A 72,089-nucleotide genomic window follows, 5' to 3' on the forward strand; every position below is an offset into this window, starting at 1 on the left:
CGTTAGTCCATTCGTCTGGGGATGATAGGCTGTCGTTTTCCGGTGGGCTGTGCCGCTGAGTTTGAGAACTGCTTCTAAAAGTTCGGCCGTGAACGCGGGGCCTCTGTCAGTAATTACAACCGCTGGGGCACCGTGCCTAAGCACGACGTTTTCGACGAAAAATCGAGCTGCTTCAGCTGCTGTTCCGCGCTGCGCAGCTTTTGTCTCCGCATAACGGGTGAGGTAGTCAGTGGCGACAATAATCGACCTGTTCCCTGTAGTTGAAGTTGGAAATGGTCCAAGAAAATCCATGCCAATTTTGGCAAAGGCCGTTCCTGGTACCTCTATAGAATGTAGGAGACCAGCTGGCTTGTCGGGTGGTGCTTTGCGTCTTTCGCAGTCAGGACAAGTGCGCACATGATGTTTAACATCGGCTGGGAGCTTCGGCCAATAATACTTCCGCCGCAGTCAGAACAATGTTCGTGTGGAGCCCAGATGACCTGAGATGGCCTCATCATGATACGCTGTGAGAACTTCATTGCGAAGCGAAGCAGGCACGACCAGTAAGTAGGTGCTGCCCGTCGGAGAAAAGTTCTTATAGAGAACATTGTCCTTCAAACAAAATGACGCCAGACTGCGTCCAAACAGGTGAGGCACGTCTTTGCCTCGGCCTTCCAAGAAATCAATAAGCGGAAGCAGTTCTGGGTCGTCGCGATGCTGCTGGGAAATGGTAAATGTATCCACGACTCCCAAGAATGCACCGTCTGTGTCCGGATCCTCGGTGACAATAGGAAACCTAGAAAGAATTCGTGTACTATTTTACGCGTTATTACATACCATTGCAATGAGTACACTTAAACAATTTCGACATACTAGCTGTTGTCTTCGTAAGAAATTGTCACATATGCTAGCAGCCCGCTACAGAAGAGCAGGCGCACACATTTTAACGCCGCCCAGACACCCGCCGAGTAGCAGACGAACAGGTTATAAAAGCGCCACCTATGGCCACCGGTTGAACGAAAGTGGGCGCAAGCTGCTCCCATAGAAGCCGGACATTTGTGCAGGTCTGTAGTTCCAGTAGGTCGTGGTACACAGGAAAGAAAGTGCCGCGGAGCAATGTGAGACAGATCGCTTTGGCGGCACCAGTTTGATTACTACTTGGATACGTACTACTGATGGTTAACTCGTTTCGAGGGTAGCAGTATGCGGTGTTCCTATATTGATTTAAATACGAAAATTTGAGGCTTTCACTATGTCTTCGTATCATGAAATACCGAAATGTCATTAATTCAAACGAAATATGCGTCATCAAAGTTTAAGGTAGTTTTATGATGGTATATAGTTTTGTGGTAGGCTGCAACAGTATTACCCACTGTATATCACTTTGTGAACTCTGCCTATTCACTCACCTTTTCTTGTTTAAATCATGTTCGTAGATGTTTCAACGTGTTCCTGTGTTATGCTCTCTGGCTTGCTGGACTACTGTCTCGAACTCTGTGTTCATGCTCTTTGACTGCATGTATTGTTCATCGCTTTGCCATGTAGTGTTCAGTAGTAGCTGGGACAATGCAAAAGTAGACCGTCTCGTATATTACCACGTTATTAAAAAGTGGTTGCTCGGTGTCTCTCTAGCACTACCCTATTGCATCTTCCATTGGTCACTTTAGAGCACAAAAATAATGCTAGAACGATCGTATAAGAGAGATTTAAAGGTGTATTACAAAAGTTATGTGCCCTGGTAGCTACAGCCATGTTTTATTCACATTTATGCTTGTAGCAAAACACTACCATTGTGTTGCGCCACCTTTGCAGGTCAGCAACAGCGCTCCACAATCTAATAAGCCGGGTGTATTTCGCAGCTCATGATGACTTTGCCGTCATGTAACTTCTTTTTCTCGAATGTATTGACGCGTGCGGCGTCTGCGACGGTGAAGACAACATCGAACATTTGTTGTGCCTCTGGCATCGATTTCAGTCGGAAATACAAACAATATCTATCGCATTGCGACGACTGGACGATCAGCCGTTGTTCGCGCGGGTGCTGCTTGAAGACCGTCCACATCACTCGTCGGCCCACAAAGCTGCGAAGGCACTGTTGTCTTTCTTGAGGGCGACTGGCATATGTGAACACCTTTGACTTGCTCGTATCCTCGGCGTGCGTGCGCGAGCTCACTGCGTCTTTCCTCCCTCCTCTATCTATATCATCTTTCGATTCCCACTTGCCCGCTCCCCAGAGTAGGGTAGCCAACCAGACGCATTTCTTGTTAACATCCCTACCTTCTCTCTCTCTTTCCTTCGCCTACTCTTGCTGCAAAATAAGCAGATTAGATTATCAAACACCCAAAACATTTAGAATAGGGCGATTTGCGCTGACGCTAATCATGAATCCAAGACGTGTCATTGGGGTGCCTACAATGACTCCTCTTCCGTAGCAGTTTTTCTAGTGCTTGTTCTCTATCACCGCTACTCTCCAATAGCTTGTACTATAGCGCTCAAAATAGGCTGCGACACGGGAACCGTGGCCGCAGCTACGCTCTAGAGAAAAACGTGGGCCTGCCAGGCGCTCGTTACGCTACGCTCTCGAGAAAAATGTCGCCATTCCAGAAATGCGCATACTTGCATGCATTAAGAGAGACTCCAGGCACAGCAACCCATGAGTCCATAGCCCTAGCACAGCGTATTTCGTCATGACATACGCTGCCCTAGCTTCGTAACAATTCTTGTTTTTCCCCTTGTTTTAATGCGAAAACATTGTATGGCTCATGAGGCGGAAAATCCGGCGCTGGGGTGTCCACAATGGTCCAAAAAGTCAAGTGAGCCCAAGTGAGCCAATCGAGGCAGGTGATGATGTCAATTGAGGTAAAGGTAACTGAGGTTGGGGGAACTAAGACATTGTGACTTAAGGCAAACTTGATTAAGGCAGGTTTTGTTAAGATAGAGTTCATTATGACACTCGAACCCGCGACCATTGGTGGGAGTCAAAGCCACAAACTTTTGTGTTCATTAAGGCAATTTAATTATTGCAGATTTAATTAAGATGTAGTTTATTAGGGCAGTCGAACCCATGAAACATGTGTTAATTAGGGTGAAGTTAATTAAGGCATAGTTATTTAGATAGAGTTAATTATGGCAATTGAATTCACGATCTTTGTTGGGACTCGAACCCACGACCTTGCGCTGTGCACACCTTGTGACAAACACCGTTGGTAGTCGCAATTACACAATACATCAAAAAATTTTGATCATGTAGTTACTCAACGATTGCAAGAGCATAGGCATTGATCCACGTAGGCATAAATAAGTGCCCCTTCAATTTTTTTTTTATCCGTAGTGGAGCGACAGCTGCTCAATGTGCCAGTGTGTTATCAATCCGCAAAGAAAGCAAACGACTGAAAGCAAGGGGTACGCGCATTGCCCAAATGGCGACACCCTCTCCACTGTTTTCTCGAAAGCGTCGCTGCAGCCATTGCTCGCGTGTTGCAGCTCATACTGAGCGCGATAGTACATCTGGCAAAAAAAGGCGGTAGCGCCCTCACTTCCTGACCGCCTACCTTCTCCTCGAGAAGACTGAGCTGGCACGGGATGCAATCCAGTGCGACCCTCGAACACATCCTGCAGGCCAACCACCTTAACATTCCACTCTTTGTGTCCCTCTTTTTGCAGATGGCAGGCAGGCTCTGACCCTCACGAGCTGTGCCCTCCTACTCCAGAAATAAACGCGGCGAAGTACATGGGGACCAGTGTGCTTCATGAAGTGACCGTGGACGTCAAAAATTTGCAGTGTCGCCAGTGGAGTCATCATTTACAAGGCCCGACTAGGGGCATTTTCCGCACAATCAGGACCGCAGGATTTTCAACATCCTTGACCTGCAACCAGCGCCTGACAGGGCCTTCTCAAGGAAGGACCGCGCGTTGTACATACTGAATCTGAAGAATAGATGCGTGCATACAGCCGTCCTGTCAGGGATTTGCCACTTCTATCCTGTTTCCAGGCTGCAATGGCGTTTTTTTTTCAATGTCAAGCAGACATCATCAAAAGGAGCCACATGGTACCTGCGTCCGAGCGCGAATACACGGACAGCGCGTCTCCACGATAAATTTTAGAGCGCAGCTCTTAGGCGCCCGTTCCTGCGTCGGCGTCCGCGGCGTAACCGAGCGAACGGGCAGAGCGAGAGATGAAAGCGAAAGCGGATGGCAGCTAGGGATGAAAGACACGAGGAATAAAGCGGAGAGGACGATTCAGCAGAACCATGAGGCGGAAAGCGTGAGAAGAAAAGAGTAGTGCGGTGTCAACGTCTACGAGATGGCGCCACAGTAGCGCGCGTCGTCCTGGTAGATTTGTCGGCGGCGGCTGCTGGTGAATCGCGCCCACGCGTCACCCACGCGCTGGCTCTCGCTACCTGCAGATTAGCGGGGTAGTCGCACCTCACTTCGCTCCGTTTACAATGTGCTGCACGAGACAGATGGTCCGCGCTAGCCAATATATCGCTCAGTGAAAACACGTTTACAGGCGCGCTCAAATTTTGCATTAGGCAGTATCGTAATCATCTGTGAAGTTTTTTTTCGTATGAAACTATTTAGTACACAGTACACCGTTCCAAGTCCTCGCTTACTTCGGAAAAAACGGTAAGATTTCAACCTGAATCAGATAAATGTGAATCTTAAAGTCCGTACCAATCTAAGAAGAAAGCGCAAGTACACCGCCGTTCAACTCTAAAATAACCGCTATACAGGTGCCAATGAACTAGGTTCACTCGTTTCTGTGACATCACACCGGTGGCGCATCTCTTTCGGTATTAGCTTTTCTCGCGAAATATGTTGTGAAGCACGTGTGCGCAAAGGTCAGGTGCAGTGCAGTTTTATGGTTGAAGCTGCTTATGAATTTTTATGTTGTCACCGAGAGCGGACCCGCATATAAAGGCTTTGCAGATTATTCCCGTCCGCGCTGTCATCCTGCCACTACAGCTGTCGTTTGAAAATCGTGCAGCCTATAGTCCGTAAAATCTAATGTTTCTTTTTTTTTGTCGGCAAAAATTAAGCGTGTGCCCAAAGCGCCATGGAAGTGTCCATTGCGCAGCCAGTCGCCGCACTGTCTTTATGCGTTCGCTAGAAATGTTATGAAATCCGGGTAGCGCGACAGACAAACACGACGAAAGAAACGCCAGCATGCGTTTAGTAAGAAACAAAATTTTATTCCAGAAAATGTACATAAAGAGCAAGCAGTAAATGCTGCGCAGGTGCTAAACAAGAATACTCGCTACATACAAATGATGCAGCAAATAAATGTTTGCGTTTTTGCTTCGTATAAAACAATAAAAAAATAGAGCAGACCCGACACGCCTTATTTATTGATAATTCTTACAGAAACACGTTAGATATTTTGTTCGCGTGTAAGCGGCGCCATATGCTAAATTCTGCATTCCTGTAGGCATGTTCGCGTACGTATAAGGCAGAGCGCTACTAAGTGTACAGCAAAGGAAGCATAGAAAAATATTTCTGCCCAGATTATCTGTCACACCTGGGCTGGCCACTGGAAGACCTGTATGTGTCCTCCTGCATTTGATGATGATGATGATGATGATGATGATATATGTTGTTTTTTGGCGCAAGGGCCAGCTATGGCCAAAGAGCGCCAAGACGTGGTGTACTGAGTGAGCAATGGTATGATCAATGACAGTGGGTAGGTGTAGGGTGGCTGTAAAGGGGCCTAAAATCTCCGCACTAAAGGTGCGTAAAATACAAAATAAGATCATGACAATGATGTGATAGGGCGCAATGAATATGGTATAAAAGAAGCTGTGAGCGATACAAGGCACTACTGCCTCACAGAGACCCTTAGAAGCAAGAGCCTGGAGGAGAGTGCATTTCAAAATGTACCCGCGTCCGAACCCATTTCAGTGGTTTTTCAGTGCTATACTTTTTTCCCTGAGTCATTGTCATTTTGCTGATGCATGCTCATGACTACGACTTCTACCAGCATCCTCTAGTGTTTCCTTCACTTAGTAGCCACGTCCGAACCCATTTCATATGCTTTTGAGTGCTAATATTTTTTCGCTGAGTCATTGTCATTTTGCTGAGTAATGCTCATGACTATGATTTCTACCATCGTCCTTTAGTGTTCCCTTCACTTAATGCCCACGTCCGAACCCATTCCAGTGGTTTTTGAGTGTTAATCTTTTTTTGCTGAGTCATTGTCATTTTTGCTGAGTCATGCTCATGACTATTAGTTCTACCAGCATCCTGTAGTGTTTCCTTCACTTAGTACCCACGTCCAAACCCATTTGAATGGTTTTTTAGTGTTAAACTTTTTCGATGGGTCATTGTCATTACCTACATGACAAGCACGCCATGACATTTTTGTCATTACCTATCACTTATGTTCGTCATACACTCCTGTCATAATATGCCAATTTTTGCACATAGCAAGTTAACGAAACTACCATGAGAGCACAATGTCGTAGGCGGCTAGATAGATAGATACGATCAAAGTAGCAAATGTTCGCCAAGAAATGTTTCGCATTTAAAAGGCATCACGCTCTATTTACAAATTTACAAACGAGAACCTTGTGGATGCGCCCAATTCGACAATTACTTCCTCTTAATGCGCACCCGATTAGGTCTTAATCTGTAAGTCTTTAGGCCTTGCCAAGGGCAACAAGGGCGCCAGACTTACACTGCCCCTGCCGTCACCTGTCAGTTTGTGTGGCCGCAGCTATCTTGCTCGTCTCTGAGAGGCAGGCCGTAAACGCGAGGAGAATCGCCATTCTTCCATGTGAATGCCTATCTAATCGTAAAAAATCAGACGACGACGAAGTGTGTCTCTAGTTGACTGGTGCTTTCCCGTCTCCTGCTGATTTTCGGTTTTTTCGGTTTTAGCTACGGGACTTCGGTCCCCCGCCGGCAGTGATGAACGTCGACACTGCCCGGTTCTCTCCCGACCTGACCTCGCGTTCCGCGGTGCCGTCGCGGAAGCGTAACAGTGAAATGGACGATGCCGCCAGTGACAGCACGGAACTCTACTCGGCCAGCGGAGAAGACTCCGAAGACGGCTTCGAAGCCGTACGAAGCCGCAAGGCGAAGCGGAGGAGCCTCAGGACACCTTCGCCTGCAAGTACATCTACAGTGCAGAACATGAGCCGTCCTCGAGCCCCCGCCATACTCTTCATGCCGGTGGTATCCTCGGACAATCTGCGGCATCTGAATAGGCAAGCTGTCTCCGCCTTCCTTGAAAGATTAGTTCCCAATGAAATCACCGACATAAGAATTAACACTCGCAAGAACATTCTCGCCGTAGATGTCACGCATGCAACCGCGTTTGACATCTTGCGTACAGTAACCGATCTGAACGGGATCAAAGTGCGCTCTCACATTACTGTCGACAAGGATACAGCGATAGGCGTCATCGATGACGTAGATGTAGCAATACCGAATGAAGACTTGCCTATCCTAGTCAAGACAGCCACTCCTGATAGTACCATCATCCAGGTATCTCGGATTGGCAATTCACGGTGTGTGAAGATAGTCTTCAAGGGCGACACCATAGCATCTAATGTCAAGGTCGGCCATTTTCGCCACCCCGTAAAGCCGTTCATTCCGAAAAATCTGCAGTGCCACAAGTGCCTTCGGTTGGGTCACGTCAGAGGTGTTTGTAATCACGCTGCAGTATGTGCACGCTGTGCTGGGTTCCATACCACGGAATCCTGCCAAGCAACTGAATTTAAGTGCCGAAACTGCAAGGGATCTCATGAAGCCACATCGAAAACTTGCCCCCGAATCAAGAAGGAGTGGAGTATACTTAAGGAGATGGTAAGGGAAGGCTCTACGCACCGGGAAGCAGCCGTTTCTGTGAAAAAACGACGCTCCCGCCGCCACCGCAGACGTTCCCCAAAGAACGCGAAAAACCCCCCTCAGCGCCAATCTAGTCCTGCAGCGTCATCATCTCGAATTGAGAAACAGCAGTCCTTGCGCGAGACCAGACGCAACGTATTGAATGACAAAGAAGCCCAGAAAAGTGCTTATGACGTTGCCTGGCCTGCACTGCCAAATGCACGCCCACCTGCTGAGCTTGAGCGACGTACGTCTCCTTCATCGGACGTACCTCTTGCTTCCGACAAGCTGCCTGAACAGGATGTGCAGGTGGTTATTCTGCTGAAGTCATTAATAGCTGCGATTCGCACGCTTTTGGGAAATGCACAAACTTCGACTGCTCGATGCGCTTTACAAGTACTGGATGCTCTCGCTCCTGTACTTGAAAGCTTACATTAGAAACATGGCCCGCCCACTTCTGCAGAGGCGACCTTTTCAAGAAGACGTCAAGAATGCCTCAATTCTTCAGTGGAATGCGAGAGGCCTGATATCACGTATTTCTGATTTTCGCCAATTTGTATATGTCAATCGGTTTCCGGTGCTAGTAATCTGTGAACCAAACGTGAAAAATATCCTCAGATTATCAGGATACGAAGCTTTTACCTCCGCCACCTGTGACAAAATCAGCAAGATCCTCGTTTATGTTCGCAAAGAGCTCACCTACGTGGCCCAGGCCGTGCCTCCTCATGACGACAACCAGTATGTGTGCCTTAGCATAAAGAAGAAGAGTCTCTCCTTCACACTCGTCGCCGGCTACATTTCCCCATCAAGCCGTTTAGACTACACAAGGCTTGGAAATGTTTTGACGTCGACCTCCAGTCCTTGGATTATCACAGGGGATTTCAACGCCCATCATCCACTTTGGGGAAGTACAAGAACCAATTCAAGAGGTCAGACTCTTGTATCTTTTGCTTCGGACCATGACCTCTGCCTTTTGAACGATGGCAGTCCAACCTTCTTGAAAGGGTCGTCGTATAGCAGCTGCCTAGACCTTACTTTGGTGTCGCGATGCCTTACCTCGAGCGTCTACTGGTTTACTGACTTGGAAACGCGCGGAATTGACCATATTCCTACTTACGTTGCCATCAAAGGTCTAAGCAATATGTTTTCCCCTATGGTCTCTCGAACAATTGATTGGCCCGCATTTCAAGCCTCGGTGAACGCCGAATGCCAGAGAGGCCTTGCACGTAGCATAGAGCTGGTGATTGCGGACGCGATGTATGCTGCGACGCGCTGTTTCTCATGGTCACCTGCTCGCACAGACTTCGACATTGAACTAGAAAGGCTTCGTGCAATACGTCGGCGTGCCGAGAAGAGATACAGACGCACAAAGTCGATTCTAGACCTTAGGGAGGCCAGGCGCACGCAGAAGAAAATACGTCGTCGCATGGACAAATTAGACAACGAACGATGGCGTTCATTCTGTAACTCGTTGGACCCCCGCAAAGCACTCTCCCGCGTATGGCGAACTCTCCAGGGCCTTCGCTCTTCTCCTCAGCAACGCCACCCCTTTAAGGCACTGGCTCTCCACCAAGGCTGTCGAGAAGTGGATGTAGGAGAAGACTTTTGTGCGGAAATTGCAAGTAACAGAATGCTACAAAAGGATCTTGAATTGTACGAAGTTCCCCTCATGCAAGTTTCGGCAATGGATGAACTTTTCTTCATGAAAGAAATGGAGGCTGCTTTAGCCATTTGCAGGCGTTCCTCTTCGCCCGGACCCGACAACGTAACATATGCTGCTCTCCGCCACCTTGATCATGAAGCACGAGAGATCCTGCTGCATCATCTCAATGTCTCATGGAGTGACTGTGTTGTTCCCCCTGAGTGGAAGCGCAGCCGTCTTGTACCGATCTTAAAGCAAGGAAAGCCTCCCCTTGAACTGAAATCCTATCGGCCCATTGCTCTCGCCAGCTGCGTTGGCAAGTTGATGGAAAGGATGATCCTCACGCGCCTCGAGTGGTTTCTTGAACATTACAATGTTTATCCAGACGCGATGACAGGCTTTCGACGTGGTCGTTCGTCGGTCGACAACGTCATTGATCTCGTGTCGTCGATTCAACACCAAAAATCATCCAAACGCATCTCTGTAGCGCTATTTTTAGACGTGAGGGGTGCTTATGATAATGTCTCCCATGAAGCAATTCTTGACGCACTCGTGGCTGCTGAAATCGGAGGTCGCACTTTTCGGTGGATTCGTAGCTACTTGACCCAAAGGAGCTTCTTTGTAGTCACTGAAGATGGTCAAACTACCGACCACTATACCAACCGTGGGGTTCCACAAGGTGGTGTTTTAAGCCCAGTTTTGTTCAACCTGGCTCTGATTGGGTTGGCGGAATCCTTGCCACAGCCTGTCAGTCTGTCAATTTACGCAGATGACATCTGCATCTGGGCTTCCGGAGTAACTCGCCCGCAAGTTCGCGCAAGGTTACAAAAGGCTGCAACGAGGACATCTACTTATCTTCAGAGACAAGGTCTCGGCGTTTCAACAGAGAAATGCGCATTAGTCGCCTTTACGCGAAAATCGATGGCCGAATATCCTGTGTCTATTAATGGCCAGCCTATTTTGTACAAAAAGAACCATCGGTTTTTAGGGATCACTGTTGACCGCGACCTCTCCTGGAGCCCTCATGTATCCTACCTAAGGAAAAGACTCCTCTCGATCAGCCACCTCTTCAAAGCCATCGCCGGAAAAGCATGGGGACCATCGGTGCACTCTATGCTGCAATTATACAAAGCACTCTTTATGGGTTTCTTGCGTTACAGCACCCCGGTGTTGTCAAGCGCCCGGAGGACAAACCTCAGAGTGCTTGAGAGCATGCAAGCTCAAGCACTTAGAACTTGTCTTGGCCTACCGCGATGCGCTTCAACAGCTGCAACAATTGCCATCGCCAGGGAACATCCCATCAGAACGTATGTCGCCACAGACACCCTTCGAAATCATCTTCGACACCTTTCCCGACTACAGTCTCAACGCCTTGCTTCTCTCCCAGAAAGTAGACCAGATGCAACCTTTTCAGGCATTGTAACCTCCTATCGATCTTCTCTTCCATCAGACTTCACGCCTGCAGCAAGACCACCTTGTCCTTTATGGTGTCTCCGGCAGCCAGAAGTGCGGCTCTCCATTCCGGGAGTTACAAAGAAGTCCGACTTGCCAACTTGTGCCCTGAATCAAGCTGCTCTACATCTGCTGCATGATTCCTACTCTGATCGTATTCACATTTATACAGATGGATCTTCGACTCTGACCAGCTCTACTGGTGCAGTAGTTATTCCGTCGGCATCATTCTGCAAGAAATTCAAGATCAGCCACGTCATAACATCGACAGGGTCTCAACTTGCCGCCCTCCGTAGCGCTGTGCTTTATGTGCACGAAAAATCACCAAATAATTGGGCTATATTCTGTGATTCGAAGGCAGCCCTACAGTCACTTTTATCAGCTCTGCGCCGCAGCCCACATGAACAATTGGTAGCAGAGATACGATTACGCTACCATCAAGCGGTGGTCAGAGGCCACGACATTGTATTTCAGTGGCTACCAGGGCACTGCAACATCACTGGCAATGAATGTGCCGACAAAGCTGCCTGTGAAGCACATGTCCAATATGAAAGAATACCAATACCTTTGTCAAGAACGGATGCAGCGCGGCACCTCAGCAGTCTTGCCCATTCTATAACTCTAAGACAATGGAATACACCAGAGTTTACTAACCGGCGCTTATATGCCATGGACCCACAGATGCAATTGCAACTTTTACCCGGTTTTAAACGACATGATGAAACCTTACTGTGCCGCCTGCGATTAGGAGTTTCTTTTACAAACTCATATTCATTCCTAATTGGAATGGCGGACAGTGCCAACTGCAGCACATGTGGTATTGAGGAAACCACCAGACATATCTTATGTGACTGTCCTAGATACGAAGAAGAGAGGATTGCCCTTCGGACTGCTTTGGGGCACTTAGACGACAGGCCTTTTACGGAGGAGAAGATCTTGGGCCCGTGGCCTCGTGCGTCTTCTATGTACAGGGCTACAAAGGCGCTGCTGCGTTTTTTGAAGTGCACAAGCCTGTATGACCGCCTGTGATGAAAATCAGCTATGAACGCTTGACTGTACATGTGCAAGGTGTGAACTGTGAACTTCTCTCTTCCTTCTCCTCTTTCAATCCCTTCTCCCCCTTCCCCAGTGCCGGGTAGCCTAAAGGGCTCAGCCTGGTTAACCTCCCTGCCTTTCCCCTATGACTTCTCTCTCTCTCTCTCTCGCCATTCTTCCTTTGTCCTTGATCTCGCGGTGCATTCCCCCTCATTGACGGTTTGACAGGCCTTGTGTGTACGCGCATACCTCAGCCAGGTCGACCATTTCAGCCTCATTCGTACGCGCGGAGAAACGCCCTGTTCTGCTTTCATCCGCCTTTGGCTAGGTCTCCCTTTTCTCAACCACCATAACGAGCCCTTTGAAGTTCTGCGTGGCCTGTTCCCTTGTTTTACGGGCTGCGGTGTGGCATCCTTCTCGATCTTTCGCTGCGCTGAATGCATCGCTCGTTGGTGCCGCCTGAAAATGTTTTGCCTTGCCAGGCGGGCCCCGAATGTGCTACTGCAATCTCCGAATGTCGGGTTCCTGCCCTGCCTGGTCGCCATGACAGTCTCCTCTCCTTTGGACGATTCCGGAAAACGTCGCCCAAATGCGGCGGTACAAGGGAGTTTTTCTGCGCCCCCTTGACCGTTTCAGGGCTGCTGAAACAAGCCTTGTCTCCGCAAGGAATGTTCCCCCGGAATGGCCACTGTTTCTACCTTCGTAGCGTAATCGTTCTCTTCTGCCGGGATTCCGTATTTAACAACCTTCAGAAGGTCTAAATAGCCCTCCGAATGTGAGAGCACTAAATTAGTTTCGAATTCATCTGCTAGCCCTTGCTGCGGTATTCCCACTAAGCCGGATGCCTTCTTGCTAGCGCCTGTTTCACTGCTTTCACTAGCTAGGGGCTGTGCTTCCTGAGTATCTATGCAATGGGGCATATTTCTGGCTGTGTTGCCGTGTTTTATCCCCACCTCGATCTCCTGAGCATTCGGACGCGGGAGAGCCTGGACCGTATGGTCACCAAAATAAATAGGGGTATTGTTTGGATAGATTTTTCGATACTGCGGCTTCAGTCAGCAATAGTCCGAACGGCGCCGCGATCTCAACGCTGGCTATGGACAAGCAAACACTATTCTCATCAACTACCTGCCGGATCCAAGCATTTTCATCGGTGAAATCCTCATGTTGTACATACGCAGGGTAGAGAATGTCCATTGTGGGCAGCTGAGTCCCTAAGTACCCTACATGGCGTTCCGTTCACTGCTAGGTCGCAAAGGTGAGAGCCTAGTCGTCGTCATCATTCACGAAAGAAAAAAAAACAATTCTAGGCTTTCTACAGCCGATCGCAAGATGTCCAGGCTCCTGGCAATGGAAACAGACCACCGGTTTTCTAGCCTCAAACGCCTTTTATGTTTTTCTGTCGTCTTTCACTGCGCTGTTATTCTGTCCTGAATTATCGGTCGGCACGTCTTTTGTTCCACATCCAGCTGCCTCGTTGTGAAAAGGGCACCCGTTTTCCTCTTTGGTGAATTTAGTGAACGGCATGACGCATGTTTTCTCGGATTCGTGACGTGCGGCGAATTCATCTGCTATAGCACTGCCGCACGTTATAAGCATTTTTCGCCGGACCTATTTTGAATCCACAGGCGCATCTCTTCGCTCAAGCAACCATCGAACTGCTCCATCCAGACTAGCTCAGCAAACTTGTCGTGACAACCGAACGCGTCTTCCCTTTTTAGCCAGTCAATTAAATTGGCTTTCAATTTATAAGTGAAATCATGATAAGATTCGCCCGGTGTTCTAGCTGCCTCCCGAAAGCGGTGGCGGAAAACCTCCGCTGAGAGCCGATATTTCCTCAGCAACGCAGCTTTTACTTTCTGATAGTGCTCTGACTCGTCCTCCGTTAGCCTTGCAATTATTTCGGTTGCTTCGCCAGGAAGAACGGTCAGAATCTGTTGTGGCCAACTCTGTAGTGTCAACCGGTTTCTCTCGCCGGTTCATTCAAAAGTAAGGAGAAACAAACCCATGTCATCGTTCACATTGCAGGACGGCAATAAATCCCTTATTTTCACTCCTGCTTCCCCAGAACGTCTTTCATCTATTGAGAGGTTATTTGCTGATTGCCTGGCACGATTCCACTTCACGCCTAATGTTTTAGCTTTATTTCGTTAGCTCTCTGTTCTGCTTCCTTTTTAGCAGCTCTTGTCTTCTTCCGCAGTTCGCCTTTCTTCTGCAGGGTTTTGTTCAGCTTCCTGAGCTCGTTTCTCTATCTCTTCCCATGCTTCCGAAATTTCTTCCTCAAGAGTCCCGCACTTCTCAATCGCCTCAATAAGCTCAGGCTTTCTCTGGCTTTTCCCGACGTTAATTGCCAGCTCTTCACAAAGGAATAACAACTCTGGCTTTCTCCCCTTGCTCAAATTCATGGTCAATCCCGAACGAGGACTTTCTTACTCTGCTGTGAAGTGAGGAAGCGCTCATAATTCTCCTGATGCCAGTACGAAGGGTGTAGTATCCCATTGCTGCCAACCAGCTGATACGATCTCGACCGGGTGAGGTGGGTCGCCACCGGAAGAATTAGGAGGCGGGCGGGCATTGTGATGAGGGAAATATAAAAGAGTGTATTCACTTCATTGGTACGTGGCTGTGACTCTATCCGAGTCAGGACGGCCTTAAATAACCCCCGCGGTCTTGTCGTAGCCGATGTCCCCCTGGGGAACTTGTGGAAGTGTCCAGTGTCGTTGTCAGGTTGTCAAGTAGACGACGTCTTCCCATTAGTGCCCTCTCCTTTGGGTGCTTGCCTTTTTGTCTGCTTAGAGCGTAGATCGGCGACGATTTAAGCGGGTATGAAGGCGATTATCTCGAGACGGGAAAGCGCGTGGGCTTGTTTCCCACACTTGAGGGATCCCAGTTTCCAGGAAGATGATAACAGCCTCTCGCCATGGGAAAGCGCGTGGCGATGTATCCCACACTTTGAGCGGTCGAATTCCAGGCCGATCATAACAGGCGCAAACGTGAGCGGCCTGCACTATTGCCAGCCACGTCGTGGCGCAGAGCTTAACCAGCCAAACCCGGAGCTAATATTCATGTATCTAAGTGCAGAACATTTCAAACATTTAAATAGACAACGGGTGCACAATTACGCGGCTGCAGAAAATTTGCACCTGCAGCGGAATAGCATACCATTGTTTAATTCTATATTAGATCTGTTTTTGACTGGTCGAGCTCTGTGCCACCAGGTGGCTGCACCACGCAGGCACTGCAGGCGGCTCACGTTTGCGGCGACGCCGATCCGGCAAATTGTCCAGTCTTCCTGCGTTTACCGGAATACCGGGCATGCTAAAACTCATTGTTGTGGTAGTTATTCCTCCGGCGTGAAGTGACGGCCGCAAACACGTAGATCCTGGGGCGCTGTAACGTAAAGCCATTCCAAACTTTTGTATTCCAATTCTGCAGTCAGCCCACCACGATTGGTCAAAACATTTTCGGGCCACTCCAAATTTCGCCTGTCTGTCATGCGATGTCACGAAAACCACAATAGCTCCCCACCTGATATAAATTGTGCACACTGATTATGCATAATTAAACCTCACTAAAGAAAAAAAATTATTCCCGATTCGACGCCTTTTCACCATTAGCCCTCTGCATTGGTCCAATGTTTTGGGGCTGCGCCCACTTCGCCTGTCTGTCACGCGACCTCACAAAACCACGAAAACTCACCGCGTCAGAGTAACGTGTACGCGAAAAAAATGTAATATGCCGAACAAAACTGAAAATTTGTCAGAACAGCCAGATACTGCAGCGTTCCGAAAGGAATTGAAGATGGCTGCCCACCGATCTCCCAGGGCCGGTATTTCGTAGCGATGCGTTATGCCTTATTCTACACTAGTCTTATCATCCACCGCTCACGGCCGGCTGATCCCGTTGATAACGTGAGCTGACCGTCACTCTGAACACTGACCAAGCGCGAAAAGCACGACAAGGCATTAGGATCGGAAAGGCATCGCTACAAAATACAGGCCCAGGCCCTCGCTACTGGCACCTGCCGGTGAGCATGTATTTATTTGCGCATGAAAAACCTTTGTGCGTGGTAGTAAAACGTTATCGAGCCCTTTCGGCACGTATACGACATCGCTCTGCCAACTCTTCCTTACTGAGGAACTCTTTTAGCGGCATTCTTATCCTCCCGTTGCATGCCGCCGCGATTTTCGACCAGCCCCCGCAAGCTAAGTAAGGCGAAGCGGACCAATCGGAGAAGCCGGCACCACGCTCTTCATTTGGTCATCTATTTTCACTGTGCTGGCTCGACCCCATCGAAACCTTCTCCACTAGAGCGTGCTCCTCGCCTCTTGTCAGGGTGCAATCGTCCGTAGTTCTCACAGTGCAGGCAATGTTATTCGTGCTGAAAGCGAACAAAAGAGACCTCCTATAAACGAGGAGAGTGCTTGATTGGGTTGTTCAGACAACGCTGTGGGTCACCGTCCGATGCTTGCGTCGGTGGTTACGTAAATTTGACGTCAGGAGATTGGAATAAAAACAGTTTGGGGAATAGCTTTACGTTATAGCGTCCCTGGCACCGATCGGATACCGACAGCTCTCTGCGCAGCAACCACTCCGCTCGCCTGTTGCCTTGAAGGGAGACACGATGCCGCAGCTAGGCATGTCGCCAATCGCTAGATTTTCAGCCCCAACCAAACAAGGGCGATTCATGTCCTTGCTAAAGGAAACCTCGAGACCAACAAAGACCGCGCAGTTAACGTCACTACGGATGACCTTGTAACGCAGACGACACTTGATGTATACCGGAAGTGTTTGAGCGTTGAGATAAATTGTCGTTGCATATTTTCTTTCTGTTAACTTTTTATAGAAACAAGTTAACCAGCATCCCAGCTATTCCGAACAGTATTTGCTCATGATTACATTGGAAAAATGTTCGATAACTCAACGTGCGTAGCCAATTGGATAGCTCGCCCGACTGATGTCACGTAGATGGTGATGGGGCGACTGAAAACTCAGTGGAGTGGCGCCGCTGCTGTCACTGGTACCGATGTACACTTTTAAAACCTTATAAAATTAGGCGCTTTACGCAGTGCGTTTAAGCGTGCCGCTTAATTATACGGAGGACCTACCCTAACGACATGCGTGAACAAATTGGCCAAATTTGTTTAATGGTCCCTTTAATTCTGCCTGTTTCGTTGGCTCATAACTGCACCTTCAGAAAACATGTATATGACAGCATTTGCACAGGTGTATTTGCACAGGTGTATTTCACAGGCAACGGGCCCTTATGAGCTTTGCTTACCATGGTTCTGTATCGTAGGGCATGCCTTCACTCGGTGCTCCACCTCGGCTTAAAGGAATTCTGAAACGGTTTTGTGCGCTGCGACTTAACGCTCGCAACGGATGCTGCTCGCATAGCTCTCGCGAGGGATCGATGGTCATGCGTCGAGTGGAGAGGTTGGAGAGGCTTCGTGCGCTGGCTCCAAGAGTGACGACATGACATAACATCATGACGCAGAGCCAGTGAAGGCGAAGCTGATAGAACGAACTGAGGAGGAAAATTGTGGCGAAGGAAGAAGGTAACTTGTAATCGTCCGTAGTTCTCTTAATATCAGACGCTTCACTTAAATTGAGGGGCGAATATTTTATTAAGGCAGTATGAGACCATTAGCGGTGCATCACTGCATGCGTCGCACCTCCCCAGGTTTCTCGTTAGTGGAGCTGCATTTCGCTCAGCGGGTCATTTGACACTTACGCATAAAATTTATTTCCGAGCCTACGACTTAACTCGTGCTAACTGTAATAACTAATAAAAACTAAAACAGTAAGAAAGCCGTCCGTAATGGCCAAATTGTTGAGGGAGTCTCTATGGCCATCCTGCCAGGGCCAAAGAATGGGCCGGAAGTTTGTCTAAATTAATAAAAATTATGCCCGTCACCGTTCTACCACCATTACCAATGCCACGTCACCCTACCTGAGCATGCGCGACAAACACTGCGCACGCGCACTCGATCGCAGGCTGTATCGACAATAGAGAGTTTTTGGTTTCACTCTTACCCGCTTCTCCTCTCCTTTTTGACAGTTACAACTGTGTGAAGCCAGCGGGCACTGAAGCCGATGAGAGCATAGGGGAAATTAACTGTACTGCTTAATATAAATGACACAAACAAATAGGAAAAGGGAAATGGATGCGGGCGAACAGACAAGTTGCTGCCAGATCGGAGACGAACCTAGATCTACCGCATTTAGCTGAGGCAGCGGCTGTTTAGCCGAACAGTAAATCGGGTATTTCTGCATGCTTATTAGAGCTGCCCCTCGGAGTGTTAGCCAGCGCAATTCGTGGTCATGGCGACGGATGGGAATGAATCATTTTAACTGCAGTCTTCACGCAGTACGTGAACTTGAGAGCAGGGCGATTAGCCAATAAGCCCTCGTATGATAAAACTTTGATTAGTGGTCTCCTTCTATTATTTTTAATTTTCTGTTCCCCTTTACAACAGTACAGGGTAGATAATGGGCGTTACAGCGGCTAAACGCCATCACCCTATCTTTATGTTTTTTCTTAATTTCCTACCAAACAGGAGAGTGACAAGAGTGCCAAAGACGATCATGCACGCTTAATCGGAGGAACCAACTAATTTCTAGTGTGTCACCAGCCATATTGTAAAGAAAGAAGAAAAAAAAAGGCCGGTTATTTTAGTTTATCTCTTTCTAACTTGCCGTAACTGGTGCGGGGATGAACTGATACGGGCTTTCATAGCTCAATTTGACGTAGATATTTACTGACACAGAATGTGAAAACAAAGAGCGCAAGTAATGGAGCAGAAATAATAAATAAACAAGGAGCGCAAAAATAAATAATATAATATGGCGATGTGCCCATCACTGGAAAATGCGCACCTAAATGAACGCTGCGACAATATCATTGCCAAGTGTTTCTGGGGTCAATTTTCTGGTTGCAGATATAGTGTGCCAGCGATGAATAATTATTTTTTTTCTGTCACTTTAACGGCTTAAGAATTACTCGAACATGGCAGCTCTAGACATTAGGCTCATATTCGGCATCTTGGTGGTGCTAAACATTGCGCTGTTGATTAAAAATGATTTATCCTAGCGCTAAAACCACAACACTGCAATTATGAAATAAGCGAGCAGTGCGAAGACCGAAAAAAAAGGTAAGTGGAACAAAGACCAACGCTGGCTTCCAACAGTCTGTTTATTCTATGATGAGGCAAATTTATGCAATTTGTTGATAAACCATACTCGCAGAAAAATTTCTAGTTACATGTGTGTAACCAAAGAATGAAAAGAAAATAGGTCTACGCCCTTGTCGCCCCTGCTCGCCGTTCATTTACTAAAGTTAATCACCACCTAGCCCATCATCCACCCTGACAAGACTGCCAAAGAAATCACTAATAGAACGACAAGAAATTGAAAAAAAAACTGAATTTATTCTGGGAATATCATAGCAACTATTGATCCGTACAATATATGCTAGGAAGAGGAGTGACTATCAGTGAATGGTTGATACCACGCTTAACGTTTCGACAAATCAATTGCCTGTTGCCTTATGTCACTCCACAGTGTCATGAAGGAAGCCTATCACCTTGTTGTCGTATCTTCTCCTCTAAACGGCTCAGCATCTCCGGCGTGAAGTATTCCCTCCAGCCTCCAACTTTCGCTTCTCGCACCACTGTGTACTTGTTGCAGTCCCCCTCGTAACCCTGCTTGCTCTTCGTGTTGTCTCTGGAAAACAACGCATTTAATAGTGGATTCTCGTTAGCCTGCAGGTTCATAACCATGGCGCGCCTCATATATTCAGGCGTGGACCATTCTAGAATGTTCCGGAGCGTATGTTCGTCTTTCTCAAGATGCTCGCCATAACCTTTTCCCAGGAAGTGTGCAAGCCTGAGCACGGTACTTCGGGTGTCCTTCTTGAGTTCCTCGTACGTGACAAAGAACACGTTGGGTTCGTCCTTCAGAGCATATGCCTTTGCTACGTGGTCAAAGTAATTTCCGTAACCTAAGTCACCTTCTACAAACGGTTCGAAGAACTCTTCGAAAGTGCCATCCTGAAAGCGGTAATGGCTCAGGTCTGTCGCCATGCGAAAAAGCGAGACGCAGACGTCCCAAGGGTTCCGAGCGATGTAGACGTACTTTGCCTTTTCGTTCATGGTCTCTCGCTCTAGAGGGTTATGCGTTAACAGAAGTCTCACGGGAAGTGGTGACTTCCAGCCGTCGCAACCCATGTATTCGATAAAGCGGAGATTGTTGGCAAAGTGTGCGTGCGTAGTGACCGCCTCGCCTTTTTTGATGATAAGCTGCGTGATGTACTGCATCCAATGCGTGCCGCTTTTCGGGAACGAGCTCTGAACGACGTCGCCATCCGCGGCACGAAAAAGAAGGCTTTTGCGGAAGATTTCTGGGTCGAGTACAGGACACCTGGCAACGCCGTCGATGATTTGGCGATAGGGCCTCCGTCCCGGCATAGCGGCGAATCTGCTGAAAAATTAGAACAGGATTGAGTTACTTTAGCCATCAGTTGCAAGGCTTGCGCAAAAAAGTGTTTCAGATGCTTCATTTACACATTCTCGCAATGCTTTCAGTGGTTTACGTTTTCGAAGTGTCGTTGGTTCGGGAATTGCATTTTATGGACTAAGTAGCCACCACACAGGACGTCACTACCGCAGCTGTGGTGAAATGGTAGAGCATCCGACTTGTATGTGGGAGGTACAGGGTTCGTATCCCATTGCCGCGGGAAACCCACCGGTTTTTCTAATGGGTAGAGGTGCACTACGACCTGGCCATCTGTTGTTTATATTGAGGCGGTCGCGTGCCTGCAGCCAGCTTGCCATATGTGGGTGTTCTTCTAAGCGAATGAAACTGCCGTACTTGCCGAACACCTGGCTGGCAGCACGCTTGTACCTATTTTAGCGGTAGGTACCCGGCGGCAGCGCTCCTCTGCCTCCCACAGCAGCGGCAGATGCTCGACTTTTTCACCAAAGCTGTGGTGGGGACAAGGGGCGTTCAGAGACCTTCCAAAATCTCTACAGGACCGCCTTTTGAGATGAGAACTCATACTAAGAACCGAGAGCGAGGTAGTGGTACATCTCTTCTCATTAAAAAAAATCAGTAGGTTTCTGGCGACACCAGGGTTCAAAACTAGTACCTACCGTATAGGAGGCGGAAGCTCTACCATTTCCCTAGTGCTGCGGTTGTGAATAGTCACGCAGTGTTATGCACTGTACTCATTAACTTCATCTTGAATCTTTTCGGTGATATTCCCTCAATGCGATGCAGTGGCTGCGCTAAATGGCTAGGTCGTGCACCCGGTGGTGATTTCCATGATAGTACTTACCTGTTTGCTGCTAGTGTTATAGCGTGTGCAGTGTGCTTTAAAAATTGCCTTCTCATTTGTTATGTCCATCGTCTTTTCGGCTGCTTTTTTCTTTTTTGAGGAATGTTTGGAATCGTAGCGATACAGCTGAGGGAGCCAGCCTTTGGATTTTTACTTTACATAATATTGAATGATGACGTCTAAGGAGCAGTGGCGTAGCCAGAAATTTTGTTCGGGGGGGGGGGGGGGGGGGGCGCAGGTTGCAGCGCGGCCTCCTCCTTATAGAATTTGTCGAGGGATCAAATGCATAAATAATAACTGCATTGCCAATTTCATTGTATATTAGATGCTGCAAACGAATTATTGAACGCTATGCACTGTCCATTAAAATATGTATGTTTTCATAACAGAATATATTCGTATGCCCCAAAAATTGTGGCAGAAATAACTGATATCAATAATTCCGTGTTTTTTTGTCTAATTAATAAGTAAAGAAAACATCTCATGAACTTTAGAACTATTGACCCTGTTCGCGGAGCAGTTTGTTTTCGAGAAACGAGATGGCGCTCACGGCGGCGCGCCATACCTCTCTTCAGCGACCGCGCACGAATATCAAACCATTACCCATTCTACCTTGCTTCTGTGCGATCAGCTGTAGGAAATGCAACTGAGTTTTCGCTAACACACTGTGCTCCAATTATGCTAGATTGAATAATGTGGATTGAAGACGCGTGCAGTAGTTGGCTGCAAAAATAGTGACTGTTATGTTAAGGAATAGAATGAATCTGTGTGGCGAAGTTCGCGGACCGCTGCTGCAACTGTCCGAACGTGTTACCGGCACTTCGTGATGTGCGGCTTTCCTCGAGGATACAGAAATTTGCTCATCCACCGGCCTTGTATCGCTAAACTTTAAAGAAAGGGCTTCATCCCCAGAACATCGGCAACAGTGAGTACCACTAGTTAAACAATGACAAAGGGAGTAGCGCCGCTTCCTGTCATAGTAAGTTTCGCGCACGTTATCTATACACATCTGTCCAAATGGCAGGAAAATTTACGCCCACTCTATCGCCGACGTATCAAGAATAAGTGAATGGACGCACACTTGAATATATGCGCACTGTATACACACAATAAATGACGCAGTACACCAATGGCGCACCAATGGTCGAAGCTGCATGTTTCGTGACGGTCCACAAGAGTAAGCGAATTACTAGCTGTAATATATATTTTCTACAAGGTATTACAATGTACAAAATAGCTACGTTTCAAGCCTTGTGCGCAGCAAGACCAAATCTATCGGATTCGGAACTGAGCACACCCGCGAGCGATTAGACAGAAAATAATCAGATAGTGGCCGCACCGAGGAACTTCACTGAGTCAGAAACTGACAAGCCACTGCTTCAAAATATTTGCCGAATAAAGAACAAAGAGCAAAACACACTAATCCTGACTGAATTCATAATCGCAAAGCTTGGAATGCATATTTAGCCCCGCTTTTAGAAGAAGCACCGTATAAACTGCCTGCGCCGTTTGGACATAGCTCAATCAGCTCCGAAAGAGCTTTTGCATGTTCTCTCAAGCTGTGATCAAAGCTTTGTGTCGTCCACCTAGTCACCGTCTACGATATCTCCGAAAACACAGGTTTTCTAAGCCGCGCCGGCGTCATACACTTCCATTGTAAACAAGGAGGCAACGCAGGCAGTTGAGGCAAGCAATGGACGCGTCACCATGTGATAAAATATGGCAGCGCCCACGAGATCGCCGCGAAAAGGGTCAATATCAATTCGAAACCAGCCAAGCAGTGCATGCAGCTTATATGAAAAACGTAAAGGCCATGAAATGAATAAGTTGAGGACAAATATTTTGATGAATCTTTGTCATTCAAGAACCTTGTTTACATTTTTCTACATATGCAACGGCCAGGAAGAAACCTCAATGAAGCTATCCCTCGTTGCAATCGATTGCGCAGGAGCAGCTGTAATTCGTCGTGTATTACACCGAGATAATACTCGCAGCAGTGAGTACAAATAAAAAGTGGGAGATCTGCAAAGTATATATTAGAAATGCGAAGATAGAATGGAATATACAAATGCGAAGCTACAACTCGCTAAAGGGCAAAAAAAGAGTCGCTGGAAACAAAGTTCACGGCTTGTATACACAAAACCTCGCAGAAAGATATTTAAAAATAGGTATGAGTCTCCAATAAATCTACGTGTTTAAGCAAACGTCAGTGTATATAATGCGTTAAATACGACAAATAAACATGTTGCTCAGTCACAGATAGTAAACTTTGAGCACAAAAAGACAGATGATCCTGGCAAAAACATAACTATGATCGCAGAAATCGTGATATGTACTTGGGCCATGCAGCGGTCGCGACAGTGCCATGTGGGTAGAATAATAGAGGAATAATGCAAAATCAGTACGAAAATGTGTAATTTAACTGCGTGCACAACGCAAACAATTATTCTACACCCAAAATTAAAGGAGGGTATTCCTTCGTTTCAAAAAAGAAAAAAAAGCAGGTAGCTGAAAAGGAAAGAAAAGGACAAACGAAGGCCACAGATGATGCGGTAAGTTGAACTACCCAATATCCGAGTGTTTTTGGCGGACGCCGCGTGGGCCGGGCTTTCAATGAGCAAGGTCGGTCAAAATTCGTTATTGGTATTCTCGTAATTCTTGTATTCGCGTGATTATTGTGATCATGATGCTAACTGCTAGAATAAACGGCGAAAATTTCTGCGGTTTTAAAAGTTAATTAAGAACTTATGGACCTGAAGGAACAGTGCTTTTTACTTGCATTGATTTTTGCTGCTTCGCTATCTAAAGGACAAACTTCTCTCGGCGGGAAAGTTGAGCTAAACGGTCACGTTGATGCCGACGTCTCTGTGGGTGTATAGAAGCGCCAGCCTAACCATGCGTTCCACAGAGATTGTAGAGCGCAAGTAGTTTTTTAGTAAACTCTTGTTAAAAAAATATTCTCTCTGTGCTGGCAGTGGTCACTGGAAGGGTGACTAGAAGCTGCAGCAGTATTTACACATTTACATAGAACCTGCTGTCGCAGTGAGAGATGGGCATCTATTCCGGTGCTAAAACCTAAAACACTGCCTTGATGTCGTTGGCATACTTGTTTAGGTACCTTGCAGGAACAGTAGGCTGTTCGATTCCAGCGATGTCCGTCGTTTCGTCAGGAAGTATGGAGAAGCAGCCTGCTTTTGAATCTAAGCTTTTTTTGATAATGTCACCACAAATTTCTATAATTTGGTTTTGTGCGTCTGGGCTTAAATACGAGGCAGTACTGGGGCAACTTTCCAAATGGTTCTTCAGATATGTATCTCCACAATCAGCTCGCATGCGAAGAAGCACTCTGAAAATGCCTGTATTTTCAGCAGGGGCATTGCTTAAATCCATAGGGCCCCTGTCCCTGTGGCCACGGACAGCCAGACCTTGTCGCCCGCAAAAAAAAAAAAAAAATCCTCAATAATAGGCCGTTCACTTTCTTCTGTTTTCTCATATTTTACTTTGCCTGCCCTGGTCCAGCTGATCAATCACATTGGGCACGCTTCCTGAAAATGTTTGGAGAAATTTATCAGCTGCTAGCTGACAGTCACGGTGATATTTAGTATTTTCGTGTGTGGGGGAGGTTGCGAACGCGCGCTTCCATTTATGGAACGGCTTGGACACGAGCGTTCCAGTGCGCGCATGTTGGCCCAAGTTTATAAGAACTAATGTTCTTATAAACTTATAACCCCATAAAGTTCAAGAATTGAAAATCTTTTAAAGCATGCCTTTGGAAATGTCAGCGCACCTTTCGCGTCAAAAGTTTATCAGAACTTTATACCCATAAAGTTTCGTAATATAAATCCATGGGCTCCGCATATTCCGCGGCCGCTGCGACATGCCGCAACGCGCGCGCTCGCTATCGAAAAGCCGTTGAAAGTTTGTGCTCGGATGGGGCTCCTTGCGTTACGTGACTCCAGGTGCAAGGGCGTTGTCACGAAATCCAGCCCGAGTTCGCAATGTTCGTGCCGAAATGTCTTTTCGAGCGTGAAAAGGACATTGCAGACAAAATCCAGAATGATTGCCGGCGTCGGTGGTAGTTTTGGTCGGCGGTGCATACCAGCACGAAAAAGTTTCGGGGGGGGGGGGGGGCTGAAGCCCCATCAGCCCCCTCCCCCCTGGCTACGCGCCTGCTAAGGAGTACTAATTTTTTCCCATGATTCCTTGATGTCTCTGTGCATGAAAGACAGTGGTCCAGGTAAATTGCTGGCTGAAATTGTTGGTGCTTCTCTAAAGTGCTTCACATGGCACCACGGGACAATGGGATGAGACGAAGGTTGCCAAAGAAAAATGCAGCAGATGGTGCGAACTGTACCTGCCAATGTCGCGCTTTTCTCATTCATCGATCACAACACAACTGCGCTAAACGACAGCATAGGACTGCTGTTAGAAAGGAAAGATATTCCCTTAGCCCTGATTCGCTGTAAGCTGGCTATGTGCTGTTTATGCTCGATATTCAGAATTGACTAACCGATTAGGTAGTTTGAGCTTCAGCATACACGTCAAAGCTGTGGATTGGGTGCGTGAGCAATTCTGGGAGCACTGTCGACTATATATGAAGAGATCTAAACGTCAGAGACGGAGACTAGTGAAGGCACAGAGGTTCGCGCTAGATACGCTAGCATTAGATGATGCAACGTGGAAGGGCACATTAGTATTTTCATCGCGAGGATGCGGCATTCACTGCATTTTCCTTTCCCCGCATAGTATAATCGTTCTCGATGTCCTCTATCTAGTCATATCTTGGACACGAGTTCGCATATGATATAGTGGGTGAGCCAAAGTTACTTTCGAAGTTCTGTGTTTTCTAGGAAGACCGAAAAACTAAGAAGAATTCAATAATCAAAGTTCCCGTTAACCTGAAAGAGGTAAGTATTCGAGTTTCATACACTTTGAGCAAAAGTACCCCGTAGATAAGTGTTCTGCGAAATTGCCCGAAAATGGGGAGTTTCATTGCATGGAAGCACCGAAGCATATTTGTTGTTAGGAGAAAAAGTCGAAAGAGTTGGTGAATATGGGCAGTGCATTTTGTGAACACGGTTAGTATGAGAGGTCGTAAAATTTTGAAGCCAGTTGTTTCTTTGACGCGTTCGGCAGTTTTCGTGGTTGGTGGATGGCGGTGGGTCTTTCACCACCGACACGTGAAAGTTGAAGTTCAGTTGCGCGAGAGAACGCGCAACTGAATGGCAGGGCACATTGATGAAAAGTAAATACATATGTATAAATACCTTTCAACCGAACGTAGTCCCAAATTTATGAGGAGGCAAGCATATCGCAAAGGCGAAGGCCTATTATTCAACAACTCTAAGCGCAGGGACAACTACTTCGGATTTATTCGGGCGAATTTTTCGCCTACTGCGAACCTTCTCTTTTCTTAGAAACTCATGTTTGTTTCCATTATAGCTTCTTTCTACATTCAGGTGAATGGAACTTATTCTTTTCACGAATCTCCTGCCATCGTCAAGATTTAAGTAGAACTGATTTATCTTGTTCGATATGCCTGATAACGCTTCGGCGGTGCCTGTGCTTTGAGGTCATTGTATGTTTGCACAGTGATAACTTACACAAACAATGAGCCTAATAACAAGCTAGAAATGTTAGAAATTGCACGTAAATTTGGTTAGAAGCAAAGTAATTTGTTCAGATGCGTCTATACATACTCCGGTATACATTGATGTGGAACCACTTTAACTTGAATGAAGATGAGAAAACCAAAATGAGGCATTTTTATAAAGTAGGAGGCCGAATGTCTGAAAAGAAAAAAAAACTAGAACGCCTGGTCCCTGCTTCATTACCTATTGTCTTAGAGAAAGCTTCACTTTATTTTGGAAGGGTTCTGTCATGATATGTTATCACAAATCAGGATAAACGAATACAAACTGGTGGGGAGAAATGAGCCTCTAGTCACAGCCCTATATTAAAATGCAAGGGCGAGAGAATAAAACACAATGAAATATGATCCTATCATCTAATCAACTGGGATCTAACAAGGGGATTCTTAAATTGGAGGAAACATTTGAATAAAGGGACATGTTTTCACGGGGATACTTCAATTGTTTAACCATGCTGGATCTATTTATTACGACGGGACCTGTTTTGCTTATCACCACTTTAACTTTAGATGCTGGGGATAGTAAGGCGCTAGGAGGTACCCATCTTCGTTAGTTTAAATGGTAATCACTGCCATAACTTCTCTTAACTCTGCAATAGGTACAGCTGATTGATGAAGTTTACAGGGGGTCACCTCATAGCCTTGTTTTCTGGAACCTATTTCTATAGCTATATCTATATCATATATAGGAATAGGCATATTTCTATACCTATCCTATATCACGTCTAGTAACTCAATAGCGTGCTGGCCAAACTCAGGAGCTTACAGTCCGCGTGCTACGAAATCGCTACGGCCGACTGGCAGGTAGTTGTAGCGATAGTGCTTTCGTACAGACCTTCAGCGCAGTCCGATATGCAGACAAGGGAAGCATTGTGTTCTGTCGTAAGCCACCAGAACCACACCAACAAGAGCAACAAAAATGTCCCACCTTTGGTCCCACAAGGTGGACGAACTGTCAGGGCAGCTGAACCTTCGAAACGGCTTGCACTAATAGACAGCACTCGAAAGCGTTTGTTGGGGCTTATTCCTGAGGTATAAAATACCTTACAGCAGCCGAAGTGACGGCAATCTTTACGCACGTACGCGAAAAACGAAATCTTTGGGAGTGACGCCAAGACCAATAACATAGGGAGTTGTGAACAATGTGCGTGATCTGCGGACCTTAGCCTCGATCGCTTAGGGCTAGATAAGAAATAGATTGTGGCGACCACTAGCGGAGACATCTGTCTACGGCACTCAGTTTTTATATTTGCTCAAGTGAGTTAATTATTACCGAATGCGCGGACACCTTGTAGTATACCGACTATATACTCATAAACGTTATAAACGTGAATTCTTAGTTACATTGTATACAGTAACGGATGGGATGGATTTATTTACAAGAATGATGGATGGTTAACGTAGCGCAACGGACAGGACGGTCATCCAAGCCCAACAGGCAGCGGCCAGCTCCTCGCGCACCCTTCTACTTCCTCTTCCTTCGGCTGCGCCGTGCAGCGTGACAATACCATAAAATTACTAATCCTTCCGATTCGCAAGAACTGCCGGAAGACTTTGACCGCATAACTGAGTGTTGTTGTAATTCAAGCGAATGTAAGGCCATGCGAATATTTCCTAACGCTGCCATGAAAACGTATTTTAATAATGGTGATCGTATGGCGTCAGTTGGGGCCTCTTACAAGTATCTCAGCTTTCACATATCACGTAACCTTTCCGGGTATTTGCTCATTGACTATGTTACTAATAACGCTAACCGCATGGTTGGGTACTTAAGCCATAATTTTAGCCATGCCCCTTCCTCCCTGAAGTTAGGGAGTTTTAGTATAGCGCAAAACGCTCACGTGAGCGTTAACGTGCGACGCAACGATAGCGCAAAGAAAGGCTCCACTGCGTGGTACAAGGTTGTGTTTTAGAATAGCGGAACGGAGCAAAACGCTAACGCCAACGCAAATACACGTGGGCGCCATCTCGATGCGGATACAGCAAACATTAGCAAACGTGAGCATACCCCCTCGTTAAGCTATACTGCGCCGCTAATCGATAACGTATATAGAAAACAACGCCAATTTGTCACCTGTACGCCGCTTTCGAAGCATCATCACACAAATCTAAAGCAAACACGAGCATTGGTGGGGAACGAATGAGCCGAACACTGCAGGCCGACGACTCGATAGATCTGAAGTGGAGGGCTCTCGCTTCAACAGGCGCCATCTTGCCCTACGTACGGAATTCCTAGCACGCGTTAGCGTTGAACGCTATATTCTGGAAATAGCGTACGTACGTAAGAGTTCTGGCTACGTATACGTTCTGCGCATGCACAGTTTGCAGCACGCAACGCTAACGCTAAGTCCTTGCGTTTGATGTTTTCCACTATACTAAAACTCCCTGTTAATTCTTTACAAAACTTTATCGTTCGCTTCAAATTGGAGTATGCTTTAGCCAATTGGGATCCTACTCATTCTTCACTTGTTTCTACTTTAGAAGTATTCAAAGCCGCGGTGCACGCTTTATCCTGTGTAATAATTCTCGCTATGCAAAGATCTCATCAATGAAACGAACTCGATCTTAACTTACGTGATCGTTCATGACGGCGAAATGTTCCCGTCTCTGGCTTTTTCAAAAAGTTTTTCATTTGAACCTCCTTTTAAAAGAAATCCTTTTTGCCCCTCCGTCTTATATTGCGTCCTGCACTGACCACAGTCGGGGTGCCATTGCGCCCTACAAAACGTTACAGTGACTCATTCATCCCTAGGACGAGCATGAACTGGAATCGCCTTCACGCATCCGTCGCACTTATCACCGACTCTACCAACTTCAAGACCGGTGTACAGAATGCATTTTGTTGAAATAGCGATTATATGGACGCTCCAAGCGCATTTCTGCCGTCGCCGTCATCGTCTCCGGGATGTTCCGTATAAACTCCAAACACGATAACATCATTACCGAGCGCCGTACGCAGTAGGTGCTAGTGAAAGCTTGCGACAGTCAGGCGACCATCGCGGCTCAATCTCGCGCGCTCGCGGGAGGAATGCGGGGCGGAAGATCGCTGTCTTCTGACGCGCGCGAGGTACAGGGGAAGCTTGGAAAGGGGAGGGGGGGGGGGCGTTTTACTTCGGCGGCTGCTCCTTACGGCGCGGCCGCGCGGGCGCCGTATCTTGAATGCGATCTGCGATGTGGAAGAAGTACGTGAAGTGCCGGTAGCTTCGTATGCGCTGTGCTTTCCACGTTTAGTTCGCGTTGAACAGAGAGACAGCACGAAGGTTAATTCGCTCGCTGCTGCATGCTGCTGCCGCGCTTCCTGACTCCAGCGTTCTGACTGCGAGTTCCCGGGTTCATCGAGCGAGATGTGTTCATGTTTAGCTGTGCACGAGTGACAATGTGCTTGTTAAATTAGTAATCGAATGTTTGCAAGTTTATACGGCCAATAAAACTAATATCCTTACTTCGTATAGCTGTTTACTAATTTGCTATCGCAATCGGTGCTTCGCCTTTCAGGCGAAACTAGGCCTTTTTTGTTTATTAAATGGGAACATTTGCCCTTGACAAACATTTGCCAATTTGAGAGTAACTATTATCTGGCGGCCTACGTCTTGGTGCGCTCATGGTCATTTCGTTAACTTGGTAGGTATCAAAATTGGCGTAGTATGACAAGAGTATATGATGAACATAAATGATAGGTCATGACATGTGTTTCAAGTAGGTCATGAAAGAGCCGCCTACGTCTTGGTGCTCTCGTGGTCCTTTCGTTAACTTGTAGGCTCCCCGCACACTGCTGCGCATAACATAGATTGCCAAAGGACGTGGGATATGGCGGCTTTTTTGTACTTTTACTGCAATAATGTTGTTTTTCACTTCACTCCTTTCTGTAACGCATTGGGTCCTTGAACATATGTGGGGGGACTATGACTTCTGACATCCTCCTTTATTGTTTCCTTCACTTAGTGCAAACGTCCGAACCCATTCCAGTGGTTTTTTAGTGCTAATCTTCTTTTGTGAGTCATTGTCATTTTTTGAGTCATGGTAATTATCGAGTCATTATTGCATTCTACTGTCATTATCGTTACTATCATAACTATACTTGTACCCATTACCACCATTAATTCTCGATTCTTTGCCACTTTGTTGGTTTTTTGACCCATGAGAGCACCAAGACGTAGGCTCATGTTTCATGACCTACATGACACACATGTCATGACCTATCATGTTCATAATACATTCTTGTCATACTATGCCAATTTCGATACCTACCAAGTTAACGAAACGACCATGGGAGCACCAAGACACAGGCGGTTATTTCATGACCCACATGACACGGACGTCATGATATTCATGTCATGACCTATGTTTTATGTTCGTCATATATTCTTGTCATACTGTGCCAATTTTGGTACATACCAAGTAAAGAAACGACCATGAGTGCCGCAAGATGTAGGCGGCTAGATAGATAGATTCTCTCAAAGTGGTAAATGTTCGCCAAGAAATGTTTCGCATTTAAAAAGCAGACGGCTGGCTTATACAAAACGTCATATCCGGCTCATACAGCAACTTGCTACACACGAACGTGTTATATACAATGATGCTGCCTTACCATCCGAAAACACCAGTCAGTGTAGGTATGCTTCTACTTGGTACAGCTGCACCAACGCCGAACGCGGCTGAACCTCCATCAACCCTCGAATATTACAAGAAATACTCAGGCAGAGGTGCAAGCAACCTACGACTACATGCACGTGGAACTAGTGACTGCACAAAACGCGAGAACTCTCATTCACAACATTTACATGAACTCGCAGTCGGTATTTAGAGCGCGTGACAACATCCTCTATGGCGACGAGTTTCTGCGAAATCTCCGACAAGAGGTCACCTACGCCCGAAGTCTCGGAAACCGAGTGATAACCAAACGTACACCTGCGCACAGCGGGATCTCTCGCAATGAAATGACCCACAGGCTTGCGCGCGCCGATCTTCTCTCCTCGCAAGCCAAAGAGCCTAATAGCCAGCCATCTTACCTGACACCGCGCCATTCATTACTGAACCCCACCGTCGACCTGCAAAAAGCCTGGGCAAAGCGCACCGCCGATGTGGTTGCAGTCGTCAACCCGCTGTCCATACCCCCCATCCCAAGCTCTCTCTCTCTCGCAGGGCTGCTGGGGCCATCGGGCGCATCCAGACGGGAACGCTGGTGACCCCGTTCCTTCTAAGTCGATTCCGAGGCAATGGAGAGCCAGCATCGGAACCTGCTACCTGCCTCAAGTGCCAGAATCGGGTTGATCTGGACCACAGGCTCTGTGATGGTCCAGTTTACAGCGCGGTTCGGACCAAAGGGCCCTCCAGCATACAGCTGGGCCCATTGCCGACATCACTTCATGCATGGGCGTATCCAGCGCCATCATCATCGCCAGAGCACGCTATGGAACTGTGGCGGGCTCTGCAGTCAGTACACCGGGACCCGCCTGCACCACCACTGGGAGACCGACAGCGTGGCGTCTCTGAGCAATGCAGGGCGCCTGATGGGGTCCACGCCACACTTGCTGCTTCCAAGTCTACTAAAGAATGCTGAGATAGCTGACTCTGCCTCCCTTAATCCCCATTCATATTCCTTGCCACCGAAGCGCATAAGAGCGCAAATAAGTGGAGGAAACGAGTTACCGACCAAACACTTCAATTCGTCGTTTTCGCAGCCAAACGCTTACCGCGACTTTGCAGAGCCTCGCTCTGATCGTCCACGCACGAACTCCTCATTAGGCGTCGAACGGGAATGTTTGACATATGCAACGGTGGAGGTTGCGCGAATACACCTTTGAGGTCCGCATAATTGCTACAGCAATAAAAACAGTTGGCCTGAGCTGGCAGCAGATAGTGGAAATAAAAATATGCAACATTTGAGAAGCTCAGGAATAAATGCTGAAGTAGACCTCCCTAGACTGTAGTCGTCGTTGCAGATGTGTTGGTATAGCAGGTAAATGCATGATACATAGAGATCAAAAACTTAAGGCAATTTTGAAGACGTCGTTAAAAAACCAAAGCCCCTTTCTTAAAGAACGATGGGTTAACGCGAAGCTTTCTCCCATGCAAACTCCGGTTCCGGTTGACTAAAGGTGTAACTTGTGCGTGCATCATCGCAGACGTCACGTCTCAGCGACTGACTAAAGGTGTGGTGTAGTGCTTGCCTCATTTAGCACGTGATGGTGATGCCAATGGGGAGTAGGTATAGCGCCACCTCATGAGCACATAAAATGAGTTTATAAAATAAACAGCATTAATGCCGCATTGAACGCCGCAGCGGTGCTTCGAATGATGAACTCCTCGCGTGCAACCGAGCACGCTTTTATTTGCTTTTACCGAGGCGCAATTAGAAAGCAGGCGAGAGCTTGCACGGACAAGGAAAGCGCGGCAAGAAACATATCACCAAAGGGCTATAATGCTTTAGCATTTCCACATGTAAGCAGTCATAAGTGTGCTCTTAAATTTTTGCTGATGCCGGAAGAGACAGTTTTACGAAACATGGATAGTTCCAACTTCGGATCGCCGAATTTAAGGGATGATAGAAGGTTAGGCCACACTGTGTACCCGGTTTCAATCATTACTCCCCATTTTATTTGGTTACGAGTTACGTGGTAGCAAACGTAAATGCAATATATGTTCCAGGAGGACCGAGTCACTTCCGTCATCAGCCTATATTTATGTCCATTGCAGGACGAAGGCCTCTCCGTGTTATCTCCAATTACCCCCATCTTGTGCTAGCTGATTCCAACTTGCGCCTGCAAATTTCCTAACTTCATCACCCCACCTAGTTTTGTGCCGTCCCCGACTGCGCTTCTCTTCTCTTGGTATCCATTCTGTAACTATAATGGTCCACCGGTTATCCACCATACGCATTACATGGCCTGCCCAGCTCCATTTCCCCCCTTAATGCCAACTAGAATATCGACTATCCCCATTTGTTCTCTGATCCACACCGCTCTCTTCCTGTCTCTTAACGTTAGGCCTAACACGTTTCGCTCCATCGCTCTTTGTGTGGTTCTTAACTCGTTCTCGAGCTTCTTTGTTAACCTCCAAGTTTCTGCCCGATATGCTAGCACCGGAGAATATAATGATTGCACACTTTCCTTTTCAACGACGTGGTGGCGTGGTGCCGAAGTAGAACAACCGGCTTATAATCTGAAGGTCGTAAGTTCGAATCCTGCTCCAGTCCACTACATTTCCAGGCATGGTGTGGCGCCTGACACCGGTAAAAATATCGCCGAGATCTAGTGTGGCTATACTATTCCAGATGCAACCAAATTAGGAAGGCCCACTAAGCTTCAACAAAGTCACTCCCTCACCAGAACAGGAATTGGCCTCCCTGGTGCAGTATTCGGCCACTACCTCCCTCATGACTCCGAGTCACTTTGTCAAGAGTTAACTACAAGAAATATTTGTTTGCCCAGAGGCATCAAGTTTTAAGCCAAGCTACGTGTAATACGAGCAGAGCCTGACATATTCCGGCATTTCCACATTGTCAAAGTCGTTTTTAAGAAAGTCGCACAAAGAACGACGCTACATTTGTTTTTGTTTGTACGATCCTAGGAAAAATTATGTATACAAAAAATGTATCACAAGCAAGGCATATGTGCACACTCGGTGATGAAGACTGGAATTGATCAACGGAGGTCGAACAACGTTCGCCACTACTTTCATTCCACGCAAATATAACATTTTAAACCAACGTTTCGCCAAGCTGACTTGTCTTCACTAGCACGACTGTCAATAACCACAAAAAATGAACCATTCTCATACCCTACTCTCGAATATTTTTAAAAGATTATTTTCAAAACAAAAACAAAAAAACGGTAGATTACATGAAACCGGTGTAGATTAAAACTTCGTGCCAAGGGACTATTGAATGTCTATGCTACGTTGAAGCTTGAACAGTTTCTACTAGCACGCCGTCGGTACCGAAATCAGAGGAAAAAATTTGAAGTCTCATTCCGAAAATTGAGAATTTCTTTAACTACGCCAAATATCCTCTCCTTCGGGGTGTCTTCATTGGGCTTTAGCCGCAGTAACATCTGCGTGGCCATTTGCGACTACCTTTGTGACACTACAAGGCTACCATGTTAATTCTCAAAATCAATAATAATATAGACTCATTAAATGGCCGATTGTGTGCTCGAAATTATTATAATACCACCAAAAAACCACCAAACTTGCTGTTTATGTATAATTACAATTATTTTATTTCTATATCAGCTGGGTAAATCTGTCTCCTAATTATTATAAACGTGATACTCCTCTCTCATTTACTTTTCGCTTACATTTTTCTCTCTCCTACAACCCTTTAACTTTTGATCGCCGGCTTCTTGGCCAATCCCCCGTAGTGGGCACGCGCCACAAGTGAGGAACAAGCAAGCAAGCAATCGCTTGCAAATATACACTATTGTCAAGTAGTAGTGACAGTGCAGAAAACAGTCGTAAAAATGTGTATGACGAAACTGATTCTTTATTGGGCGAACCTCCGCTCATAAAAGCAAGCTACACTTGAAGCACCACGATAGCGGCCAACACAGTCGGCGATCGCCGAAATCTGATCAGCGGCGAAACGCGTCGGCTTTTATACATGAGTCATCGAAGGTTCCAGAACAATCCCTGGTGCCCGCTTGTCTTCCAGAAAGTTCTAGACAATTCGCGCTGCTCAGATTACATGAGCGTTGGTGACAACAGACAACGGATAGGAGCATCGATAACGTTCGAGAATCTTCCGATACATGCAGGCGCGTCCTCTGCCTAGCGAATACGTTTAACATTTGGTAGCCGGTGAAAAGCGGTCACCGGTGAGAAATAAACAGTATACGTGTCAATACCCTCCCCTTAAGGTGGCGGTCCCACTCCGGCGGCACGCGCGCCCCGTTTTCAGTACTTTTGGAGCAACCGTGGTGGCTCTTCTACGTAGGATATAAAGTTGTCGTATATATCATAGAAAGTTTAATTCTTGTAGATTCCAACTACATATAATATAAAGAAATTGATTAATGCGATTTAGAAATAAATGTTCAAGAACAAGCATGAGATACATGGTTTTTGCGTACTGTGTCTCAGTTGTGACCATATTTAGAAGAAACTACCGCATTTACTGTATTGCGGCTTGCTGTGTAGAATTAGGACATATTTATCGGTTTCCTAGACAGCAAAATAATATTGAATTGTTACTTTTTGGATAATTTGCTTTTGAAGATTGTCAAATATAGCAAACTTCTGTTGCAAACAGCCCGGTAACTACACGCTCAAGGAAGCTAATTTTTGGATCAATTAGAGTTCAAAGAATTTTCATTTAGGACGCAAAATTTCATTCCTGTACCTTTATTAGTTTTCAACCGCAGCTTCGTAGATTCAGTACCTTCCCGCGAAAATGGGCAAAAGTAAAACCAGAATTATAAATGTTGCTTAATTTCGGCCGCATTATTAGGAAAACTTATAAAGGTACATGAAAGATATTTTGCGTACTAGATGGAAATTTCTTGAACTCTAACTTTTCCAAACATTAGCTTCCTCGAACTTGTAGTGGCCGGGCTGCTTACAAGAGAAGTTTGCAATATTTGGCAATCTTCAAAAGCAAATTATGCAAAAAGTACAAATTCAAAATTATTTTGCCGCGTCTAGGAAATATAGAAGTATGTCCTAAAGCTACACAGCAAGTCGCAATGCTGTAAATGCGGTAGTTTCTTCTAAATATGGTCACAACTGAGACACAGTTCACAAAAACCACGCTTGTTCTTGAACATTTATGTCTAAATCACACTAATAGCTTTCTTTATATAATATATGGTTGGAATCTACAAGAATTAGGCTTTTTCATGGTATATACCCCCACTTTATATCCCAAGTAGAAGAGCCGCCACGGTTGCTCCAAAAGTACTGAAAACGGGGGGCTCGTGTCGCCGGAGTGGGACCGCCACCTTAATAAGCATCGCCCCGATGCTACAAACACGGAAGCGAAAACAAAACCACGCGTAAAGAAGAAAAAAAAAGCACATAACAAAACAACAAAGTACCTAAGTTCGTCAGCGGGCGTAGAACAGCTTAAGACGCACTACGTGGATGAATTCAGGTCGTGCGCGGCGCCGCTGTGATTGCGAAATGCCGTCCGGCACGACCTCATAGTCCAGTGCGCCAATACGTCGGATGATCTTATATTTTCCGAAATAGCAACGTAATAGTTTCTCGCTAAGTCCTCGTCGGCGTATCGGAGTCCAGACCCAAACACGGTCGCCGGGCTGGTACTCCATGTATAGCGTCGTCGAAGATTGTAGTGTCGGCTGTCGGTGCTCTGCTGGTTCTTGATGCGTAGGCGGGCGAGCTGTCGACCTTCGGCACGCTGCAAATAGGTGGCAACATCGAGATTTTCTTCGTCGGTGACGTCGGGTAGCATGGCGTCAAACGTCGTTGCCGGGTTCCTTCCGTAGACCAGGTTGAACGGCACCATGTGCGTCGTTCCTTGCACGGCCGTGTTGTATGGTAAGGTCACGTACGGAAGGATGGCATCCCACGTCTTGTGTTCGACGTCGACGTACCTTGCCAGCATGTCGGTGATGGTCTTGTTTAGGCGCTCGGTGAGGCCATTCGTCTGAGGGTGGTAGGCGGTGGTCCGTCGATGGCTTGTCTGGCTGTATCGCAGGATGGCTTGAGTTAGTTCTGCCGTATGGGCCGTACCTCTGTCGCTGATGAGGACTTCTGGGGCACCGTGACACAGGAGGATGTTCTCAACGAAGAATCGGGCTACCTCGGCGGCACTGCCTTTGGCCAAGGCATTTGTTTCGGCGTAGCGGGTGAGGTAGTCAGTAGCTACGACGATCCATTTATTCTCGGACGTCGACTTTGGAAAAGGCCCCAGCAAGTCCATCCCGATCTGCTGGAACGGTCGGCGAGGTGGTTCGATCGGCTTTAGAAGTCCGGCTGGCCTTGTCGGTGGTGTTTTGCGTCGCTGACAGTCTCGGCACTGTCCTTACGTAATGGGCGACGTCGGCAGAGAGGCGAGGCCAGTAGTATTTTTCTTGTATCCTCGCGAGCGTGCGGGAAAAACCGAGTTGTCCTGCCGTTGGGTCGTCATGGAGAGCTTGCAGAACCTCTGGACGCAATGCTGAGGGCACCACGAGTAGGTAGTTGGCTCGGAGAGGCGAGAAGTTTGTTTTTAAGAGAATGTCGTTTTGCAAGCAAAACGACACCAATCCTCGCCTGAACACCTTGGGCACAATGACGGTCTTGCCTTCCAGGATAGTCTACAAGGCTCCTTGGTTCCGGGTCGGCTGGCTGTTCGGCGAATTCGTCGGCACTGATGGGTACCAAGAAAGTGTCGTCATCCTGGTCGTCCTGTGGCGGCGGTTCGACGGGAGTGCGAGACAAGCAGTCGGCGTCAGAGTGCTTTCGCCCGGACTTGTAAACGACGGTGATGTCGAATGCTTCAAGTCTCAGACTCCATCGTGCGAGGCGACCTGAATGATCCTTCAAGTTAGCCAGCCAACACAAGGCGTGGTGGTTGCTCACAACTTTGAAGGGCCTGCCATAGAGGTAGGGGGCGAAACTTTGATGTAGCCCAGATGATGGCGAGGCGCTCCTCTTCTGTTGTGGAATAATTTGATTCGGCGTTCGATAGCGACCGGCTAGCGTAACTGACCACCCTTTATAATCCGTCAGTCATCTGCACAAGCATGGCGGCGAGTCCTACGCTGCTTGCGTCGGTGTGGACATCGGTATCGGCGTTTTCGTCGAAATGCGCAAGTATTGGCGGTGACTGCAGGCGTCGCTTCAGTGCTTCAAATGCTTCGACTTGCGGCACCTACCACTTGAACTCGAAGTCGGCCTTCGTGAGGTACGTCAGTGGCTCGGCGATCCGTGAAAAGACCTTGACGAAGCGCCTTTAATAGGCGCATAGTCCATGAAATCTACGCACTGCCTTCTTGTCGGTGGGCGGAGGAAAGTCAGCGATGGCCGCCGTTTCCTGTGGGTCAGGGCACACGCAAGACTTGTTGATGACGTGGCCCAAGAACAAGAGCTCCTCGTATGCGAAGCGGCACTTTTCTGGCTTCAGCGAAAGTCCGGAGGCCTTGATTGCTTGAAGAACTGTTTCAAGGCGCCGGAGGTGTACCTCGAAGCTTGAGGCAAACACAACGACGTCGTCCAAATAGACTAGGCAAGTCTGCCACTTCAAGCCTGCCAGTACTGTATCCATGACGCGTTGTAAAGTGGCAGGTGCCGAGCAATGACAAACGGCATGACGTTGAACACGAACACTTCGTCTTGTGTTATAAAGGCAGTCTTCTCCCGGTCCCTCTCGTCGACTTCGATTCCCCAGTAGCAGATTTTGAGATCCATCGAAGAAAAATACTTTGCGTTGTAGAGTCGATCCAAGGTGTCGTCAATCCGTGGGAGAGGGTATACGTCCTTCTTCGTGATTTTGTTGAGGCGACGGTAATCGACGCAGAAACGTAGGGTTCCAGCCTTCTTCTTTACTAACACCACGGGGGATGCCCACGGACTCTTGGACGGCTGGATGATGTCGTCGCGCAGCATTTCGTCGACTTGTTGCCTTATGACCTCGCGTTCGCGCGCCGAAAATCGGTACGGGCTCTGACGGAGTGGGCGGGCCTATTCGTCGGTTATGATGCGGTGCTTGGCGACAGGGGTTTGTCGAACTTTTGACGACGACGAGAAGCAGTCCTCGTATTGCAGGAGCAGAGCCTTTAGTTGTTCTTTCTTGTGCCTGGGAAGGTTCTGATTGACGTCGAAAGTTGGTTCAGGTACTATAGTCGTCGTTGCAGGTGCACTGGAATCCGTGAAGGCGAACGCACTGCTGGCTTGTACTATTTCGTCGATGTAGGCGACCGTGGTGCCTTTGTTAATGTGCTTGTATTCGGGGCTGAAGTTCGTGAGCATCACCCTTGCTTTCCCTGCACACAGCTCAGCTATGCCTCTAGCGACGCAAATTTCGCGGTCGAGCAGTAAGTGATGATCGCCCTCGATGACGCCCTCCATGTCTGCAGGCACTTCGGTACCGACGGAAATCATTACGCTGGAGCGAGGTGGAACGGTGACTTGTTCTTCGAGCACATTCAAGGCATGGTAACTTATGCTTGTATCCGGTGGTATCGCGTTGTGCGTTGAAAGCGTTATCGACTTGTACCTTAAGTCGAAGACTGCACCGTGTCGGTTTAGAAAGTCCATGCCTAGGATGACATCCCTGGAGCAGTGCTGCAGGATTACGAAGCTCGCCGGTTAAGTGCGGTTATTTACCGTGACTCGTGCTATACAGATTGCAGCCGGCGTTATTAGGTGGCCTCCCGCTGTACGAATATCGGGTCCTTGCCAGGCCGTTTTCACCTTCTTCAACTTGGCGGCGAACGGGCCACTGAAGACGGAATAGTCGGCTCCAGTGTCGACGAGAGCGGTGACGTTAAGACCATCGATTAGCACGCCTAGGTCGGTAGACCGCCGTCTGGCGCTATGGTTAAGTCGTGGCGTCGGATCACGGCTGCGTCGGCTTGCTCCGCTGCTGCTACATCGCGTCAGCAGGTCTTCTTTCGGCAGCGAAGTGTTGTCATGAAGGCTCTTTCCAGGCGGCGTGCTGATACTTCGTCGTGATGATTCGCGAATCTTCTTCGTCGGCGGCGGAGGATCTTCGGCATTGCGTCGTCCAGCAACCGCACCTCCATCGGTTGCTGCCTTTAGTTTCCCGGGTAAGGGCTGGGAGATCGGCCCCGGGTTGGGCCGGCGTACAGCCGGCGATGCGGCGAGATATAGCGGCCTGGTGACGGCGAGCGTTAGGGTCGTCGTGGTTGGCACTGGGCTCCGGCGAGGTAGTCGGCGATATCAAGTGGTCGCTCGCCAAGCTGTGGACGGGGCGCGTTGACGGCGAAGCCCCGTAGGCCCATCTCGCGGTATGGGCATCGGCGGTAGACATGGCTGGCGCTTCCCCGCAATGATAGCAGAGCGGGCGGTGGTCGGGGGGGGGGGGGGGGCGCCAAATGTCTGTCTTCCTCTGGTGGCTGCGCTGGGAGACGGGCGGGTGGGTTGGCGGCGACGGTGGTGGACGACGGAACTGCGGCGTTACGGGCCCCTGGCGCGAATGCGGAAGGCCGCCTTGACGACGGGCGGCGGCGGCGAAGGTCAGCGCTTCCGGCTGGGGTTGCGGCGATTGCGGCTGCACTCCAAGTGAGCGCTGAACTTCTTTGGCGATGTCGGCTATAGATGCTACTTGAGGCTGCGACTTGGGAAAGAGAATCTGCAGTTCCTCGCGAACGACCACTCTGATGGTCTCGCGCAGGTCGTCGTTGCCAATTGCTTGAACGTCGATGTTGTTGGCGGCCAGTGTTCGGCGGTTATATTGCCTTGTCCGCATGTCGAGCGTCTTCTGAATGGTTATGGCCTCGAAAATAAATTCAGCAACAGTCTTGGGCGGGTTGCGTATAAATCCGGCGAGGAGCTCTTGCTTGAAACCCCTCATCAACAAGCAAACTTTGTATGACGTCATTTGGAGATGAAATCGTCGCCGCGCGCCGAACGCTGTATGTGCGAGTGAAAGGGCGCGAGGGGCGCGTCTTTCACGGGGAGTGAACGCACGGCGGAGAACAAACGCGCGTTCTGCGCCGTGCTCGCTTAAGGGCTGCAGAATTAGGCGTCTCGTTTCTCCTTTACAATCACCATATATGTAGAGCAAACGCGCCTTCTTCAGACGCGCGAGAGGCCGTGGGGGAGGGGGAAGGAAGGGACGCGACGTTTAGCTGCGGCACCAAGTGCCTATTTATATGAGAGGCTCCAGCAACAGTCACCAACGCCGCACGCATTTTGAGCTAACGCGGGCAAAACGCCGATGGCGTCGACAACAGTTCTGCGTGTTGTTGCTACCAAAGCCGCTCACCTTACTTCGTATGACATTGCTGTGTTGCTATCGCATTCATTGCTTCGCCCTTAGGGCGAAACTGTGACATTTTTTTCTCTTCTGGCATGTTGGGGTCGGCGTGCTTGAACAGGCGAGTCATCTCCTCCGTGAAAATCGTGATGTTCTCGTTGGGCAGCTGTACCCGGGCTTCTAGGAGAACTTCGGTCCTTTCCTTGCGCACAACGTTGTAAAGGTCTGCAGGAAGCCGTGGCGGAACAGGTCCCATGTTGTCAAGGTCGAATCCCGATTTTTGAACCACGTCCTGGCAGCATCTTCCAATGAGAGGAGGACGCGGCGCAGCTTGTCGTCGCTGTTCCAGTTGTTAAATACAGCGACCTTTTCATATGTCTTCAGCCAACTTACCGGATCCTCGAATGTTGATCCGCGGAACCTCGGTGGCTCCCTGGGGTGCTGTAACACGACCGGTGTAGGCGGCACTGGTGCTGTCATGGTTGATGTGGTCGTCGTGGCCGTGCACTTCCTGGTCTTCTCGGGAAGAAGTCCGTACTCCGGGGGTTGGTCAAGTAGCCTGATGCTAGCTCGATGGTCCGGGACAACGTTTGTACTCTCTTCGGGGTTCGGGCTTGGTTCACTGCTTTTCGGGGGCGTCCGCTGCATGGACACAAAAGCACCTCTACCAGATGTCACATAGTAGTAGTGACAGTGCAGAAAACAGTCGTAAAAATGTGTATGACGAAACTGATTCTTTATTGGGCGAACCTGCGCCCACAAAAGCAAGCTACACTCGAAGCACAGCGATAGCGACGAACACAGTCGGCGATCATCGAAATCTGATCAGCGGCGAAACAAGTTGGCTTTTATACATCGAAGGTTCCAGAATTATCCCTGGTGCTCGCGTGTCGTTGAGAAAGTTCTAGACAATTCGCGTTGCTTCAGATTACATGAGCGTTGGTGACCACGCACAACGGATAGAAGCATCGATAACGTTTAAGAATGTTCCGATACATGCAGGCGCGTCCTGTGCCTAGCGATAACGTTTAACATTTGTTAGTCGGTGAAAAGTGGTCACCGCTGAAAGAAAAACAGTATGAGTGTCACTATTCTGCACACGTGGGGCAGTCGTCTAGCGGGGAATCACTTGTACATGTTTCACTAGTGGGTGTATGCGGTGGAGTTCGAACACAGCGCCTCCCGCAGCCGGGTCGCAAGCCCTTGCCATTTCGCCACGGCTGCGGTAATGACGGCGATGGGTCCATTACTGGCACGGAATGTTAAAACAAGGAGCCCAAATAGGAACTGACTGTAGGGAGGGGGCCCTTCAGTATAGCCATAACACTACATTGACGGGTAACATCAGCCGATGCACAACCTCTGTAATAGCTGCGCTTTTCGTCCGGTTTCATGGTGCCCATCAAGAAAGATTTTCAGTTAGATCCGCAGGGTATTAAATTCTTACCTATAGAAAACGAAGATGAACTGCAGTTTGACCTTATTATGCTAATTCGCCTTCACTGCCTATGGCACTCCCGTATGGCTCGGTATCATTGCGGGCCGGATGCTTGGCCCGCACGAATGTATTTTCGAGAATGCATGTCAAGATTTGTAGAAATTCAGAGAGCACAAGAATCTACACCTGCGTGGCTGTCGAGGGTCGAACCGTTAACCGCGCTCAATAAATTCTGAATTAGTCAGCCCAGGAAGGCTGACACTTGGCGTAGAAAGTTTACTATTTTGTATCTCGGCTTCCCAACTACTAGATGTTGTTTGACATGGTGTTACCCAACAGGCACAAAAAAAAAAAAAAACGTTTTATGGCGCCGCGGAAGAGCGTCGCGCTCGTGACTGAGGGGTTACGAGTCAGAACCGCGTTGTGAAATTGTCCTTTTAAGCTTGCTGGAGAAATTTTTTTCTTGTTTGAATTCTGTCACACTTGTTATTTTTGTCCTATGCTTATCCACCACGCCTTACTCGGAGGGCTCCTGCCAAGGCGAGCGAAGCGTCTCATTCTGTAGCCCAAGGGGAAGGGGGTGGGTGCCTTAGGTGGATGCTGCTTTAGCGGCCGCATACCCATGAATAATACCGCGTTGTTGTGTTGGTAATGTGCGTCTCAGTGAGACGGGCACCCCCATCCAATGACTAGCAAAACTCTGGGGAAGCAACATGCGATGGAATAAAAAAGGGTCGCCTCAATCTAACAACTACACGGTGAGGGGACCCGTCAAAATGCCGTATACACTATTATGACGGGCTCCCTCACCGTTGTGAGTGCCGAATAATGGGAATAACGGGCCATGTACACATCACTGGGAAATGAGGACCTAAATGAACGCTGCGAGAATATTATTGTAAAGTGTTTCTTGGGTGAATTTTCTGGTTCGAGATGTAAGTGGTCGCAGCGGTGAATAGTTATTTTCTTTCTGTCACTTTAACGGGTTATGAATTGCTCGAATATGATATACTTTAGACAGTAGGCTCATATTCGGTATCCTGGCGGCACTAAACGTTGCGCTGTTGATTAAAAATGCATTTGTCCTTGGTCTGAAACCACAACTAATTATGTAATAGGCGAGGAGCGCGAAGACCGATAAAAAAGGCAAGTGGGATGAAGACAAACACTGGCTTCCAGCAGATCGTTTCTTCTGTGATCAGGCAAATTTATGTAATCTGTTGAACCATAGTCGGAGAAACATTTCTAGTGACAAGTAAGCAACCAAAGAACGAAATGAAAATGCGCCTACGGCTTTGCGGCCCTTCGCGCTGTTAACTTACTAAAATAAAACACCAAGAACGGAAATGAAATAGGTCTATGACCTTGTGGCACTTCGCGCTGTTCACTTACTAAAATTAAACACCAAGAACGGAAATAAAATACGTCTACGGCCTTGTGCCCCTTCGCGCTGTTCACTTACTAAAAAAACACTACCTAGCCCAATCGTCCAGCCTGACAAGACTGCCAAAATATCAATAATTGAACGACACGCGAAATTGAAAAAAAAGAACTGAATTTATTCTGGGAATGTCATAGGAACCATTGCCCGTACAATATATGCTAGGAAGGGGAGTAGCTATTAATGAATGGGTAATACCACTCTTAACGTTTCGACAAATCAATTGCCTGTTGCCTTATGTCACTCCACAGTGTCATGAAGGAAGCCTTATCACCTTGTTCTCGTATCTTCTCCTCTAAACGGCTCAGCATCGCCGGCGTGAAGTATTCCCTCCAGCCTCCAACTTTCGCTTCTCGCACCACTGTGTACTTGTTACAGTCCCCATCGACACCCTGCTTGCTCTTCGTGTGCTCTCTCGAAAACACCGCATTTAATAGTGGATTCTCGTTAGCCTGCAGGTTCATAACCATGGCGCGCCTCATATACTCAGGCGTGGACCATTCTAGAATGTTCCGGAGCGTTTGTTCATCTTTTTCTAGGTGCATGCCGTAAGCTTCTCCGAGGAAGTGTGCAAGCCTGAGCACCGTACTTCGGGTGTCCTTCTTGAGTTGCTCGTACGTGACAAAGAACACGTTGGGTTCGTCCTTCAGAGCATATGCCTTTGCTACGTGGTCAAAGTAACTTCCGTAACCTAGGTCACCATCTACAAACGGTTCGAAGAACTCTTCGAAAGTGCCATCCTGAAATCGGTAATGGCTCAGGTCTGTCATCATGCGAAAAAGCGAGACGCTGACGTCCCAAGGGTTGCGAGCGATGTAGACGTACTTTGCCTTTTCGTTCATAGTCGCACGCTCTAGAGGGTTATGCGTAATCAGAAGTCTCACGGGAAGAGGTGACTTCCAGCCATCGCAACCCATGTATTCGATAGAGCGGAGGTTGTTGGCAAAGTGTGCGTGCGTAGTGACCGCCTCGCCTTTTTTGATGATAAGCTGCGTGATGTACTGCATCCAATGCGTGCCGCTTTTCGGGAACGAGCTCTGAACGACGTCGCCATTGGCGGCACGAAAAAGAAGGCTTTTACGAAAGATTTCTGGATCGACTACAGGACACCTGGGAACGCCGTCGATGATTTGGCGATAGGGCCTCCGTCCCGGCATAGCGGTGAATTTGCTGAAAAATTAGAACATCGTTGAGTTACTTCAGCCATCACTCGCAATATTTGCGTAAAAATGTGTTTCAGATGCTGCATTTACACATTCTCGTCATGCTTACTGTGGTTTCCCTTTACGAAGTGTCGTTGGTTCTGAAATTACATTTGAAGGACTAAGTAGCCACCGCAGAGGACGTCACTACTGCAGTGGTGGTGAAATGGTAGAGCATCCGACTTGTATGTGGAAGGTGCTGGGTTCGTATCCCAGTGGCGCCAGAAGCCGGCCCCTTTTTGTAGTGGGTAGCGGTGTACCACCACCTGGCACTCGATTATTTATATTCTAGCCGCCCCATGCCGCCAACTTTCCAATAGGTGTTCCTGGAAGCGCCTGAAAATCCCGTAGTTGCCAAGCACGTGGCCGGGAGTACGCTTGTACCTATTTTACCGGTAAGTACCCGATGGCAGCACCCGTTTTCCTCCCAAAGCAGCGGCGGATGCTCGACTATTTCACCAAAGTTCTGGTGAGAATAAGGGTTGCTCAGAGACCTTCCCAAATCCATAAGACCCCCTTTCGAGATGAGAACCAATTTGAAAAACCGAGTGCCAGGTCGTGGTGCATCTCTACTCATTAGAAGAGCCAGTAGGTTTGCTGCGGCACCAGGACTCAAAACTAGTACCTACCGATACGAGGCGGACGCTTTACACTTTTCCTAGCACTGCGGTTCTTAATAGACACGCATTGTTATGTACTTAACTCATTAAATTGATTTTCAAGCTTCGGTGTGGTATTTACCGAATGTGATGTGGTGGCTGCACCGAATACATTAGGTGGTGCTCCTGGCGGTGATGCCCGTGATGGTACTTACGTGTTCTTTAAAAAAACATTTTTTGTTTGTAATTTGCACCTTCTTTCCGTCTCTATTTTTTTTCTTTTTTGAGAAATGTTTGGGATCTTATGGATACGTTAAATGAGCTAACCTTCATATTTCTTTTGCTTAATAAATAATGAAGTCTAGAGACATCATTTCTTCGCAGTGTTTCTTGAAGCCTATGTGCATGAACCACAGTGCTCGAGGAAAATTCCTGGCTAAAACTATTGTTGCTTCCCTAAAATGATTCGCATTGGATTACGGGACAATGGAATCAGACGAACGTTTTGAAGGAAAAGTGCAGCAGCTGGTGTGTATTGTACCTGCCACTGTCGCCTTTTCCATGCATCGAACAAAACACAACAATTGCGTCGAAAGATAGCACGGGACTGCTGTTACACAGGAAAGATGTGCCCTTAGCCCTGATTGACGGCAAGCTGATTATGCGCCTGTTTATGCTCGATATTTAGGAGTGACTAACAGATTAAGTACATCGAACTTCAACATACGCGTCAAAGCTGTAGATTGGGTGCGAGAGAAATTCTGGGAGCACTGCCGATGATGAAGCGATCGAAACGTGAGGTGCGGACACTAGTGATAATACAGCGGTTAGTGCAGAGGTGCGCCCTACATGCGCTAGCATTAACTGACAAAACATGAATTAGCATGTTAGTATTTGTATTGCAAGCATGCGAGATTCGCAGAATTTTCTTGATCTCGACGTTCTCGGTCTAGTCATATCATAGACACGAGTGCTCATATGATAAAGTGCGTGAGCGAATCTTACATTCGACGTTCTGTGTACTCGAGGAAGATCGAAAAACTAAAATGAAGTAATGCCGAATTCAATAATCAAAATTCACGTAAACCTCAAAAGGGTAGTATTTGAATGTCATACGCTTTGAGGAAAAGAGCATGTAGTCAGTTGTGCTGCGAAGTTGCCCGAAAATGTCGAGTTTCATTGTATGGAAGCACCACAGCATAATTGTTGTGCTGAGAAAGAGTCGGTAAACATTGGCAGTAGATGTTCCGAATAAGGTTAGTATGAGAGCCCCCAAAATTTCGAAGCCAATTCCATGCTTTGGCTGCTTCGACAGTTTTCGTGGTTGGTGGATGGTGATGCGTTTTTCACCACCGACACAAACACTGTGTTCTCTCGCGCAATTGACTTATGTGGCAAGTTTATCAATAGTAAATATATAAGTATAAAAACATTCGATCCGGACGTAGTCACACATTTATGAGGAGGCTAGCAGACCGCTGGCGTGAGGGCTATTATCCAACAACTCAAAGCTCAGGGGCAATTATTTCAGACTTATTCGGGAGGGTTTTTCTCCTATAGTGCGAAGCTTTTTTCCGAGAAACCTGTGTTTGTTTCCTTTGTAGATTCTTTCTACATTCAGGTGAACGAAACTTATCCCTTTCGCAAATCTCTTGCCAGCGTGCAGATTTTCTTAGAACTGATTTACCTTGTTCGATATATCTGATAACGCTTCGGTGGTGCCTATGCTTTGAGGCTCGCAAAGTTCGCAAAGTTACAAATAACATACACAAATAACATAAGCAACTAGAAATTTTCTTAGAAGCAAAGTGATTTGTTCAGATGCGTCTGCATACTCAGGTATAATTTGATGCGGAAACAACAGTCGCTGAAGAGGAACCGACCACTTTGACTTGAATGAATATGAGAAAACCAAAATTAGGCATTTTCATTAAGTAGGAAGCCGAATCTCATAAAGAAAAAGAAAACTAGCACGCCTGGTTACTACTTCTACGTCACCTATGGCTTAAATAAATTTTGGAAACAGTTCTGCCACGGTACCTTATCACAAACCAGAAGAAAGAACAAAAATTAGTAGTGAGAAATGAGCCTCTAGCCACAGCCCTGTATTAAAAAGGCAAGGGCGAGAAAATAAAGCGCGATAAACTATGATCCTGCGAACTAATTAACTGGGGGATGACAAGGGATCCTCAAATTGGATCCTACATTTCAACGAGGGAACACATTTTCACTGGGGCTTTTCACTTGTTCAACCACTCTTGATGAATTTATGGTGTAATCTGTTTTGCTTATTATCACGTTGAGTTAAGGTGTTTGGGGATAGTAAGACCACAAGGCGGCACCCTGCTTCGTTACTTTAACTGGTAATCGCTGTCATAGCTTCTCTGAACTCTGAAAGAGGCTTGGCTGATTGATCAAGCTTACGGGAGGTTACCTTATAACCGTGTGCCCTGGGACCACGTTCTGTACCTTCATTTACGTTTTACGCCTAGTAACTCAATATCGTGGTGGACTAGCCCAGGAGCGTACTGTCCGCGTGCCACGAAATCGCGGCACCCGACACGAAGCTGCTTGAACCGATAGTGTTTTCAGCGCTGTGCCATATTCAGGCAATGAAAGCATTGTATTCTGTCGTAAGCTATCAGAGCCACACAAGGAAGAGCAACAAAGATTTCCCACCTTCGGTCCCACAGTATTGAAGAACTGTCAGGGCAGTGGAACCTTCGAAACGGCTTGCACTAATAGAATGCACACGGAAGCGTTTCTTGGGGCTTATTACCGAGGTACAGTACCCTACATGAGCCGAAAGGGCGGCAATCACTAGGCACGTACAGGACGCACGCAATCTTTGGTAGTGATGCCAAGACAAATGCGATAGGGAGTTGCTAAACAATGTGCGTGATCCGCGGACTTTACCCGCGATCGCGTAGAGGTAGATAAGAAAGAGATTGTGGTGACCGCTAGCGGAGGCATCTGTCTACGGCACTCAGTTTTTAGGTTTGCTCAAGTGAGTTAATTATCACCGAATGCGCAGACACCTTGTAGTATACCGACTATATACTCATAAACGTGATAAACGTGAATTCTTAGTTACATTGGGGGATACTTAATGGGCACCTCATGCCTAGAGCCCCCAGTGAATACCTATCATAAACGTCATAGCTAGAGTTTGTCCGTGTTAAACCTTGTAAATGTTTTCTTCAAAAAATGTCGAATGACATTTGTTGAGTGGTGCCAACAAATTTTACGCGACACTTCTCGTATTTTTAAACTGTAAAATCTATTAATGCTTGCTAACGTTTTGTCTTGTTTTCTGTGCATTGATGCTCCGTCTTTGCTATATACGCACCACACGTGTATATTTTCATATGTTTATGACTTGCTGTATTGTGTTCTTGCTCTAATACCTCTCTGTCGAGTACTTTAAATAAATAAATAATTAAATAAATAAATAAAAACGTTTCTTAGACCCTTCAGATCTGCTTTAAACTAAAATAGAAGAATACGACTTGTTCTAAGCTCTAGCTAGGGGATGTGTGTGTGTGTGTGTGCGAGAGAGAGAAACATGCTTTAATGAGATGCTGGAGACGTTAGCCTGGCTAATGTAACCATAGCGAATGAAGAATGTTCAAGCGGCTCCTCTTTCCATAAATCGTTAACGTCATTTTCTTGACGGAACTTTTTAAAACTAAGCGCCGAATATACAGGCCCTTTGAAGTTAAGGTATCAGTAATTTTAACAAAGTGAGTATTTGCTATGGCTAGGCAAAGGCTGCTCACAACGGTGATTCTGCGCTTAGGCGGACACATACGAATGCATGATTAAAAAGCCTGTAATTAACTGTTATACTTTCCAAATGGCGACATACATAACCTTCAGTAAAACTGCTTCAAATACAATTGCAATAAGTTTGTTAGTCCTAAAGCGCTTGCGTGCAGAGATATCCGTAATAACATATCAATTTTAATGCACTTATTTCGTAATCGGCGGCGGGAGTCTCGATAAGAAGACGACATAAATAATACTTGTCTCACGGGAAAGTGTGGAGAAATTACGCATCTGGGATGGCAATCTTAGCAAAGGGGGCATTCTAAAGAATTACAGCCGCATAATTATTGGCGATTATTATTGTGATTATTGGTAATTATTGGCAGGGGCAATTGGAGTCTCGTGGAAAGATGCGGCACTAAGGTATTTCTGAACTTGCCTGGTTATCTATTGAAGCTTTCAAAAGAAGTAGACTATTCTCCCAGACAAAGGTGGGACACTTACAGAATATGTTATGCAAAAAGGTGACAAAAAGTCAACAAACAACGTGTCTGAATAATTCGGCAACGTGAGCCGAATCGAGTTTCTACAATTAAAGACATGGAAGTCTGCCTTCCAAGCTCTTGCAAGCTCAATGTTTCTGACCGTCAGACTGGGACGTTTTGCGCGGCTTTTCACTGACGGAGGAAAAAAAGAAACTACAGAAATCTTTCAAGCTTTCTTGGTGTGGCTGAATGCCAGTCGACTGCGACGAGTGCATGCAGCGGCAATCGTAAACACCAGTGCTATGTGGTTCGTTGTTTCTGGAGTCCTCCAACACCGTTAACATGGACTGAAAGACTGCTGGCTGTAATAGAGTTGAGACGTAAGAGTCGAGACCTAACATCGCCTAGCCAGGAGTGCCCAGGAGTGAGCGCGGGCGTCCTCGCTAGGCCGCGGCAGGCTTTGCATACGTGTGGTTCTCGCTTCAGTTTTGCGTAGCTCGAGGCTAGTTAGGTGTTCAACACTAATTGAAATTAGCGAGACCAGGTGGCTACGACACCACTACGCATTGTGGCCGAGGTTTCATTCCTACGTGGGTGGGCGCGGCACACAGTGAGCAGACGTTAGTCGTGTTCTCCCGTGAGTGCGTAATTCTTATCGAAGCGAATATTTTCGCTTACTTAAGCCCGTTTGTGCACTGCCTAATTTAACAGAACCATTAGCAGTAGGATGATGTGCAATGATGCCAACACCCTTCTTGACTGATGTCAGGTATTGGCCAATATCAGCCGGCTGTGGGAATCTGCTAAATGACGAAATATGGAAGTCACCGGCAGTGTTGAAACGGGTGAGGAGAAGGCATCTATTTGAAATGAGGGTGCTTCAGAAAAAGGTAACTTAGCGCTCTGCTTGCGAACGCCACGCACTACTGCAAGTTTTGCTGAGATGTCGACAGCAGCGTATGTTATCCGTGGGCTGCGTTTTTTCACCACTCTGGCGGGCTGGTTCAGGACCTCTTTAAGATCAAATACCTGTGCAATCTAATGTGCATTTCAACCTTCTATCGTGCACTCTGTATTCATGTAAGCATTTACAGCGGTTGAGTCATGGAAAGCTATCAGCTCATCTTGCTTTACAAGTTTGCCAGGAATTGATCAGATTAGGATAAAGGATACAGCGCTCCAATTTAGTGACATTGACACGCTGATTCTGTGTAGTGTAAAAAAACATTAATTTGTTGTTGTTAAATAACTGCAAAACAAGAAGTTAGGCGCCATAACAGCCGGCTATACAAAGAGACAGCTAAGAATTTGAGCACCTGATTTGAGCACGCTTATTTGTCGTTTTGTTTGTGCCCTTCTACCAAGGTGAACGCGTACCAACTAGTGGGAACTTCAATAGCACTAAATAGACAGGCACCTGCAACAAACTTGTAAATATACTTTGTAAATAGTCTGTAGTACTTAATCCTTCGTTCGCGTAACATTTTGGTGGAGAGTGCCATTCCCCGTCCTCACCACGCTGCTGCGCTGTGGCCACACAGTCCTGCTTTCGGCTATTGCTCCCGGTGACGACTCCTCGACTGCTTGTACTCCTGCGACCCCGGCAACAACGTACGTCACGGTTACCAATCCCCGCGATCCAGGTATATTCTGCGGCCAAGATAATGCCAACGTTGAGCACTGGCTCAGCCTGTATGAGCATGTTAGCCAAAACAACCGCTGGGACTCTACCATTAGGCTAGCGAATGTACTATTCTACTTGGGCGGAGGACCTCGTGTCTCGTTCCGGACACACGAGGGCGAGATCTCTTGCTGGGATGCTTCTAATGACAAGCTCAGTGACCTCTTTGGAAATCCGACCGGTCGGCAGCTGGCTGCAAGAAAAGAGCTTGCTACGCCAGTTGAATCATCTACTGAGTCGTAGGTCTCGTACATACAAGACGTCCTCGTTCTTGCAGGAAAGTCAACGAGAAAATGGCCGAGGTTGACAAAGTAGGCCACGTGCTCAAAGGGATCGCGGACGACGCGTTCAACTTGTTGATCTTCAACAATGTTTCTACCATGGATGTCATTGTCAAGGAATGCCGCCGCTTTGAGCTCGCCAAATGCCGCCGCGCCATTCCTGTCACATGTAAGAGGCCGCCGGTGGCGCGAAAAAGAAGAGGAGCACGCGATGCCTTGTTTTCGGAACGGCGCGAGCGCGCAAGGCGCACGAACCGAGGCATAGTCGACGGATGAACGGCGCTGTCCGTGGAGTTTCAACGTGGCACCGGGTCAGGAAGGTTGCATCTCCAGCTACGTTCTGGCGACGGGAGACTTGGGGGTCTGGTTGAGTCCGCGACGCTGGCCGTCCAAGGTGTGGCCGTCGACCTCGGCAAGTTCGGGCGAGGCTCCTGGACGGGCTGCAGCTTCTCACGGCAGGACCAGGCACCCCAGAGAGGATCCCCCTTCTGCGGCAGACCGGCGCGTTTGATTCTCCTCGGGACGTCACGTCGGCACTCCTGAAGAAGTTGCGACGCATCCCGACGCTAGGCCTAGGCAGGTGGGCCTAAGTAACGCCGAGCGCCATCGCTGACGAGCGCATCACCGACGAGATACCGACGAGCTCACCACCGACAAAGGAGGCAACGCGAGTCGTCGGCATCTACTGCAGTAACGACGCCCCGAATGAATGCGACTCGGACCCGACGAGAGGAGCTTCAAGTCGGCGGTCTGTAAGAGCCCACGTTTTGTTTACGACGCAGTTAGGCCGGGGCCAAGGTGGCCAGACTTTGGCGAGCAAGAGCTAAGACTGACTGAGAGACTTTAAGGCGGAGCGAGGCTCCAGAAATGAGTTTGGTAGTAGTGTTGTATTAAGTTAGAGATTTGGTTTATCTATTAAGTAAGCTTTTTCATGGAGTTATGTCTAGTTTCGCGTGCCTTTAGTTTTGACTTTCGGCTTTAGTGTTTCGCGTGTGTTCACCGTCTCTGTACGTATTAAATCCTCGTTTGCTGTGCCGCCAGTCGTGTCTCTCCTCCATCGAGAGTAGCGCATGCACGCAACTCTCCACACTCCCAAGTAAAGGTGACAATTCCACAGTTCTGACCGCTCCCTAACACGGCTGCGACGTCGTCCTGCGTCGATCTTACCGCTTCACCCCCTTCAATCAGAACGTCACACGTATTGTTCGCCGCGAGCTCGAGGCTTCCAGTCGTGCCCCGTTCCATCCACGCCCACTTGACCCCACCATTGACCAAACAGCCCCAGCGATCCCCCTCATTCAGGCAGTTGTTCGGCAAGAATTCTCCAACCTCGGCTTTCCTGCTACCTGCGCTGTCTTCCCACCTGACGCCAGACCGGTGCTGACAGCTGGGCCTCGCAGCGATCTGTATTCCCCTCCCAGATACCGCAACCCCACAGAGTGGAGAACACCGGACGATAAGTCAACTTGCTTCCATTGATTCCGAATTCACCATGTATCTCGCCACTGCCACACCTGGACGACTCCGTATTCGAGCTACTTTTCCCCGTCTCCTCGCCCATATGCTGACACTCGCCGCTACCCGCCTCGCCGTATGCTTCCTACCTCTCACGTATCCGTCGGTGACAGCCGTCCAGCTCGCTCGCCGTCCCCTCAGCGCCCTCGGTCCCCGTCACCCCAGCCACGACGCTATTCGCGCCGACCAATTATGGATCCTCCCGCACGGAAAACAAGACCATGCAGCTCCTGTGGGTAGTGCTGCACTATCTTCGTCGTCTCGAAATCAACAAATGACGCTCCCAATGAACCAGAACTTACTTGATGTTCACGTCGACGGTGTCCGTTTGACGGCATTAATCTATAGATACTGGAGCCCAGGCGTCTATAATGAATTGTAGCCTCCGTCGACTGAAGAAGGTTCTCACGCCTGTTACTACACGAGCCGTACGAGTCGCCAATGGCAGCACTGTTGCCGTCACTGAAATGTGTACTTCCCGTATAAGTATCGCCGGTCGCCACGTTCCAGTTCTTTTTAAAGTGCTGACCAATTGCCCCCATAACCTAATCCTTGGACTCGACTGTCTTACGGCGCATTCAGCTTTGATAGACTGTTATGCCGGTACCCTTTGCTTCGAACTTCCTCCACTCAGCGCATACTCGTGCCAAACTGGCAACAACTTTAGTACGACCGCCTTCGTCCGCCTGCCGCCTAAAGCCTTTACTTTCACTGATTTGCTATATGTTACCCTGTGCCCGATGGTGATTACGTCACCACACCTGTTCCTGATGTCCATTTGCTGCGAAATATCACTGTGCCCTACTCCGTCGTAACCGTCGCCGATAACCGGACATGCGTCCCCGTCGTAAGTTTTGGCCTGACAAAGCAAGTTCTACCCCAAAGCATATAGGTTGCAACGCTGCGTGCTATAGGAGATGACCACGTCACGACCTTTTCAGTAGACGTCTGCTCCGATTCTTGACAATGCCCACAGGATGCTATTTGCCCTGACACATCATATAGTGCCATGATTGCTGCGGACCTATTGCATGAACAAGCAGCAGCTCTGTGTCGCCTTTCAGTTCACTACCACGACATCTTCGACCTCCAAAATCGACAATTTGGCCCGACTTCAATTGTAAACATTGAAATCGCCCCAGTCAGTACCAGTGCCTCATCTGCCCCAAAATTTCACTGACGTTGTGCATTTCGCACGCCTCAACCCGTATTAATCTCCTGTTACCACCGATATTTAGACGCACCAGGAGGGTGCTTCTGCCGCCGGGGATAATGATACATGCATATTGCGTGTTTCTTGTGGAAGATGCCCGCGGGCGTCCTGACGATGAAGACGAATTGCTTCTTGATCTTGAGCTGTCAGCTGAACTGGCCAGCGCTGCAGTTGTCTCTTGAAAATACACTTTGTAAGTAGTCTCCGGTGCTTAATCTTTCATTCTCGTAACAATTTTGTTAGGAATTCCTTAAATATTACCTCATATTCTTGAAGCTAGCATCCATTTGGACACCTTGCACGCGAAAAAATAACATGGCAGAAAAACAGAGAAACCTCAAGCGAAAAAAAAAACGCTGAGAGAACCACCCAAAAAATATGCGTGGCTCTGCTATCGCAAACACAAGAGACCAGCGGTGCTGGGGAAAGCCTAGTAAAGTAGTGGAAAACCACACACTTAGTCTTTTAATGGCGTCCCCCATCTCCGTTGGTCCCTGCTGTCTGCGATAGCAGAGCCACGCATAATTTTTTTGACATGCCAGTGCAGATTAAGAATGCTAAGTTTAGCAATCTCTCGCTTCAGTCTTTCGGAAGCGACGAGTGTCCAGTTGTATGATCGAAACGTGCCGAGCCGCCACCTGAGGCATCGGCTGCAGTCACGGACAGCGGGCGCGTTCGCTGCGAACGCGGGGAAACGCGGTCGGCATCGGCAGCAGCTCCACTACGCGTCTCACTACCACATGCCTCCCTCGTCCTCTGCACCTCGCACCCGCTATGCTGCGCGATGCTATATTTATACTCCACTTTTGCTCTCTCTCAGCTCTTTCTCCTCCAGCTCGGCGAAGCTGCGGACGACGAAATGATCATTATAGCGAGGTTCTAACAGCTCCGCTGTAAAAGCACTCATAAAGCATGGTCACCACGCGAAGCACGCAAAAGCGAAAATGAGGTGAAATAATGTTAGTTAGTTAGATTGGGTTTATTGGCGCAAAAGCGACTTAGGCTTTGCTGCGCCAGTCACAAGGTGTTAGTGATAGTCAGTGATAGAAAAGAGTAAAACATGCGTTATTTAATGTCTGTTCAAAGAGCCTACTTCGTCCAAAAAGTTCACTACATCTGTAAAAGGGACAAGGGGATCGTCTCCCAAAATGAGAATGGGGTGTAGTGGTGTATGTGAATCGTATAGATCGTGGAAATGTTTTTGTCTTTGTCTTTCAATATGTGGGCATGTAATTAGAATCTGTAGTACCGTAAGTGGTTCTTGACATTAATCACATACCGGTTGTGCTTCCTTTGTGAGTAGATAATTGTGCGTGAGGTGTGTGTGCCCTATTCGGAGTCTGGTTAAAATTACCTCCATGAAGCGTTCTTGGTGATAGCAGGTTTTCCATTCACCTAGCACTGGTTTGATAATGTGCAATTTGTTATTAGTGTTCATGTTCCAATGACATCGTCATTTGTTATTTAGTGCTCTGCAAATAGCTCGAAGCCCATCCTTCAAAGGTAGCTTTATTTTAGTTATAGTTTTGTGTTTCGCATTAGCAGCGCACATGTCTGCCTTTTCATTTCCTTGGATCCCAACGTGACTTGGGACCCAGCAGAAACGAATTGAGTGGTTTTGATTTACGCGTGACAGTGTGTGTAGGATGTCGCCGATGAGAGGTTTTTGCTCCGATTTTAAGTTAAGGGCTCTAAGAGTACTTAGGGAGTCTGTGTAAATGACTGCTTTCTTGTGCTTTCCATTTACAACTTCTTGCACTGCCATCCACAGAGCATAACATTCGGCTGTGAAAACAGAGACGAATAGCGGGAGTCTAACAATCTGTTCCCATGTTCCTGATATGACACTGCTTCCAACATAATCACGTGTTTTTGAACCGTCTGTGTAAAACTCGTCGTAAGTACTGTATGTTTCTTGTATTGTGCGAAACTCCTGTATCATGTGCTCCTGTGGGGTATCCTGTTTCCTAAGGTGTGTTAGTGAAAAATCTAGAAAACGTGTAAAGTCGCACCAGGGGGCTAATCTGGATGGCTTCTCTGCAACATAAAGTGCCTCTTTTGGGATACTGAACTCGTGACACTTTTCTTCAAATCGAAGTATGAGAGGTTTGATGGCATGTGGTTTGTTAGTGTAGTGTATTCGTGTGGTACAGTATGTGACAATGTCATAGCATATATGTTCTGGTGATGATCGAACTCTGAGAACGTAAGTTAGCATGAGTTGTGTTCTTCTTTGATCCAGCGATGGCTCGTTAGTTTCTGCATACAGACTAGAAACAGGGGAGGTTCTGTAGGCACCAGTTGCTAAGCGTAGCCCTAGATTGTGTACTGGATCTAGTCGCGCGAGGTAAGACTGTCTGGCTGACCCATAGACTACACAACCGTAGTCTATTTTACTGCGTACCAAAGATCGGTATATATGCAGGAGGCATTTCCGGTCAGAGCCCCAGCGTTTGTGTGATAAGACTTTAAGTATGTTCAGTGCACTGTTGGCTTTTATTTTCAAACTGTTCATGGGTGCTATAAAGTTTAGCTTCTTATCAAACATAACGCCTAGAAACTTGTGTTCTTTTTTAACTGGTAGAACAGACTGGTGCATTTTCAGGACAGGGTCTGGATATAAGCCCCTTTTTTGGGAGAAGACCACAGCGACAGTTTTTTCAGTGGAGAAACGAAAACCGTTTTCGGTTGCCCATTGTGTTAGTTTATTTAGTGTGATTTGAACTTGTCGTTCACAGGTTACGATGTTTGATCCTCGGCACGCAATTTGGAGATCGTCAACGTATAATGAATGCATGAGAGAATATGGAATTATTCTATTTACAAAGTTCATTTTCACCACGAACAGAGTTGTACTTAGTATACATCCCTGGGGTACACCATTTTCCTGGACGAATATGCGTGACAATGCCGTTCCTAGACGGACTTGAAATGTTCGGTGACACAAAAAGTCGGCTAGACACTTGAGCATTTTTCCATGGATCCCTAAATCCGCTAGATCTCTTAGTATGCCAAATCTCCAAGTGGTGTCGTATGCCTTTTCCAGGTCAAAGAAAACTGTAAGGCAGTGCTGTTTAAGCAGAAAAGCATTCCGTATTTCTTGTTCTAGTCGGACAAGGTGATCGGTTGTTGAGCAGTTCTTTTTACACCCGCACTGGTGAATGTCTAGCATGTTTTGTGTTTCAAGAATGAATGTCAGCCTTGTATTTATTATGCTTTCGTAGGATTTTGCTAAGCAGCTTGTCAGAGCAATGGGTCGGTAGCTGCTGGGAGATGTAGGCGGTTTTCCGGCTTTCAGGAAAGGTACTATGATTGCGTTTTTCCAGGATTTTGGTATTATGCCTGTATCCCATATTTTGTTGAAGAATTCTAGTAGAGCTTTTACGGATGCAAGTGAAAGGTGGGAAAGCATTGAATAATGAATGCGGTCATGGCCAACTGCTGTTTTCTTGCCAGCAGAAAGTACCCTGTTTAATTCCTGAAGTGTTAGGGGAGCATTGTAGGGTTCGTTTGGTGTCCGTGTAATAGGCAGTTTCTGTTTCTCTGCAGACTGTTTGTATTTTAGAAATGTATCGGAGTAGTTCGCTGAGCTGGAAACATTATAAAGGTGTTCACCTAGTATGTCAGCTTGTTCGTGTAGTGTTGTCTGTATGCCTGGAGTTGTGAGTAAAGGTACCGTATATGACGAATAGTCTCCCCTGAATTTCTTGAGCTGATCCCACAACTTTTTGGATGTGATTGAACTATTTATTGAGGTCACATATAGTTGCCATGATGATTTTTCTGCTTGCCCTCGGACGTATCGCGCTTTGGCTTTAGCCTGTCTGAAGTTTATCAGGTTGTTATAAGTGGGGTACCTTCTCAGGATACCCCAAGCCTTATTTTGCTGTTTCTTTGCTTGCGTGCACTCTGGGGTCCACCAGGGGTTTAGCTTCTTTCGCACAATGTTTGATGATTGGGGTATTGCCTTTTCTGCTGCTGCTATCAGGACTGCTGTGAGTTTTTCATTCATTTCATCTATGTTTAGTTCCGTTAAAAGGACGTCTTCAAGTTTTGCGGTCTCCGTAAATAGAGGCCAGTCTGCGTGTTGTAACTTTCAGCGACGTGGTTTAGAGCTTATGATAGGTAATGGGGATGAAAGTTTGATGACTGCTGGCAAATGATCACTTCCATATGAAGTGTCCAGGACTTCCCACTTAAAATCATTAAAAACACATGGTGAGCAGAAGGCTAAATCGAGACAACTAAAGTTACGTGAGGTAGGCGAGAAATAGGTTGGTGCACCTGAGTTTAAAAGACAAACATTATTTGATAAAATGAAATCTTCAATAAACTGCCCTCTTTGGTCAGTTTTATCGCTGCCCCAAAGAGCAGAATGTGCATTAAAATCTCCCACTAAAAGAAAAGGCTCAGGCAGCTGTTGTATTAGGTCTTCCATCTCTCTAATCGTAACGTGGGCATGAGGTGGAATATAAGTTGAACAGATGGTAATATTTCCTAGGTGAACTTGTCTGTGGCGCGAAATGCATTTTGTGAAAAGGGACAGAAGAGAAGAGACAGTGAAGAGACTCTTCTGTCCCTTTTCACAAAATGCATTTTGCGCCACAGACAAGTTCACCTAGGAAATATCAGCACCAACTTGCCCAAGAAGAAGTTCTTTCAGATGGTAATAGTTTTATATGAGAGAACAGTGATGGCTACAGCCTCGAGAGAGGTATTTAATGGAACATTTCGGGTAGGAGTGCCACCTTGCACGACTATAGCAACTCCTCCTGACAAACGACTAGACTGTTCACGGTCCTTTCGGACGATGGTGAAACCTTTGAGCAATTGACTATTTTTAGGGCCTAAATTCGTTTCCTGTAGGCAAAATGCGACTGGCGAGAACTTATTTGTTATGTCTTTAATGTCAACTAAGTTATGAATCAGGCCTCTACAATTCCAGTGCACAATAAAAGCCATAGTGGCGGAATTGAGAATGTTAATTTATGTGTATGAACTCAAAGGTTTTAGGTGACATGAGTTAAAGGGATTGAACTAATGTGAGAGCGGTAACCGTTCAGGTTACCGGTCCCTTTTTTGGCGCAGTTACTAAGAGTTTATCTTTCTTAGTGCGCTCCAGAGAGCGCTGATCTTTTGGCGTCGAGGACGCTGGAGTTTTTGTGTCGATCTCCATATCCTTCTCAGAGGCGCTGGATGATCGAGAACCAGGCACTGAGACGCGCGTCTCATGCCTTGGAGTTCGATTTAGCCTAGGGCCCTGCAAAACCGGGGTCTGCAGGCCCGTCTTGGATGACGATGGAGCAGCGCTGACTGCTGCTACCAAGGGGGCGCGTGGAGTTACTACTGGGCCACTGACTGTGATCCCTGTAGACCCCTGAGACCACTGTGGCGCTGCCCCCTGCCGCGCCGTACTGGCATAGGATGTTTGAGGTAAGTGCGATAGTTTTTTCCTTGCTTCATAAAAGGAAATCTTCTCTTTCACCGTGAGTGCAATTATCTCTTTTTCTTTCTTCCAGCAAGGGCAAGATCGTGAATACGCTGGATGATCTCCCTTGCAGTTTGTACAGTGTGGAGGAGCATTGCAGTTGTCCGACTGGTGATCATTGGCACTACACTTTGCACATGTTGATTTCCCTCTGCATGATTGTGAAGCATGTCCGAACCTCTGGCACTTGAAACACCGCCTCGGGTTGGGGATATACGGTCTCACGTTGATTTTGACATATCCTGCTTCAAGTGAACTAGGCAAAATACTCGTAGCAAAGGTAAGTATGACATGCTTGGTGGGGATTTGTTCGTCGTTTCTTCGGAGAGTTATTCTTTGAACCTTGATTACATTTTGTTCTTGGAACCCTTCAAGGAGTTCTTCATCACTCAGATTTAAGAAATCTTCTTCTGATATCACGCCCCTGCTTGTGTTTAGAGAACGGTGTGCTGAGAGTGTGACTTTGATATCACCGATATTGGTGAGATCAGCCAGCTTTTCCACTTGGTCTTTGGTTTTGAGTTCGAGGAGGAGGTCCCCATTGACATCTTTGAGGCCTTGTATTGTTTCCCAATTTTTTCTACGAGGCATTTCGACACTAAGAATGGTGATAGCTTTCTTACAGGAGTGGTTCATTCACTGTGCATTACGTGGTAACGTGGGAATGTTTCTGGGTTGCTTCGAAAAGTAAAATCAAAAGTTGCTTCGGTGCGCCCTCTTTTGTTAGGGCGATCTGGAAGGGGGGGGGAATGCATTTGCCATCACATTCTTTGAATATTCGGCGGCGATGGTAGCCACCCACCACCGAGCCCAACAAGGGGACGCTACGAGGTTAGGAAAATACCTGTAGACGCCAGCTATGCAACGCCGCTATAACCTAATATATGTACCCAAGATTGGATAGATACACACGGTTAACCCTTGCTGCCTGGAAAAACGAGAAGTAAACGAAGTGAGTAGAAGACAGGAAAGATTGAAAGTGAGAGGGAAAGACGAAGACTTGAAAGGGGGACAGGAAAAGGCAACTACCGATTTCCCCCGGGTGGGTCAGTCCGGAGGTGCCGTCTACGTGAAGCAGAGGCCAAAGGGGTGTGTTGCCTCCGCCGAGGGGCCTTAAAGGTCCAAACACCCGGCATCGGCGCAACCCCCAGGATCCCCCTTTCCCCGGACAAGGCTAAGCCGCGCACGGCTACACGCGGTAGGGTCCAACCCTCGTGTGCTCGGGTACGTGGTGTCGCAACACACCAAACGCCTGCTGACGCAGACGCCCCTGCGGGGGAGGTGAAATAATGGTGAAATAAAATATTTAAAATATAGACTGCTTGCGAAGTTTGACTCGCACGATGTAACACTCGGTGTACTTAACACAGCGTCCCTGTTCGACCATCTTCACGGAGTGAAAAGCCGGTGATCTTTTTTCACTAGGGCCCCCTGGGCAGAACTAGTTTCCCATAGCAGCTCCAGAATGGTTTTGGCTCTCGTGTGACCTGTTGTGCTTAGTGTCACTGGTGTCACTCGGTTTCCCGGCGTCCGTGGGGGCTTCTCGGTGTGTCACCCTCTCCCCATCTCCTCTTCTATTTCAATGCCACTCTCTCCTTTTCTCAAGGCACATTTTCCAGAGGGAAAGTGAAATAATTTCAGTAACAACTCGTCATTACGCAAAAGTTTGCGGCCGCTAATGCGGCATCCACGATATTAAGATGGAAACAGGCTTCTTGTCACTTATTGTTGACTCACTAAATGCAGAAATAAAGGACCCGTTGAAGTGGCAGGAGCGTAAGATATCGACATCACTATGGGGTGCCATGATAAAGGCGATATCTTTGCGCTAGACAATAGGTGCACTATTGGACGTTTTATTCTGAAGTGTTTTCGAGTACAGAGACACGATTGCGATTTGAGTGCTCGGTAAGCAGCGCCTTGTGTGTGTGCATGTTTGTCGCTCTTTTCGTCCGGTGGGGGGTGCCCTAAGTTCCTTCTAAGACTAAAGCTTCTAGTGAAGGCCTAAGGGCCTTCACTAGAAGACTTCTAGAATGTTTCTAGAAGACACTAGAAGACACTTCTAGAAGACTTCTAGAAGACACTAGAAGACTTCTAGTCAAGGCCCTAAGGCCTTCCCTAGAAGTCTGAAATTGGTACTGTGGCTACTTCAATTGTCCATGAGCACATCAGATGAGTATTGTGTGGAACTGTGTGTGTCACCGCCGCACTTTTAGGTATTAGGCATTAAGAATCGAATTGTTAAAATATTTAAGCCGGCAAATAAATATACCAGTGATTACTGTTTACTGCTTGGACCATGCAGAAAAAACAATTTGCAGAAGCAAGGTTTTAGGAGCATCATCATCATCGTCTTCTCCTTCATAAAAATAATTTTTTGTCCTTGCCCTACTTCTGAGAGAGAATATGAACAAAACGATGGGCGGGCATTATAACCGGAAACGAATTCGGTTTATTACCACGCACTGGGCAAGGAGAGCGACAGAAAGTAAGGATGACAGGTAGATCGGCGGATGGCACGTGCTCTGTGAGTATGCACGTACTTATGCCTCAGGAGCGAAGGAATGACAGCTGACCCGAATCGACGCCAGTATTGCACAGCGAGCCGTAGCTTCACGTTCCACGGACAGGCGCGATCCGGAGCGCGCTATCACGTGGGAGCGCGCTATCCCGGTTCTATACGTGCCGCCCAAAGAAAGGCGCAACAATCGGTTTGCGCCAAGCATTCATTGGCGTTTGAGAAGAACAGTGTCCCTGCTTAGCGAAGATTTGCAAGTACATATCACACGACCCAGTTGCGCACATTTTCACTGGGAACGGACTAGGTCCGTATAAACTCTTTGCGCTCGATCGTGCTATGTGTCACGCATGACGTCTCAGGAATGACGACGACAGAACGACGGATATGAAGCTGACTAAATGACGACGGTGGAATAGCGAGAACAATGGGATAGCGACGACGGTATGACGTTGGCATGACGACACCCGAATTACTTCGTTCGGCAAAGTGAAGACCACGGGATGACCACGACAACATGACTAAAATGTAAATTAATGACAATGGAATGACGATGCGACGATGATATGACGAAGACGGTTGACGAAGAATAATTCCGATGGCTTCACAACGCAGACATGACAAGGACGGTGTGACGAAACTAATTAGGGAGCTGAAATGAAAAAACGAGATGACGACGACATGATGACGATGACCAAATCATTACAACGGTATGACGACCACGACATGTGAACAACTGTATCACGATGCTAGAATGACGCCGATGTCATGAGGAAAATGAAATCCACTACTCCAAAATGAAGACAATGGAACGTCCACGACAGAATGAGAACGATACAATGATGACAACGAAATCACATTGACAGGATGACCACGACGATGTGGTGACGATGGCATGACGACAATTGGATTACGACGCTGGAATGACCATTGGCATGGCGACAATGTGATGCCGACACTGGAATCCCTACGAAAAGTGACCGCAATGGAAGGACGACAACGCATAGTGGCGATAGAATCACATCGGCGGAATGTCAACTACGGTAGCACAACGACGGTGTCACGGCGGGATGGTGTTGAAGCTCACGTCCGCGGTTACGTGCATCACCAGCCGCCGTTGGCTGGCTCGATTCGCACTACATCCTGTGTTTGCTTGCACTTTGTCCGGGACTGGCCAATCGTCCAAGACTACAGCCAGGCGCCAGCAAGGATGACAATGGTACGACTACGGTGGCGTGCTGGCAACGATACTTTCAGTTTGACCCACGTGTGCGGCAAGAGCTTTACCGCTGGTCAGCAGCAGGAGCAGCAGGGGGAAGAGGAGGAGGAAAGCCGAGGGAAGTGAACTCACGTGATCGTTAACAGTGTGTACGGCGAATTTTTAAGCTGCGGTGCGGGTTAGACATTTTCGTTCTCGGGGTGCTATTCTAGACATTGTCAAATTACGCCATATTGTGAAATTTGGTAATGGCGCCATTATATGCCCAAGAGGGACCATGGCAGCATTCTAAACACCGTCATCTGACAACATTTGACAACCAATTTGACAACATGGCGGAATTCGATGCGGTACAGAACAGCACCTCCGATCTCGAGCTGACAGTATCGCTTTAGGGTCTAACCGTGCTCCTCCCTACATGACAGCTAAGTCCTGACGCTTCCGTGATACCGTGGGCGCAACCAGTGTCTTCCACCGCGAGGTGATTGGGCGTAGCGTTGACGGTGCGAACAATTACCTTCGGCGTGTTTTAAGCTAGATGCCCTCGGCATCTCTAGAGACTGCAGCCGCAATTGGTATATCTTGCCGCAAGGCGATTTAGTGTAGCGTTGATGTTTGGAAATTGGTTTGGAACCAAACGCACTCCGCATCTCTGTAGGCGCTACGGCGCTTCGACACCTTCACCCAGGTTGCAGGTTTCTGACATAGAGCAAGCAGAGATCGCCGCCATAGCAGAAGCGATCACGCTGGCTTCCTACTCAGCGACCAACATCATAATTCAATCCGACAGCCAGGATTCATGCAAAGCGTTCCACGCCAATGCGACGCCCTGCCACATTTACCACGAGTCACAAACGTATCTGCACAAACTTCCAAACATCAGCGTCTCAATCGAGTGGCTACCTGGCGACTAGGGAATTAAAGGAACCAATAGAGCTCACGACCTCTTCCGAGATGAAGTCGATCTTGGGCCTCCTACCCTATGGCCAGAGGGAAGTCGTAGCACGAAGTCGATCTGGACTTCGTGCTCCGACTTGTCTACGACTTGTCTACGAAACCTCCGAGAAGAAGCAACCTTGTTACCTTCCCCGTTCTAAATCTTTAGCACAGCAGACGCCACACTTGTCCGTAGAGCACCACATTCTCTTTTACCACGGCTCGCATTATACCGCATATACGAGGCCTTCCTGGGAGGTCCCTCTCCTTTCACTGGCTGTCCCCTATTCGCCTGAAACACACGACAAACATGGTGGGGCCTTCTGGTGCAGCTCATAAGAAAAACTCTTGGTCTGGCAGACTCCACCAATATATATACTCCGTACGTAGAGCAAAATAAATGTTTACTTCCTCTCGCGCTCGTGCCGAGCAGGCGCCGTCGATAGGAGACACACAACTGACCCAATATTGTGGAGGGAATTGGTGTGGTCCACCACACATGCTGTGCAAAGAAAACGCGGTGTAGTGCTTAATGGATGAATGCTGGGAGCGTCCCCTTTGGAACGGGGCCGTGGGTTGCGCCAACAATCAGTTTGTTATATTGCCTAATGTCCTACCTGTCACCAGAAAGAAAAAAAACACGAAGAATTTCCATCACCAAACTCCGTTGTTTGTCGTTTTCCCACTTTTGTTCCATCAATATTTGCTGTTATTGTTTTACAGCGAAACTGTTTATGGCTAGGTTCTGGCGGATCGTGTCCGCGGACAAAACGACACGTAGAACAACAATTAGAAAAAGGGGGCCGAACCTGATGATTGTGCAGAAAGGGTCCAATCGCAAGGGAACACACACCTGTCATGTGGGCTGATTTTGGTGAAAGAGCAGAAAGGGTCCAAGCTCAATGGCACATACCCCTGTGGGCTAGGCCTGTAACGCGCCCTTGAACTACCCTTGTCACACGTGGGTGCCTAAAGAGTCAAAAACAAGGCGCTGGAGCGATGAAAGCTGTTGCCCAAAGGCTAGTCTGCGACGATGCGTGTCGAAATGGCAGTCAGAAAACGTATAATAGTCTACTAACAAATAGCTGTGTCTCATCTTTTATAGACATAGCCATTTCACTAGCGACGTGATCAGTTGCCCTTGGACTCGGTATGGGTAAGATTCGTGTCGCTCACTCCGTAGAGGAAGAGCGCGCTTTCAAGGTGCGCCGGTGCGTTCAACAGCCCGAATGGATGCGAAAGCGACGGGAAGCCGAACGCGCAGCGGCCCAACGTGCTGTGGCCATGCTGCGGCCGTTAGAAAAATAATTCTATAAAAAAATTTTTAGTGCCTTGGGAGCAGTGGTTTGAATGGTAAATTGAGAGGCTCCGTTTATTACACCTCGTTTTACAGTGAAGCTGTATATGACTAGGATTCCGGGAATTCTTCGTCTCTGTAGAGAGAAAGCACCATTGACAGCGGAAGGCGCGCCGCGTGCGCCGCTGGGTTGATTGCAGCACCACCGAATGGCGCTCGCCTACACGCATATGCGGTAGTGGTGGCGCCGGCCATGCGGAGATAAGAAGCAAAATAACCAGAAAGCTGGCTTGGCGCACCCGCGGCATATGGCGCGTTCGAACAATGCGAAGCACATAGCGTTTGCCGAAAGCGTTTCCCGGTAAGGATTACGGTTGCATAAGCTGCAGTTACCGGAAAGCGGCAACTGTAGCATACGAAGCAGGGAGTGATGTCACTACACTTTCGACCTCGCTTTATATGTGTAAAACAAGATATGTAAAAGAATAACCCGCCTAGCAATTGTTTTCATTTTTGTTGTGGAAGCGCTGTGGAAATACCACGCATAGTTATGACTTTCTAAGAGCGGCGTGAACACGTTGAGCGGTGACGGGAACAGCAACGTCAACATGCACAACGGCGTCGTGCTCAGGCTAGAAAGGACGCAGCGGTTCCTGCCCAAAGCATGCCACGCACAGGTAGGCCACCTGAAGAATAGCGCGAATACGCTGAGCGACGAAATCAAATACAACGTTAATATGCACAACGGCGTCATGCTCAGGCTCGGTAGGACCCAGTTCTAGACCAAGTCACATTGGTCTGCCGGATCAGGTGATACCACAGCTTCGCTGGCAAACCATCTTCACAGCATGGATTGTCGACCATTTCATAAATCTTGAAAACCGAACCCACATCTGGATATTCATCATCAAATGGCGACTGTAAATTAAGTCAATATTGAAACCAAACGTACCGGGAGAGCGGAAAAGACAGCTATGATATAAAGGCGTTGTCATATCAGACGTAAATACCCCGTGACGAAAAGCGCGACAAAGATTAAAACTGAACGTCTCGGCGCACGTACTGACACGGTTAGCTTTGCCTGCATGTGTGTGTGGTCGTCTTCCGTGTCAGGATACGCCTCTATATGGCCATTATTCAAATTTCGTCCCTCACTTCTCTACGAGGGGTCGCCGTCTAAGGTAGCAGCGGCACGCACTCGGTTTCGATATTGCCTCTATTGAACTTCGAAATTTGATAATGAATGACTCGAATAAGGTGCCATATTGAAAGTTTATCATGGATGGGGGTGCATTAAAATTTGACTGCCTCTAAGTTCGCCAGTGAAACAGATGCACCCAGAGCCACAAAAAATTATTTATTGGACATCTTGTTAATTGGTTTGCTGAAGCTCATGTTATAGCGGCAGAGTATGTCCGCCTCGGTTAAAAACTGCTTTGAAATAACGCCACTTATAACTGTACAAAAATGTGTATGTTGTATATATATATTGGTACGAAGAGGACGCGTAAAGCAGCTATTTGCATGTAAAAGGTTGGCGGTAAACGCGCAGGCTGGTACACAGATCACAGCTCCAGCCGACTGTCTACCACTGCTTCGTCTTTTTCTAGCGCGCAAGGTACTTCATTTTATTCCGGGCCTCTGTCTGAAACCTGTGCCTTACATACACACACACAAAAATCGAGAACAAGTACTCAAAATCAGCATTCATCAATTTCTCGTGCTCAACCCGAGGACGTCTGCGAGTTAAGTATGAGATACTGGCCTGCTTTATGAGAGGAAGGTGGGGGAGGGGGTGCAAACCGGACGCGCACTCACTAGTTTCTGTAAACGAAGCTGTAAACGGGCCACGCAGCTGTTGCGCGCGTGGTGCATTAACTTTCTACGCACGTCCTGCGCTCACTCGCATGCAAGGTTGACAATCCTGTGGGCAGGATGTAATATGCATCACACAAAATGCCTATTGCAGAAAACCGCTTCAAAACATGAGTGCACACATGCCTTGTAGGCTACAACGACGTCGCTTAATGCATTCTGTTGGAAAAATGCAGGTTGTGGCCTGATGCTAGTATATGTATAAAAAAAGGAATTCATAGCTGTGACACAATGATGTCCCATGCCGCTCTTTTGAAGAATCAATACTAATCAATGAAGTGAACAGAGAAAGTGCACGCTCTCTTTCACCGGGAAAGTCAATTGAATTGACCATCGAAGAGAACCTAAACAGTGAAATTGAAGCTAGAGAAATGACCTACCATTCCGGCCTTGCGAATGTGGAACTCCACCGAAGCTGTCGAAAACCGCATTACAACTGCTGAGGGGGATATTCTTTATACATATGAAATCATTATTTGTGCAATGAAACGAAAAATCTGGCGTGAACATCCGATAGTACCAAAACCCGCGTGACCAAGTGGTGGCGTCACGTTTGACATGATGACGAAACGGGATTACGTTATCACGTCAAACGTGCGGGGATGACATCATCACGGTCAAAAGTTACATTACGTGATAACGGCATTGTCAGGATATTGCCTGATGACGTCATAACGTGAGACGTGACGCGATGACGTAAAATGTCATCAAACGCGCTGCTTACGCAAAAATGTGGGCCAATCCCGGAGACTGTGCAAAGAATCGAGAAGGGCAGTGCGTGCTTCCCGCTTCTTTCACGCTTGACGTCATTGTCTAGTGATGATGTCACCAGATAACGTCATGTGATGCTCGGAGCAGCAACACCACTGCCCTTCCCGCTTCTTTGGACGTATACCGGGATCGGCTCACATTTTTGTGTGCCCAGCGCGCACGTGTACACAAAAATCCCGACCACTAGAGGCTAACAGCTTTGCTGTAATATAAATTATGCGAAATGATGTTACATGTTTTTTTGAAAAGTTTTGCAGAAAACTAAGTAGCCTGCAAGGCGTCTATGCATTTGGGAACATTTTAATAAATCAAATAGTTACAATGCTCATTTTCTAGGCTCTATGGCTGGGTAGTATTGTAACTTGAAGTTATAGAATCACTATATTTCAACAAAGTATGCACTATGCCCGACCTGAGGACAATGCGATTGCCTCGTCTCGAATATCCTTCCACAGTTCCATGAAAGACGCTTTGTGTCCCTGATCCTGTATCTTTTTCTCGAAACAAGTCAGCTGGCTCGGAGTGAAATACTCCCTCCAGCTACCAATCTTGGCTTCTTTGACGAGGCTGTACTTAGTCTTGTCTCCTAAGTAGCCGCATTTACTGGACACGTTGTTCCGGACAAAGAGATCGTGCCATTCGGAAGTTGGGTTTTGTGCCAAATCAAAAACAATCACCTTCCTCATGTTCTCCGGCTTGGACCACTCAAGAACTTTTTCGAGGACCTCCTCGTCTTCTTCCAGGGCGCAGCCGTAGCTCTCACCCAGGAAGTGAGCCAATTTCAGCACCGTGTTGCGAGTGTCCTCCTTGAGTTCCTCGTAAGTAACGAAGAACACGTTGGGTTTGTCCTTTAATGCGTACCCCGACGCGACGTGATCGAAGTAGTCACCGTAGCCGAGGTCGCCTTCCATGAATGGCCCTAGGAATTCCTCGAACGTGCCATCCTGGAACCTGTAGATACTCATGTCGGTCACCATTCGAAAGAGCGAAACTGCGGCATCCCACGGGTTTCTGGCCACGTAGACGTACTTGGCTTTCGGGTTCATGGTGTCACGGCGCAGTGGAAGATGTGTTAAGAACAATCTTAGTGGCAGAGCGGACTTCCAGTCGGTGCTGTCCATGTACTCGATGAGGCGGGTGTTGCTGGTGAATTCCTGGTAAGTTTTGACAGGCTCACCTCGCTTTAGTATAAGCTGTGTGATGTAATGCACGTAATGGGTCCCGCACTTAACATACGTGCTTTGTATGAGATCACCGTCGGCTGCACGGAACGAGAGATTCTTGCGAAATATATCTGGCTTCAGAAAGGCACACCTGGGGACGCCGTCAATGATTTGACGATAAGGCCTCCGAGAAGTCATTTCGGTTTGTGCGCGAAGTGTGAATCTGAAAAAAAAATGAAAACAACAGTAAGCTGGCATTGCTTATCCGACAACTTTTCAAGACATACGGTTAAGGAAGGAAGGAAGGAAGGAAACAAGGAAAATAAGAGGTGAAAGGCAGAGAGGTTAACCAGTTGAAGTGTCCGGTTGGCTACTCTAAGACATACGAATAAAATCGCGGAGGTGCCTCAGTATATAGGGTTCCCTCCTCTTAAGTTTTCAACTTGTGCCAACCTGTTTGCTTTCAGATTGTTGATTGAACCCAGATTTGCCTGCATTTTAGTTTTTCTTGTACCATCTCGATTAGGATAATGAAATAATACTTGAAATAAAAGCTGGTGGAGGTGGAGTGAATTAGAACGCACTTGTACATTTCGAGTGTACACTTGTAAACTACATTGAGTGCAATTATGCACGCTACCAAAACGTCTCTTAACTTGAAGTGCCCACGAAAATATTAATTAATATTCTGCACATACACCTTAGAAGATTTGTGCGTGAAGCTGGTCCGGAATTTATTTACGTGTGTCAGGCGTGTGCCAGGGGAAAATTGCTGGATAGACATATGCGTGTTTGCTACAACGGCACGTCAACATGCAATGTCTCCTCTGCTATTGTTTTTGACAGCGACGATTCCGCACGTAAAATATCCGAAGTGGTTCATTGTTATTCAAGTAAAGATTGTGAAACTGAAGTGGGAAATAGTCGCTATTGTTCTCGTAGATTAAGCATATCGGAGCGTTCAAGCGTGGTGTGTTATTTGTGACTGCGACAAAAATAACCAAAAGATAGAAGGTTCTTATCGGGTTTAACATTGTATGTTTTTAATGATGCTGAATGCGCAATAAAACTGTCAGAACTCACTCTATCACACAGAATTAGTGGGAGCCGGAAAGGGTCTACTAGTAACGCTAATGTTGTGTTTTGAAGTAGCTTGACCTATAGTTTAAATGTGTGCGGATTTACTGATGAGCAAAGGGCATGCTTTTGAATTCCCAAAGGCGCCAAGATATAGCGGGACTGTCCATTGATTCATGTTGGTTGTGCATGTTGTTGGCTGTACCTGTAAGGTGCATCAATCTTCAAGCCTAGTTCTGGAGTCACATGAGAAGCTTTTCGCCCTGCAATTACATCCGTTCTTCACTAAAGCCATGTTTTTATTCATTTTGACATGCTG

The 72,089-nt window shown here is 47.5% G+C and overlaps 2 protein-coding genes across 10 annotated transcripts in view; both read right to left on the bottom strand.

Moving 5' to 3' along the window:
• Window positions 1-19,253: 19,253 nt before the first annotated feature.
• Window positions 19,254-49,298, bottom strand: LOC119445632 (sulfotransferase 1C2). 4 transcript variants are annotated; one of them, XM_049663477.1, is made up of 2 exons: window positions 49,163-49,298; window positions 19,254-20,416 (listed from the first exon to the last, which is right to left on the bottom strand). In XM_049663477.1, the coding sequence occupies exon 2, from the start codon at window positions 20,401-20,403 to the stop codon at window positions 19,501-19,503; it is 903 nt and encodes a 300-aa protein (XP_049519434.1). In that variant the 5' UTR covers window positions 20,404-20,416; window positions 49,163-49,298; the 3' UTR covers window positions 19,254-19,500. The 4 variants fall into 4 exon arrangements, with proteins under 4 accessions (XP_049519434.1, XP_049519433.1, XP_037564439.1 ...); XM_049663476.1 differs by lacking the exon at window positions 49,163-49,298 and adding an exon at window positions 27,851-27,963; XM_037708511.2 differs by lacking the exon at window positions 49,163-49,298 and adding an exon at window positions 27,851-27,932 and having other exon boundaries at window positions 19,254-20,413.
• Window positions 49,299-69,823: 20,525 nt separating this feature from the next.
• Window positions 69,824-72,089, bottom strand: part of LOC119445633 (sulfotransferase 1B1) — a 267,082-nt gene continuing 264,816 nt past the window's right edge. For 2 of the 6 annotated variants that reach the window (XM_049663473.1, XM_049663472.1), the window contains exon 2: window positions 69,824-70,481. In XM_049663473.1, the coding sequence (XP_049519430.1) occupies window positions 69,932-70,481 (550 nt within the window). In that variant the 3' untranslated portion in view covers window positions 69,824-69,931. Of the gene's footprint in view, window positions 70,917-72,089 lie in introns of all 6 variants that reach the window. The other 4 variants (XM_037709898.2, XM_037709899.2, XM_049663471.1 and 1 more) reach the window with 3 other exon arrangements.

This window comes from Dermacentor silvarum, chromosome 3 (genome assembly GCF_013339745.2).
Source record: "Dermacentor silvarum isolate Dsil-2018 chromosome 3, BIME_Dsil_1.4, whole genome shotgun sequence".
Lineage (NCBI taxonomy): Eukaryota > Metazoa > Arthropoda > Arachnida > Ixodida > Ixodidae > Dermacentor > Dermacentor silvarum.

Excerpts from the sequence above, each read along its gene's own strand:
- LOC119445632 (XM_037709897.2), bottom strand. The coding sequence starts at position 45,839 with ATGCCGGGACGGAGGCCCTATCGCCAAATCATCGACGGCGTTCCCAGG.